Consider the following 72089-nt stretch of genomic DNA (forward strand, 5'->3'; position numbering starts at 1 on the left):
AGAAGAAGATGAATCAAATCAAGACAATCAAAATTTCTTGTTCAAACGCACAAGTTTTTTTACCAAAATTATTTGTAAGTAAACTTATAAACACCAACTTGAGGGGGAGTGTTAAGAGACACCCACACATGTAAGGATGCCATGGCTAATAAATAAGGAGAACTTTCATAAAGATGACATAAACTTGTAATTATACAAACTGGTGTATGTCATCTTATGTATTTTTTCTTTTGAAATATGTAACCCTGAAGTCATTGTCGTCATTGCAAACACATTCATACAACTATAAATGCAACCTCAAGGCATAGGGTAGAACATTTAAGCCTCTTCCTCTTGATTCAAATTTATCCCTACACCTCTCTCCCACGAACTAGAGTTCATGCGACTTATCGAGACTGAGACCATAGAGATGCGTACAACTGTATGACAACGACCATAGCAATGATGCAATTAAAAATGTAAATGAATTTCATATTCTCTCTCAATCGTATAGAGCCAAATTTTCTGTCCTGGTTTTCGGATTGCTGAGAAAGCCCCTTGGACACGATTGCTGATTTCTTAATCCCAGTTTGTTTAGAATCTGAGTGCCTCGGTAGGCAATAGGTAGAGTTATCATGCCATAAAATCCGAAAACCTCTCGACCCCTCTTACTATACTAAATATATCGATAGAAAACTCATTTTTCTATCTACTTTTCCCATTTTGGGAACACAATAAATAAAGATGAAAATTTTCTCAGCCCCTAAAACTAACATAAATGTGAAAAATTGAAGTTAATTAAATCTTTTACTGTGCAATTTTCTTATCATCTTCTATTGGAACAAATAGACCCATAACTTGCATACAATGATTTTCCTACTTAGGTCCATTTGGAATAAGAAATCCACTCCCTGAGCTGGCAGAAGGGCACAAGGATGTAAGAAAACAGTAAGGATAGTCCCATGTTAAAATATATACCGACAGCAGAAACCTATCAGACCCTGCATGGCTGCATCCATGGAATCTGCTCAATTCATATTGGCAGTTAACATTCTCATTGTAAAACAACAATTTCTATTCAAATCCAGATGGGTAGCATGAGCAAGCCAATACAACGTAACCACAACACTTTTCGGCCTTCAGAAATGAACCACTGACCCTGGCCAGCCTTGAAGAAATGAGCAAGCCAATAAGAGCTCACATCTCCAAAAACGCTTAGATTCAACCACTGACCCTGCTAGTTCACCTGCAGTGACACTGCCAAAATTTTCTTTATAACTTTACATACGAGAATGAAATCCATATCAAAAACTTTAAACAAGGGTACCGGAGATCTGAGACAGTAACGTATATGTTGCAATATAGACTATTGCGCAATGAAAAGAGGCAGTCATCTCTCAGAAAATGACCACAGCCACTCATTCATGAGGTAAGGGTATTCTTCAGCCATTACTATCCAAAATGAATACAGGAAACAGGTTCATGATGAAATTTGGCGTTTACAGTTACATGTTGTGTACAGTTTAGTTTACAATCTCACTCAATAGAAGTTGATGTCTTCCTCACGAGTATTGACAAAGAATAGTCTATGGAAAGTATACAAATAGTCATTCAATTTTCTTATCCACGGATCAAGTCCTGATGTGGAATATACGGTATGTCAGGACACTAAAGCTGCATGTGTTGTAACTATTACAAGCTTCCTTACTCGATTTGGAGATTTTCCATCATCATACCTGGTTAGAACTCTTAGAATCACCTTGGGTGCCCCTTGCTGGTCCTGCCACCACCTGTGGAAGAGTTTCCTATGAACTCAGCTTAAATGACAAGAAACAATTCTGCAGTAGATTTTTGTGCAATGACAACTAACCAGATGGGCAGATGTCTCTATACCACTTCCATGCATCTGAAGGTATTCTTCATAACTCTGGATTTACAAAACAGGAGTTTTATATGAGGCATTTTAATAGCTTTTTGACAAGTACCATTATCAAATTCTATGTTCCATAATTACACCTACAAGTTATCTAATTCTAACATGTCCACACAAGATGTTAACTCGACATGTTGATCTCTACTAGACTGAAAAATGGTTGGTACCCCACTAAACTCAGAACTTTGTCATGAACCTATAAATAGCCCAACTTAGTCCGAGTAGAACATAACCATGTACACATTCTGCCATGTTACACATGGTTCCCAGGAGCTACAAAGTTTTTCACGTTGGAGATGATGAAAAGAAACATGAAGCACAGTCATATCAAACTGAACTCAGTTTAGCTATAATCTGACACGATCTGGAACCAGGCCCTTCAATCTTCAGGCAACAGACATCAGATATGCACCTCAATTTTCCTTTGTAATCCACTCCAAAATCAAGAGCTCGGGATCAAAGTTCAGAATCAAAAGTTGAATTTAACATCTCAATAGCAGAGGGTATACTATTCACTAAAAACATTAAGTGAGAACAACATCACTCCATTTTTTTTTTTTTTTTCTGATACATGCATGTGAAACAAAATAGACCATGACTTCCAGTACATGACCATTTTTTAGTACACAATTTCTAATCAAGCTTGTACCGTATGCAGTTATCTTCACTCTCCCATGGCTGTTTGTATTATTTTCATTAAATAGTGGAAATTTCTCTTCGCTCTCCCCATGGAAGTAGGCAATACTAGCTGAACAACGTATTATGTATCTCTCATGGTGGTGATGTTATTTTGCTTTATTTTGATACTTTCTGCATCAATTTCTTTATTATTTGTCTTTGCATTTATTACTAGTATGGTTTTGAGTGATCTTGGGTGGAAGAGAAGCCCTATACTTATACCTTAGTCATTTGTTTCCATTAACTCTCTATTAAATATCTCTATTACTTCGATATGAAGTACCTTTTAAATGCAATGCTAATGAAGCAAGTACACCTCCATTTCATGTGCTACATTCAGATGTTTGGTGTCTAGTGTTGTACTACTAATTAGGACTTTGTTATGATCTTGGGGTTAAGTACTTGACTTTTCGCTACCTAACAGGCCGGTCTTTTGGGTAGTATTGGCTAGGTGCTTAACATTTGGTATCAAAGCAGGCACCCACATCGCGAGTTTGAATCCCAGAGGGGGCGACCTAGAGGCCAGATTAAAATTACTGGTAGTCTCAAAAGGTGAGTCGGGCTAGTGTCGCTAGAGTGGGCCGCCGAGGACGTTGGTTCATAACGGGAGTATTTTTATGATCCTGGGGTTAAGTACTTGGTTTTCCGCTACCTAACAGGTTGGTCTTTTGGGTAGTATTGGCTAGGTGCTTACCATTGTTATGATCCTGGTATTAAGTAGAATGAATTCCACTTCTTTTGAATCACGTCAGTTCATTCACTTAGGCAAAAAACGGGGAATCTTGATTCGGAACTTTTTTCTGAATCATTCACATGAAGCGAGGGACGCGCGTTTCTCCCTCCCCCCCCATCGGCCTTCCTCCCTCAAATTTTTTTTTCTCTTCTCCCTCTCGGCCTCCCTCTCCTCTCCCTCTTGACCTTCGTCGTAGAGCACAGGAGGCCGAGCCTCTATCGCAAGCCTCTCGGCTTCCCGACCTCTCTTCTCTCTCGGCCTCTCGGCGTACCGTCGGAGCGCCGTTGCCCGTCAACCCGCCGTAGTCTCCTACCGCTAAGGAAGACGAAGTTTAATTTTTCCTAAGTTAGGAAAAATTAAACCAACATCATAAAAAAGTAATCTATATTTTTTATTTATAAAATAATTATTTTTATTTATTCAATATATTTATTTTATAATTACTGTATTAAATTAATGATTTAATAGTCAAAATTAATTTTTTTAAATAAATATTTGATAAATTGTTTTGGTTTAATTATCCCATTGCTATAATTAATTAAACCAATGGTTTTTAATTTTGTGACAATATATTATTAATTAATAATACATAAAAATATATATTATGTTATTTATAAAATAATATATATTTATTTATTATATTAATTTTTTATTACTATATTAAATTAGTGGTTTTTAATGTTAAAATATATCTTATGTTATTAAAAAATAATTTATTTATTTATTATATTCACTTATGTTATTTTTTACTTTTATTTATTTATTTTTAATAATTTATTCTAGTCACATGTAATTATTGTATTAATTTATAATAAACTATAATCATTAAGTAATATAATATAGTTTTTCATTAATTAGGATATTAATATATTTTAATACTACACGTTAAATCACTTATAAGTGTAGTAACCATGTTTATTTTGGTTAATTATCTGTTTAGGTATATGTTCTATTTAAGTATATTATAAAAGGTTACTCATTCTCTTGTTTATATCATACTTTTCATTTGGGGGCACTAACACTGGAATCTGTTTTCCAGTGCACTTGAACGCATCTACACTAACACCCAAGGATGAGTTGAAGTTGAATCAATTCATTTAAGATGTATTGAATTCTTCACTTCATTTCAAGTTCATTGTGGACTAACCCCCCCTAATGTAATGAAGAATGAATTTGAATGAGTTTAATGGGCGAACTCACATTCTTCCTTGGACTTCAAGCCATGTTAACCAAAAATGGAATTTTCATAAATCAATATAAGTACACCAAAGGATTGCTTAAGAGATTCAATATTGAAAATTTAAAGTCAATCAGCAAACCCATGAGTTCATCTTTAAAGCTTGATTTAGACAACTCAAGTATGGCCATAGACCAAAAACTTTATAGAAGTATGACTGGCTCCCTACTTTATTTATCGGCTAATACATAACATATCATGTTTTCGGTATGCATATGTGCAAGATTTCAATCTGATCCTAGAGAATCTCACTTAGTAGCCGTGAAAAGTATTTTTCAATATCCACTTAGAACACCAACCTTGGGACTTTGGTACTCTTAACTCCTCTACAATAGACCGAGTAGGTTACTTTGATGCTGATTTTGCCAGATGCAAAGTTGACAAAAAGAGTAGGATTGGTAGCTATCAATTACTTGGAAATATATTTTTTTCTTGGTTTTCCAAGAAGCAACATTTAGTTGCATTATCTACCATCGAAGTTGAACAATAGCTGCTGGAAATTGTTGAGCACAACTTCTATGGATGAGACAACAACTATAGGATTAGGGTTTAGAGCGAAATGAAATTCCAATCCATTGTGACAGCATGAGTGCCTTAAGCTTAAGCAAGAACCCGATTCACCACTCTTGATCAAAACACATCGAAATCAAATATCATTTTATCTAAGAGCTAGTTCAAACCAAGGTAATTAGAGTAGAATTTGTTCCAAGTAAAAATCAAGTAGCTAACATTTTCACAAGTCATTAGGACTTAATCGGTTTGCTACGCTTCGAGGAGAACTAGGCATGTTCGACCCACCTTCGTCTATGTTAAGTTGGGTCTAAGGCCTATCCCAAAATGACTAGACCACTTAGGAAACCTCTTTCCCAACTAATAAACTCAAGATCTTTGTAATCACTAATTCATGTGGGACTATTCCTTAACACTCCCCCTCCCGTGTAGACCCTCTTTTGTGGCTCTACAAGTGGATAATTTAGGAGTAGGTAGTTTAGGTGTAGGCCCTCTTTTTTGTGGCTCTACAAGTAGATAGTTTAGGTGTAGGCCCTCTTTTTGTGGCTCTACAAGTAGATAGTTTTTAGGTGCATGCCCACATATGAGTACCTAAAAAGGTATCAGAGTGGGTACTCATACGTAGATAGTCTTTATTAGTAGGAAAGAGGTTTCCTAAGTTGGCTAGTCATTTTGGGATAGGGCCTTGGACCCAACTTAACAGTCTAAATAGCTAAATACATATCATGCTAAAGCATAACATCCCATATAATTCATCTATGAGAGTGAATTGAAGCCAAAAGATCACTTTTATTGCATAAGGTATGATTGGTCATTACTTGGCAATGACCGATCAATGCACTGACATAATCGATCAACTTAAAACAATTGATCGATCAATCACGGCAAGAACAAATAATATGAAGGGTTTTAAGCAACGTTTCAAACATTTCTCTCATTCCAAACTCTTCCATTATGTCACCCTAGGCTTCTCTACTCCCAATCTCCAGTTTCCTCGCCAATTTTCTTCGATTTTCTCAAATCCCATCTGTCCAAAGCCCTCAAAAACAAAATCTAGCCTTGAAGTTCAGTCTTTTCATCTTTTTGGGTCCTCCTATTTCGTTTTTGGCACTCAAATCAGAAATTTAAGATGGTGAGGACAAAAAAGAACAGCAAGGAAGGATCTTCCTCCATGGGAAGAAGAATATTGTGAGGAAATGCCAAATTGGAGAGATCATTTTAGGTTGAAGAGCCAAAGAAGTGAGTATTTGAAGTCTTTTTCCTTAAAGAGTATGGTAGAGCCCACCAGGCTCAATCTCAGATTCTATGGAAGGGAGTTAATGGGTTTTGAAGAGGCCTTTAGGCCATATATGAATTCATTCGAGTGCTAAATTTCCCAAGTTATCCCACATTGGTGAAAGTGTTCTATACTAACTTGGAAATAGAAGAAACTTCAACTGGAACCTCAAATCACTTCCTATGTGAAGAAGACACCCATTGCTATCTACTACGGTGATATCAATGAGATTTTGGGAATCTCCACCGACGGCCTCAAAAAGTACATCAAGGAAAGTGGCCACAAGACCTGCAATTAGACTACCCACCAAATATTCAAGACCCAATTTCACTAGTCCTTGGGCAGACAGTTGGGTGTACATAAGTGATCAAGATCAAGGATCTCAGTATGGAACTCAGATCTTTTATAAAAATTGTGACCCATATTCAGGAAGGGCATACTTTCTCAGCTGACTACGACGGACATGTTTTGGTTGTGGGGGATCACACCACATCTAGATGAACTTCGGGTACGTCATGGGCTATAGGATGTCAAATATAGCATGAAGCACTCAAGCAGATCGGTGGCTATTCGGGCAACAGATCACCTCCATCCTCTGTCATTTCAGGGTTGACTTCACTGATGAAGAAAGTGTGGATATTACGAAAAAGATGAGCATCATTAAAATAATATGGGTTCCCAAGGACACCATTAGGAAAACCCCGAAGACTCAGAAGACGAGCCATGCCCGGATCGGTCTCAACGAGAGCAGTATGAATTTGTCAAGACGAAGAGAACTTACACCTCCTCCTCATTCGACCGACTCAAGAGGCTAGAGGAAGTCGTAGAAGAACTCAAGGCTAGGCAACAAGAGCTAAAAGAGGGACAACTTGAGCTTCGGTCCCTTCTTCACACTGTTCTCGGCCACCTAGCGAACCCTCCACCGAAGTATTAGGTTGACCTAGAGCTGATTCTTGTAACCATTTTGCTTATTTTTACATAATCAACTCAAATTTTATATTTAATTGCCTATTCATGAAATGCATTGCCTAGAGCCACCTTTTGCTTATGACAAAAAAAGGGAAAAAGAATGAAAAAACAAACTATGTCTAAAACTAAAAAGCTCAAATCTTATATACATAGATTCAAGGGGAGTTAACAATAAAATTGAATTCAATCACTTGAATCATTTTTAACGCTCCTAACACATATGATGTATGTACCTTAACTTCTCAATTACAATGTACATGGAATTATATCCCTAGATCCGCTAATCACTTAGAGGACAAACAGGCTAAAACAGGTGTTTTTCTCCAACATCTTGTTGTGGAGGAAGGTCCTGTTTAGTTAGGTTTGTATCTCTGTCTCTCAGTAATATACTTTCACACTTTTCCTCAAAAAAAAAAAAAAATTTATAGTTTTTCTATGTAAAATTTTGTCATCATAAAAAAAGGGGATATTGTTGACCTAGAGTTGATTTGCATTTATAAGTTGATGAGAACAAAACTTAATAGTGCCAACAATTGTAAATCTAGTACTTCAGATGTTTTTCCTTCAAGAGATAAAAATCAAAGTCTTTGCAAAAGAATCGACATATGCATCTCAAGACCTCGAGCTCTATCAATGTGTCAAGTCATCTTGAAGATGCATCACCAAGTCAAAAAATAAAGAATGGAAGATTAGAATTCAAGTTATATAGAAAATCTTGAGAACTCTATGTAAAAAGGCAGCCTCAAAACTTCAAGTTTGAAGTACAAATGATAATTTTGAGCTTTAAGGCATATTTCATTCACATGTTTTACCGATGCATATCAAAGTTTTAAACATGTTAGAATCACTTAGAGTAGATTTTGTCATGCTTTGAAGCCTAAATTAGAAAACTAGCTTTGGCATGATTGATCATTACTTGCCAATGATCGATCATCTAGAATGCAACATGGCTAGAAATATAAAGCACGATTGATCAATCACTCGAGTGATTGATCGATCAGACAAAACTTTTTCCAAAATGCGTAATAAAGCATGATTAGTCATTCTCACTTGATCGATCATACCTATAGTATTGCGTGATCGTGGGTACAGTATTGATCGATCAAACAAAAGTATGCCAAAGAGGGACACAAAGAATGATATATCATACACAATTCATTGACCGATCATACTTTGTTGTCCATAGTCAGAGTATAAATGTATGATCGATCGGTCAGGGTGGATGATCGATCAAATTAAGTTTTCTAATAAGTCAAACATGCATTGATCGATCAATTAGCCTAAGGTTTGACATAAATATAATCATTATACATGATTGATCGATCATTGAGTCCTCAACTTTTTGTAAACGGCTAGTTTGGATCGAAAAAGTTATAAACACCCCTCCAACCGTGCCTTACAGATATTATTGAGTATGTATTTTGTAAACCAAGTACATTCAAAATTAATCCTACTTGAAATTCAATTCAAAACCACTTTTACAAGAAAAAGTACCAGAAACCTTGCAAAATTTCTTATCTCTGAAAGTTTCTCCTTGCATCACTTTACATCAAGCTCCAAATTCATTCCGATTCGTACTCTAAAGTAGAATGCTTGGAAATCTCAAAAGAGAAGGTTGCCTCTCCACCAAACTCAAAGGTGTAAGCTTTTTTTTTTTCTTTTTTACTTTTATCTTTTACTTCATAGGTTGATCTAGAACCTTTAATTCTAGATAAAAGAGGTTGCTAGAGCTAGAATCTAGCTTATAAATCTCAAGAGAGATTATTGTGATTCGTGTATTTGAATATACACGTTGCTTAAAAGTCTGGAATCTCTTTTGCGTAAATTCTAGCGAATTAGTGGAATTTCCCAAGCAAATGGTTCTTGGGCGGTGAATACCACTAGGGGAACATCGGTAACAAAACATCATTGTATTAATTTGTGGTGTGTATTTTTACATTTCATATTTGCTTTAATTTTAAATTGGCAGACTTAATTTTAATTTGAAATAACTCAATTTACCCCCCTCTTGAGAAGCCACCTACGCTAACAACTCGTATTTGTTAATGAGTTGTTTCTATGTAGAGCTTGAAATTTGCTTAGTACAATGCCATTATTATTTCACGATGTTCTTCCTAGACTACTACATCTTTAGACTATATGGCTGGGCCAGTTTCCACTCTTTAATGAGGCTTTTGAACTGAGTAGAGTCAAGTTTTCTCCTAGGTTAAAGATAGAAATTTTCAAGATATTTCATACAAATGCTACATGCTACCAGCAAGTATTTGCCATTCCAAACAGCACAACATTCTAAGTCACATTTGCTTCATGCAATTCAATATTGAGCTCGTGACCAATGTATCTTTCCTTAGCCATTTTTAATTCAGATTGGTAGCTAGTGGTAGATCTGTAAGGTGCCTGCACAAATCTATATGGATTAGAAACTGCTTCACCATTTTAGACTGAACAAGACAATTGGAAATACCCATGGGAACTTTTACAATATTTGTTTTCACTTTGGTCATAGAATGACCAGTTCCTTTGGAAATGGGGGGAAAAAATGTGACTTTAATTTTTATTTTTTTTAAAAGTGACTTATTGGAAACTTATGGGTCTCTGAAGTTTTATTCTAGGAATTTTTGGGAGCTTTCTAAAATTCTTTGGGGTTTCTAGGCCTATTCGAATTTCTTGCAATTTTTGAAAAATCTGGGCCTTTTTTGTAGTTTTCACAAGTCCTCTAGGGTTTCTCGGACTTTAATGTTCCAGGAAGTCTGGGAACTTATTGTTTAGTTTCTTGAGAAACCATTGTTCAGGAAACAGGTTTCCTAGGCTGGGGACTTCCAAATCTTGTCTTCAACCTCAGGCTATTCCAAACACTACGGATGTCAGTTTGGAAAAACACTCCCTGACATAACAAGATGATTAGGAGAGGGAGAAGATGTTGACTTCCTTAGGTAGGGTTTTGTTGAATCAACCCAACTGGGTTTGATTTGCAATTTTTTAGGATCATCCAAGAGCTCTGTGACAGACTTCTTTTCAGAGAAACTTCTTCAGAAGAGTGTTTAAGTAATGAAAGCAAAGATACACAGCCTATAAACCCTTTATGACACCAATACTATAGAAGGGAAACAATAACAAAGCACTTATCTGCTCTGATACCATGTTAATTCTAGAGCCCCATGAGATCAATATTTTGATAGCAAGAGGAGAAGAACAGGAGGAGAGAGAGAAAGAGAGGTTGATTTCTTGGCCACCCTTATTCATAAATTCATAAAGAGTTTACACCTAATGAATAGTCTAATAGAACTCAATACCTTACAAAACAGAATCCTAGTTTACATCAAACTTTATTTTTTTATTCCCTCCTGTACTCGAACAGCTAGTTGTTGGATTTTTCAAATTTTTCCCCACGACTTCATCCATATCATTTTCAGCTTCACTTTGCTTGACAGCACCCGCATATTTTGTTCAATGGTTGCAAATAGATCCTTGTGGGAAATTTCTGCTTCTTGATACCTATTCTAAACATCCTAACATGTGCTTCCTCCAATTCCATAAGCATCAAGTTGAGAAAGGTCTCAAAATTATCAGAAATGTGTGCATAAAAACAAGAATGGTTTAAGAAAAAATTGGAAGTTTCACTAGTTTAAATCAATATAGCTGGAATGGACTAATCTCATCTCAACAATTGCATTGCCAACACTACTAGATAAGAGCCAAATGAATGCCTCAAAAAGGACAGAATGGTAACAGAAATAAGATTTCCTTACCATATCAAGAAAATCTTCCTCAGATAGTGAATCAGGATGGCTTCTCTCACCAAAGCGCAGAACTGAATCTCTTGTTATTTGGCTGCTCATAGGACTGGCAGATAGTCTAATCTGTTCCTCCAAATTGGATGGCAAATTTTCAAGGAAAAAAACTCTTTGAGATCTCCCATCCATTAACTGAGTGTTTTGTGCATCAGTTAGAACAGGTTGTTGGAAAAATGCAGAAGGATGAAGCAAACGCCCCTGTGTCCATTGATTATGGAAAGGATATAAAGATACATTATCTTCATCATGGACTGAAGGCTGGTATTCTTGGAAAGGTCTATTAAGTAGAAAGTTGTCCCCAAACTCATTAGCCCTGCATTAAGGCAAATTCAAACTTATGCTTGAGATGATGTAGAGAGAAATAATTAAAAAAAATAATAAAAAAACAAATAGAGATGTTATTCTAGTACCTCTTCAGCTTTTCATCTTCATCAATAAGCTGACAAAGAGCATTGCCAATGTCCTGAGGTAATTCCTGGAATTCAAAATAATTAATTGTTGAAGATAATGAATATAGCAGTTCACCAATTATAGTTCTGTTACAAGTCAAAGTTTATAAGCAGAAAGTATTCCCTATGCAGTTTCTTAGTGGAGTAGAGTTAAATGTAAAACTTCTAGCAGTTTTTCTATTTTAAGTCTGTTCCAAACTCAAGACCTATTCTGAGTAATTTCTGAGACTTATTCTAGGAACATCAAAGCCAGTTAGCTCTAGGAGTCCTATTTCTCCCTGTTTTGAGTATTGTACAATTTTTACTATAAGATTACAGCACTCCTAATCACACTAAAACTTTCACCACTAAACAGTTATATCTGAGAAGTCAACTAGTCACTGAAAAATCAGCTTGAAAGGCCTTTTTTCTTTTTCTTTTTCTTTTTTTTTTCTAGTAAGGAGGAAATCTGAGATTTTAGAAAGCAAGAACTCCCTTAGGAGTGATATGGGAAGGAACAGCAACATTACAGAAAAAGAGAAAAGGGAGGCCAAGAAAGCAGAAACCAAACAAAAAGAAACCAAAGAAGAAGATCACTGAGGGGGGAGCCTCTATCAGACAATAAGTTCTTTGAAGGTCCACTTCTAGTGAAGGAATCAGCTAATCAGTCGACACTTCAAGGCATGTAAATCCAAGCGATGCAGACAGATGCACTGATGTTGTTAAAGAAACATGCAAATGGCTTATTCTTACCCAATGCTCAACTGGCAACAACTGCCGAACAACCATCAAGAATGAGTGTGTTATCGTATCCAATTTGATATGTATTTGTATCTATGAATTATGATAGGGGAAGTGGGGAGGGCATTACTGTAATTTTCTGTAGCTTATAACTTTAGAATCTATATGTGTAACGAGAAGAAATCGAGGCATCAAAAATGAAAAATCGATCTCTGGTTATTACCTTCGTTCCGAGAAATTAATAAGTAATCCTTCGACGCTTTCGGTGCTCTCAGAGGTGAGTTTATCTTCCCCCTCTTTCTCAGTTCGTCGGATCTCGGATCTAGGTTCTGGGTTTGTAGTGGATTTCGAAGGGTCTTGTGGTGTCATATGGGTCTTGCAGTGGATTTCGGAGGTTCCTCTGTGAGTTATCTTCCCCCTCTTTCTCAATTCATCAGATCTCGGATCTAGGTTCTCGGTTCACGGTTCTCGATTTGCAGTGGATTTCGGAGGGTTTTGCAGGGTCATCTGGGTTTTGCAATGGATTTCGGAGGTTCCTATCTCGGATTTTTTGGTTGTTGAGGTTCTCATTTCGGAGGCTCTATCTTGGATTTGTGGTTGTTATTGCTGAGACATAGCAGAGAGGTTGGATTTTTTTTTGGTTGTTCATTTTGCTGTTGCTCGTGATTTTGGGATCTGTGTCTGTAGATACGGTAGTTGCAGTTTCTGTCGTGATCTTGATCCTCTTGTTCGCTATACAACGTGTTGGTACCGATAAAGTTGGCTACTCTTTCACTATAGTTCCCTCAAGAATTTCCACTTTCAAGTGCTGTGGAAGATGTTTCTTATCTGTTTCTATGAATTTCTTTCATAGCATTCAGATCTTCGTTAGGGTTTTCTGTTTTGCAATTTTGTGGGTTTCTGTCCAGAGATGTGTCATCTGGATTTTATCATGTCATCTAATAGATTAGACTCGTTCCCTATTCGTTTCACGGGTAAAAATTACACTGCCTGGGAATTTCAGTTTCATTTATTTGTTAAGGGAAAAGAGTTATGGGGTCATATAGATGGGAGTGATCTTGCACCTCGAGAGGCCGAGGCTTTGTCCAAGTGGAAAGTCAAGGATGCTAGGGCCATGACCTGGATCCTTGGCTCCGTTGAGCCTCACTTTGTTCTCAATTTGAGGCCTTATAAAAATGCGGTTAACATGTGGAATTACCTCAACAAGGTTTACCATCAAGACAACACGGCTCGGCATTTTCAATTGGAGTATGAGATGGTTAATTTCACACAAGGAAGTCTCTCCATTGAGGAATATTTTTTTGGTTTTCAAAACCTTTGGGCTGACTATGCAAACATTGTTTATGTTAATGTTCACATTGCAGCTCTCTCTGTTATTCAAGCAATGCATAAAACAAGCAAGAGAGATCAATTCTTGATGAAGCTCTGTTTCAATTTTGAAATTGCACGTTCTAATATGATGAATCGTCATCCTGTACCATCTCTAGATGCTTGTTTCAATGAACTTCTTCGTGAGGAGCAGCATATAGTAACTCAGGCTGGCATGGAATATCGGGCTAATGTTAGTGCCCCTGTTACTGGGGCTTATGCAGCATAGGGGAGGAATAAGGGAAGTGACATGCGTACTATTCAGTGCTTTTGTTGTAAAGTTTTTGGCCATATTGCTCGGGATTGCCCTAAGAAGTTCTGTAACTACTGCAAGTAACAAGGTCATATCATCTCTGCCTGCCCCACTTGACCTGAAAGGAAGCAGGGTACTGTTTATCATGCCTCCATTGGTGCCTCTAGTTCTACTGCATTGCGTACTGCCTCGCCGGTTGTTCCTATTCCTGCCCCTACAACCTCAGCAAACCCGGACATACTCACTCCTGAGATGGTACAACAGATGATCATTTCTACTTTCTCTACTTTTGGACTCTCAGGTAATCATAAAGTTTATTCTAAGTCATGGTATTTTGACTCCGGAGCTTCTAACCATATGACCAATACTATTGTTTCTCTTTCCAATGTCAGAAATTATGATGGAAATCTGAAAATTTAACACCGTTGATGGCAGTTCTCTGCCTATCAGTGCTATTGGTGATCTTTCCTCTTCCTAAACTGATTTTTTTGTGTCTCTTGACCTCTCCACAAATTTTATTTTTGTTGGTCAATCAGTTGATAATAATTGTAATGTCCATTTCTCTCGATCTGGTTGTGTTGTGCAGGATCAAGTGTCAGGGACGATGATCGCGAAGGGGGCCTAAAGTGGGACGACTCTTTCCTCTTTATGTTTTTCCTTCCACTATTAGTCTTAGTTTTCTTTTCCTTTCCTTTGCATGTAATGTTGTTGGTTTTGGACCTAAGATGTGGCATAGACGTCTAGGCCACCCAAACTCTGATGTACTTCGTAAATTATTTAATTCTGGTCTATTGGGAAATAAAGCATGTTTTTTTCTTGATCTTTCTTTTAAATGTCCATCATGCAAACTTGGCAAAAGTATAGTTCTACCTTTTCCTCATCATGCATCTCATGCCATACAATGTTTCGATATTATTCATACTGATGTTTGGGAGATTACACCTGTTGTTTCTCATACGCATTACAAGTACTTTGTTACTTTTATTGATGATTGTAGTCGCTTTACTTGGGTTTACTTCTACGGGCTAAGGCCAATTTTTTTTTAGTTTTTAAGCGTTTTCTAGCGCTTCTTGATACTCAATTCTCTGCCAGCATCAAGGTCTTGCGCTCTGATTCTTGCGGCGAATACATGTCTAATGAGTTTCAAGACTTTCTTCAAAGCCAAGGGATCGTCTCTCAGCGCTATTGTCCTTCAACACCTCAATTTTCAAAAATGGTGTTGCTAAGCGAAAAAATTATCACCATCTTGATGTGGTAAGAACCCTTTTACTTGAATCATCTATTCCTTCTGGTTTTTGGTGTGAAGCGCTTTCTACTTCGGTTCATTTGATCAATTGATTACCTTATCCTACATTACATCATGTTTCTCCCTTCTTTAAGTTGATTGGCCATTCTCCTTCATATTCTGATCTTTGAACATTTGGTTGTGTTTGTTTTGTGCATCTCCCTGCTCATGAACGACATAAACTTATGTTAAGTGTGTTTTTTTTTTATGAAGATGTATTTTATTAAAAGAAAGGAAAAAAGAAAATTACAAAAGCGGAGGGAGCAAATCCCTCACAACGAGAGATTGCAGGAAAGCTCCCTCCTTGGCAAGCACATCTGCTTCCGAATTTGCAGATCTCGGAATGTGAGACCAAATACAAGAAAAAGAAGATACAATATCCAAAATCTCCTCGAATATGTCCCAGTGCCTCCATGGGGGAGAGGAATTGCGCTGGCACCAACCAATCACCACCTTTGAGTCCCTTTCAATGTGAATAGGTCCTCTACATTTGTCTTTAAACACCCACAATCCGTTAAGAAGGCCATGTAACTCAACCGGCGTTGAGTCGGAAATGCCTAAAGGACCAGCATAAGAAAAACATTGATTCCCAGAAGAGTTTGAAATGACGTCCCCAAATCCCGCGATCCCGGGATTACCAAGAGAAGATCCATCAAAGTTCAGTTTTAGGTAGCCTGTTTCTGGACGGGTCCATTCCTGCATAACTGGGATTTTGGCTCCAATGTGCATCCTCACCAAATTGCTCCAGTTGTCTCGAATGTCAGTGCCTTTAAAAGAGGAGAGGGGTTTTTTTGTCAATATCCAGGTTGATATTTTTCTTGGTTATGTTATACCTCAAAAGGGTTATGTTTGCTATGATCCACATGCTCGTCGTATACGTGTTTCTAGGAATGTGGTTTTCTTTGACAATCAATATTTTTTTCCATCTCATGTTGAGCCACCATCTGAACCTTTATCTCTTCTGCCTAGCTTTTATGATTCTCCGACAATTGTGGAAAGGTTCAAACCTGGTTTTGTGTATGGAAGACGTAGTAGACATGAGTCTGGTTCCACTTCCCTTGTACCCCCTCACGATCTTGTCCTGGCGCCTGCTCCTACTCCTGCTCCAACTTCCACCACTTTTCGCCAGTCTACTCGCCCTTCTTGACCCCCTCATTGGTATGGTTTCTCCTCCACCGTCTCTCTTGTCGCTACTTTATCCTCTATTTCCATTCCCACTAGCTACAAACAAGCCATGGAACATGAGTGTTGGCAGAATGCAATACAAACAGAACTTCGAGCACTTGAGGAGAGTCACACTTGAAATATTGTTCCTTGCCCCCCTACAATTAAGCCTCTTGGGAGTAAATGGGTTTTCTCTCTAAAACTTCGCTCTGATGGCTCTTTGGATCGGTACAAAGCTCGCCTAGTAGCTCTGGGCAACAAACAGGAATATGTGAATGTTTATGAGGATACATTTGCTCCTGTTGCCAAAATGACCGTAGTTCGAACTATCTTAGCTATTGCTGCTTCTTGGTCGTGGCAACTGCATCAGATGAATGTGAAGAACGTCTTTCTTCATGGTGATCTTCAAGAAGAGATCTACATGAAGCTTCCCTATGGTATGACTACTTCTTCTCCTCATGGTATCTGTAAGCTAAGGCGTTCTCTATATGGACTCAAGCAAGCTCCCCGGGCTTGGTTTGAGAAGTTTCGTAGTACGATTCTTACCTTCAGGTTTACACAAAGTCAGTATGACTCTTCTCTCTTCTTCCACAAGTCGGCATCGGGTATAGTCCTTCTCTTGGTTTATGTGGATGATACTATCATTACTGGCACTAACTGTGGTTTGATTACTAAGGTTTAGCAGTTGTTGCATGCCACTTTCCATATGAAAGATCTTGGCCAAGTCACATACTTCTTAGGATTAGAAGTCCATCATCAGGCCAATGGTATTTTCTTAAACCAACATCAGTATATTCAAGATATTATTACCTTGGCTGGTTTGGAGGACACTTCTTCTGTTGATATTCCTATGGAGGTAAATGTCAAATACAGGAAAGATGAAAGGGGCCTTCTAGATGACCCTACTCTCTATCGGCGCCTGGTCGGGAGTCTCATCTACTTGACCACTACTCGCCTTGATATTTCCTATGCCGTTCATCAGGTTAGTCAGTTTATGTCCTCTCCTCGTCATCTCCATATTGATGCAATTCGACGCATCATCCGCTATCTTCGAGGTTATTCTTTCCTATAGGCTCACTCTCTTCAACTTATTGCTTATAGTGATGCTGATTGGGCTGGGTGTCCGGATACACGTCGATCTACTACGGGTTGGTGTATGTTTTTAGGTGATGCCTTAATTTCTTGGAGATCTAAGAAACAAGATCGTGTTTCTAAATCCTCTACTAAGGCCGAGTACCGTGCCATGTCTACTGCTTGTTCTGAGATTGTATGGCTACGCGGTCTTCTTGAGGAGTTTGAGTTCCCTCAGACTACTTCTACCCCTCTTCATGCTGATAACACTAGTGCTATTCAGATTACCACCAACCCTGTTTTCCATGAATGCACCCAGCACATTGAGGTTGATTGTCATTCTATCCGAGATACCTTGGATAGTCGGGTGATATCTCTTCCTTACGTTTTTTCAAATCTCCAAGTGGCCGATGTCTTCACCAAAGCAATGACTCGACAGCGGCATCAATTTTTGGTTGGCAAATTGTTGTTGGTTGACTTACCAGCATCAATTTGAGGGGGGATGTTATCGTATTCAATTTGATATGTATTTGTATTTATGAATTATAACAGGGGGAAGTGGGAAGGGCATTACTGTAATTTTTTATAGCTTATAACTTAAGAATCTATATATGTATATGTGTAACGGGAAGAAATCGGGGCATCAAAAATAAAAAATTGATCTCTTGTAATTACCTTCGTTCGGAGAAATTAATTGATAGAGTGAAGATAAGTGCTCAACAAAAGCCTAAGGCCATGACACGATGCAAGTCAAATTTCTGCAGCTCATTGCAAGCCAAACTCGCAGCATCAGACACTAGGCCACAGATGCAAAAGTGCAATGCCAAAAAATGTGATCCTCAAGCTCAATAACAATATCGAAAAACGTACAATTAGCATTCCCTACAATTTGACACCTACGAATCTTAAATTTTTAAACACACTAGAGAAAAAATCATACCTTAGGAGCAAGACTCAACCAATCTAATGCAGAGCTTGATTGACAATAATACTCTGGAAAATATCAGAATAAAGAAACCAAGAAAATCCCAGACAATCCAAATTTCTACACCAACTCATCCTCACCATGATTTTACATGCACCATGTTGAAGTTAAGATTTTTTTTTTTTTTTTGACAAATAAGTTAAGAGTATTTGGTAATTATATGTATGTAAAATTGTCCCTTCTAGGTTACATATAAATGTCATGGAGTAGTATGATGTATTTAGATCCCTTAATTCCTTTATTTTCTGAGTTTAGTTGACGTCTACAAGTATGCAGGTCTAGAGGGGTATTTCAGTCTGTTGCTGCAATCTTTCACTTAAGTGTGAGATAATATAAGGATTAGAGGTCAAGTTCAGACCCTAACGAGCTACTGCTCTCTCTCTTTCCTTCATCTTCTCTGGTGCCTAAGATACACAAAAGGGAAGAGTTTTTCATCTATTCTCTATTGACTTTCAAGGTTAGGTTTTTTCTTCTTCCGTTTGTTTGGCCAGTTGGTTCATGGCTCTGTGTGCTGCATAAGCAGTCTACTCATTGTTAGTCATGTCTAGGGCAGTGTAACTGCCCTTTTGGGTTTCCTGTGCCAGAGCAGACTCCTCAGTCTGTTCCTTTATTGGGTGTGTGCGACTCCTAGTTAAGGTGTTTTTGTTCTAAAGTGTGCTCGTGGGTGTGAAGCGGCTTCCCCTTCTCTTTGTTTATGCTGCTGACCTAAATTTTGATGTTGGTTTGTCCCAATTACTGTCTTGTATTGCTGCCACCCCCAATTTACTGCTGTCGTGTGTCTGCTGTCCCCACATCTTAATTGCTTCTAGTTAACTCTAGTTGATTCTATTGACTGTGCAGAATTGAAATTGTTATGAAACCCATCTTTTGTTCTTTTAAAATGGTGCTGAATTTTATTAAGACAAAAGCTCAAACAAGCAGATTACATGGGGGGAAGCCTTCCCAAACAATGAGAGATTGCAAGGAGGTTCCAAATTGTGCCAATTTATCAGCCAAAGAATTGGCTGATCTAGGAATGAGATTCCAATTACAAAGAATAGATGACACAATGTCAGCAATACAATCAGTGATGGGCCAGTGGTGCCTAGGGGGGGATCTATCTTTAGAACACCAACTAATGACAGTCTTTGAGTCTCCCTCAATAACCAGCTTACCATGGAGACGTTCCTTGAAGATTCGGAGGCCGAATAGAAGAGCACTCACTTTAGCAGTATTTGAATCAGCAATGCCCACCGGCCCAACGTAAGATAGAATAGGGTCTCCATTACTACCTCAGAAAACACCACTTGCTCTAGTAGGCCCAAGACAACCAATAGCACTGCCATCAGAATTGAGTTTGATGCAGTCGCAAAGGGGAGGATCCCATATGGCCATAACTGAAGTCCTACAAGGGCCTATCATATGAGCGATTAAACTCCAGTTTTCCCGAAGGGAAACACCCGATAGAGAGGCAAACTCCTTCCTGGTATGAAACCAGCTCGAGATAAGGCCCACAGCATGTGAAGCCGTATTGTCTGGGGTGCTAGCTTAGGAGTTGAATCTCCAGTTTTCGCTCAAGCCATAGGCACCATGGGAGATGCGCAAGCCAAGAAAATTAACTTGCCCAACCGAGGAAGGCGGATCCCCATAACCATCTCATAGGTGCCGAAGAGGTCCTGGTTGGAGTTCAATCTTCTGAAAAATCTCCATCCAGACTTGCCAAGAGTTATGAAATCCATTTCATAGCTCTAGAGAACTCACATGGGTTGAGGAGGAAGCTAGATGAATAAAGCAGGATTGGCCATACACAACCACAATAAGATCAAGCCTTAAAGTAGAGTGTAAGTGAAAGTTTATTTTGGGGAAGTGTTTGAATTTATGTAGGAGAGGTCAATGTAAGGCTTGAGGAGAAGTCCTTTTGCCCCACAAAGCCACACATGAGTTAAGGGAGAGTGTCTAGATTCAATGTATTTAGGAGGTAGAGTAGAGCACAAGTCAGTGGGCATCCAAACAAATAATCCCACATAGAGAAGAGAGTAGTAGTTACTTAGTCAGTCAGTCTATATAATACAAGCTCTCTAAATCTTTGAAATCAATCAACTGTAAAGTTCCTATAATCTTACTTCAATTAACGCAAGGCGTCAAACCAACGACTTAGATGTCAAGAGGTGGTTAACCCTCGATTAATAGAGTATTTATTCGGTGCATCGAGTCTCACTAGTTCAAGTGATCCATTGAGGAGAGAAAGTCTGGCAATGATAAGAGTCCTTGGTTCTTTCCGGTGTTCCATTAATTATTATTGGCCTTTATTCATTCACTAGCTTAGCCACCCTTCCACCCTATATAGTCTATACCTTAACACCCCTTCCCTAATCCATGAGTCCCTTCACTTCCTCCCATCCCAACTACGTCACCCTTACCCATCATCAAGTTCCCACAAGTCCAATCTAACCATAGTTACAAATTCTAGTTCCTCTTGAACTCTTCTTATACATCTAGCTTAGGGTAGGAAGTGTAGTGTGGTAAGGTTAGCAAACTCCTTTCTAGACTCACTTTCCTATCTAAACTAGTCTTCTCTTAGACTTGCACATCCACTAGAGTCTACCCCAACTCCCACTTACCCAAACAAGAGTCCTAGTTTCCCTTCCTTTCTTTCCAAAGCAACTCACCACTTGCTAAATCTAGTCTCCCTCTAATACACAAACCCTAATCTCCTTTCTTTCCTATTCAAACCTCTTTTCTCCTTGAGAACTCCACTCATCTCTAGAAGTTTCCTACCTTGTCCTTAAGCCTCTCTAGTCCATAAATTCCCAACCTCTTACAGCCTTGAGTCTCACGAGTCTTTCTCCAATCCATTCTCTCTCTCTCTCTCTCTCTCTCTCTCTCTCTCGAGTCTCCCTCAATCCCCAGGCCAATCCCAACTCTCTCTAGATCCCCTCCACTTGCCTTAACTCCAAAAACTACCTATCCTACCTTCTTCCCTAAATCCTAAACTACTAAACCAAAACCTAAAAACCCATCTCTCACCTCTCCCTCTCATCCCCCAAGCTTAAAAAACTTGAAAAAGGCAGAGAGCAATACTCCTTTGCATTAATCTCTCTATAACTCCCTAATTACATGTTATAAAAGAGTGAAAATTCACATAACTACCATATGAAACAGAAGACTTTCCTACTCTAGAGAGGTAATCTAAGAGAGGTAAAATGATCATAATACCCTTTACAAATAATTCAATAGTCCTACTTAAGACAGCATATATATCAAAAAGCCTCAACATGTTGCAAATATTCTCAAACTCTCGCTTTCCCAACGCCTTGACATGTCACCAAATTAGTCATCAAACTTAACATAAAGAGTTACTACTACACCACTCATTATAGCATCACAAATGAAGTGGCAATCAACCTCAACAGGCTTGTTTCTTTCATGGAATAGAAGATTACTAGTAATGAAGATGGTAACCTGGCTGTCATAATGCATGACCAGTGACCCCTTAGTGGAGAACCCAAATTCTGCCAAAACCAATATCACTCATACAAGTTCATTGATAACACGAGCCATTGCTCAATAGTGTGCCTCTGTAATAGAACAAGCCACTAGATTTTGTTTCTTGTTGTTCTAGATGATTAAGTGTCCTCCAACAAACACACGATGTCTAATGCTTAACTTCCAATCCAACTTAGACCCTTCATAATCAACATAAGAATATCCCGTAATCTACAAATGATCATGAGACTCATAGAGCCTTTTCCTGATGCTTCCTCTAGATACTTCAATATTCTTTTTGCAGCCTCCAAATAAATCTGCATAGGGTTCTCCATGAATTAGCTAATCATACTCACAACAAATAAGATGTTCAACCAAGCTATAGTTGCATAGACAATTGTCCCACAAGTCATCAATACATAGTTTTATCCTTGAGTACTGCACCATAATCATCACAAGTCCGAGTCAGAGCAATCAACTTAGGCAAGTCAATCCAACTCACTCGATTGACCCAAAAATCTAGACCTAAGTCAGGTTCCAATTCCAAGTCGAAAAACCTTGAGTCAACCCGATTTGCCCAATCTGACCTAGAAAACTTTTAACTCTAAAGTAAAAAGTCCAACTTCCATCAGCAAAGAGACAAAAAACAGAATTGAGTTGATTTCTTATAGCACTGAAAGACTTGGAAATTTAGTCACTACAAACAAGTTATTAATTCACACTTCTAACCAAAATTTTACTAAACAACCACTTATAACACAAAATCTAATTGATCATACAAAAGCTTGAGCCCATTAATTGCTTTCTATAAACTTGATGCATTTTCATTTTCAATCAAAATAAACTTGAGACATTTTTTTGAATGTTGTGAAATCTTCATTGCACTTCAAATCGCACAAGAAATTGTGTACACAAAACAGATTACAAATAAAAATCAAACAATAAAAGGGAAAAAAAATACAGTTAAATGACTGGACTTAAAATCCCTACTAGTTGTTGCAATTCTTTGTCCTCCTTTGCTAACTGATCTACCATTGAACTTGTTGAGGATGGGATGTGCTCCCATGAGCATTGTTTTTCCAGTAATGTCATCAGTAATTTGAAGGAAATTTGTGTTGATCTTCCAAGGTGGCTTGGACTTTCCCATCCCCGATGCAATTTGTAATGTTGACGGCCCTTCACAGGGAAGGAACGACTTGAATAGGGGGCTTGTCAAATGAAGACCTTCGACGGTAAACAAAGCAAGCACTCCCCTATCACGCAAGGGGCTTGGCTTGATTAAAATAATTATATTATATCTTGACTCTTGCTTCCGTAGACATCTATTTAGGAGTTGCAAGGTCATATTCCTCACTGGGACGTTCCTTTATTTTTGGGTGGTGAATTTAACATCTGTTTGAAAGAAACAGATCTGATTGTATTACTACCATCATGCGCGAGTTTGATGGTATCATTAGCACTAAGTGTAATTGAGATTGCTCTTTCTTGTGCACTTTACACTTGTTCCAACTATCAAAGTCCTATTTTTGCGAAGTTGGATTACAAGAGATTACAAGAGATTACAAGAGATTGGCTAGACTTGTCTCCAAGTTCCAATGCCCAAAGTCCGCCTAAGCCAATTTCTAACCATTGTCCTATTCTACAAGATTATAGTTCCCTAGTGCAGGGCCTCTTTTTCAATTTCAGCGATTTTCTTAGAAATTGACAGTTTTTGGGGTTATTAGAGAATTGGTGGCAAGAGAGTTTATATACTCCATGTTTCAGGTTTGTCTTTAAAGTTGAAACAGTTAAAGGCTAAACTAAAAGCATGGTCTAGAGAATCTTTTGGCAGCACCAAGAAGAAAAAGGACCTTTTGTGCACAAAAGGTATTGATCATGAGGAGGAGATTAGATGCATCTCTTATTAGCATAATTGGCTTCGGATTATTATTGAATGCGAACAGACATATTAGAAACAGATCCAAATTTCAGCGGCTTTAAGAGGATGATACAAATACCAGATTTTTTCACAAAATTGCCCCATTGCATGGAAGACAGAATACAAGAGTTTTGTCCTTTGATAGCAACTGCTTTCTGACTCACTTGGGGATTTTTTTTTCTTCAGAATTATACGCTGATGATCTACGAAGCAAGCATCAAGCTATCCTTTAAGACTTTATCGACTGAGGAGGCACAAGCCCTTGAGCAACCCGTCACTCTAGATGAAATAAAGGTGATGGAAAGTGATAAAGCCCCTGGACCAGATGGTTTTATATCGGAATTTTAGGAAAAAAAAGGTTGGCACTTTCTGTATCATAATATGTGTTTTTGGAGAATAGTGAGAATTTCATCTAGAAAGAAAAGAAGGATGAGTACAAGTTACAAAAAGGCCATTAAGAATAAGGTTGTTTACAAAAAGGCCATAGAAAGAAAAGTTAAAAAAAAAAAGCCCAGTCTAATAAGAACACAAAAAGAAAAATCATCCCAAATAAAAAAAATAAGTAGAACTCTGCACAACACCAGAAAAGGAAACACCATCCTAGCAAAAGCATCCACCAAACCATTAGCACCCCACACAATATGTGACCACTGCAACTAAAGTTCCTCACATAAATCAGTCACTTCATGCATACTCCAAAATCGCCAAGGCAGCCTTAGGACAGATGAGAACCACCGAATCACCCTCAACCACCAGAGGCAAGGTTAATGCTGATGATAATCCTTAGGCTGCACAAAAATGCCCAAAGTTCTGCCTCAATAGAATCTTACTCACTAAAGGAACAAAATATACCCTAATGGTTTATCCCAAATGATTCAAGAAGAGACCTCCACCTCTTGTAGGGGCCAGATTCCTCAAGAACTTCCATCAAAGTTAAGTTTGAACCACCCTCATGAAGGGTTCCTAAGGGTATACTTGAACATCTCTAGAGTCAACAAAGCCAATGACCTCGTGTCAATGAGATCAAAGAACAAAACTTTAAAATTGGTGGAAGGTAGGCAATCAACTAACCCAAAACTAGGTATAGTGAATCATACACTCTATTACACCACCAATAGAACGAGAGTGATCACTGAAGGTCCTATAATTACTTATTCCCATAGAGCCCAAACAGTTGCATAAAAGCAATCAAACCATAAGTCTTTCCCTAGTTTAGATATAGATCAAGCAGATAATTGCACCAAGAACTCTAGAAAAGGATTAGGGATAAAAGAAGAAAGTTAAACTCTCGTAGCATGGCATACAAAATCACAGCGGTGAATGTCAACTAACTCATCCACTAGTCTGATCAGAGTTGCTTTGACATCCCTCTAATGGCTTCCTTAGACTCAGAGAAGGAGTCTAGAAGCCTCTCATCTGTTGAAGCAGCTCAAAGATATGCCCTCCAAAGGCAACTGCAAACCTTCGCCCACAAGGATCCCGTGCACTAGAAGCAGCGTGCTTGTTTCTAGTGGCTCTCAAAGGGGGATGCCAATACCAAATTCTTCCATGTTGTCGTCTTAGCACGGAGAAAAGCCAACCACATTACTTCACTCAGTGTTAATAGTGAGACCACCTCAGAAAAATCTAGTATCTCTGACTCATTGGTGAGCTTTTTTGCAGGTCTATACTCTGAATGCCAGGCAGTTCGACCTTCTTTTCAGAGGGTCAATATTTTGGCTATTCCTTCGGCTCCAACCTGATTGAACTCCCCTTTTCTAGTCGAAAAATTGAGAAAGCAGCTTTGGGCCTTCCTTTGGACCGTGCTTTGGGCCCGGATGGTTTTAATGGAGAATTCTACCAACACTGTTGGCCCCTCATTGGTGAAGACATTGCCCACATGGTCCACTCATTCTACCATCGTGGCATTACCTACAGGAGTATTGGAGCTTCCTTCATTACCCTTATTCCAAAGAAAGATGGGGCAGAGCTCCCTTCAGATTTCCGGCCTATCAGTCTCACCACCAGTACCTATAAGGTGATAGCTTGTCTCCTCACTAACAGCCTCCGAGCGGTTCTTTTGGTGGCCATTCATCAAGGGCCGAGTACCTTCAAAGGAAGGAATATATTGGATTCAGCTATGGCTTGTCATGAGCACATCCACCATTTCAAAGCATTGAAGCTCCCTAGATTTGTTTTCAAGCTAGACTTCGAGAAGGCTTTTGACAAAGTTAATTGGAAGCTACAAGATATTCTCCTGGGGAAGATGGGATTTGGTGAAAAGTGGCGGTTTTGGATTCAAAGATGCATCTCCTCAGCCAGTTACTTAGTTCTTCTTAATGGGACTGCAATCCCGTGGCAACCGACAGGGAGACCACCTATCCCCTTTGCTCTTCAATGTGGTGGCAAAGTACCTTTCCTCCCTGATTTACTCAGCCAAGGATTTAGTGTGGCTCCTCCCCATGACTGATTTCGCGGTTTTTTATATTCCAATCCTCCAGTTTGCAGATGACACCATTTGCTTTGGTGTGGGCACCATGGATCAGATTAAAAAGTTGAGAGCAGTCCTTGGCTTATTCGAGTTGGCTTTTGGGCAGGGTATTGATTGAAAGAAAACCACCCTTCTCGAATATCACATAGCATCACGATTTAACTCATCTCGCAAATTTGCACGCTGCCTGTAATTACAAGGTCCATATACACCCCAAAACTTCAAATTGACCCAATCTCTTTATCTTTAAGCTTAATAACCAAAGAGAAATCTCTAACCCAACAATCCACAAGCTCCACAATGGTACAATCCCATGCAATCAGAACGCCACCAGCTGAACCCATAGCATCACGATTCAGCCAACCAGGTTACTTTTGATGGAAGTTCTATAGGAAACCCTGGCCTCACTGAGATTTTTTTTTTTTTTTTTTTTGGGGGGGGGGGGGGGGGGGGGGGGGGGGTTGTTATTGAGGATCAAAATGGAGTGATACAGTTAGCTTATTCAGGTCCCATGAGTCAAGACAATGCAGTTGCAGCTGAAATTTGTGCTCTTTTGGCAGCTGTTATGAATGCTAAAAAATTTATCTCCCCTTTAATCATTGACAAAGATTCGTCTACAGTTATTTCTTGGCTTTCAGGATCCTCCAAACCCATATGGCAGAATCATTATTATTATGATGAAATCCTTCATTTGTTAAGTGGTCTTCGAGTCACTTGGAAGCATATTTTTAGATTGTCTAATCAACTGATGGTCCAGCTATGTTTCAAGGTTCTAGGCCTACTTTTGCAGTTAGGAAGTCTATTCCCCTTGGGGTATGACCCTTTTGTAGTTCTAACTATTACTAAAACTCCGCTATTTTCAAAAAAAAAAAAAAAAAGAACTAAGAAATAACTATTCAGAAAAAAGGGGGAAATCCCATTAAAAAGTATTTAAATAGCAGCCACCTGGCAGTCTCGGCTGATTTTCACAGGCTTGTAATCATTTAATGGGTTCTTGAGATGAAGCGTCTTTTGGAAGGGCAAGTTGTGTAATTGAATCCATTTAATTTTGAACGAGCGTCCCCATGGATTGCTTCCACCACTTGATCCAGTCCAAACATTCTCCCGCCTCCGACCAACAGAAGATATCATTTGTGCATAACCTTGGAAGAAACCACTCATGTTGACACTAAATATAAGAATTACCTTACTCGAATTCTGCAAATATGATCATCAGCTGCTCAAAGAACCATAAATTATTAATATTTAATATCTACTGAAATGGTTAAAGAATATTCTTACATGAAAAGCCTCCTCCAAAATTGGTTCATTCATAACTTGAGTAGCCCAAATGCCTTTGTCAACTGAAAGTTGAATATTATCATAACTCAAGCTTTTAATGATAAAATACCTCGTCACCTCTGAGTTTTTATTTCTCACAGCATTCATATTTCTGTCCCATTTAAAAGCCTGGCCTCGTTCACTGGCTGCACTAGGATAAAAGTCTTCATTGTCTTGGTAGTTCGAACTTCCTGCCAATATAAAGCTAACTACATGACACACCAAAGAGGGAGACAAACTAAATGAGATGACCATATTATCTTAAAATTTTCACGGAAAACTAAGTAGGGTAGTAGCAGAACAGAGACCACAAAATTGAAACAAAACCTCATTCCAGAATTCATAATAAAGTTGGCTTATCACCATTAAACCAATATGGTATCAAGCAGGCAGATTGCATGACCTAAATGAATTCCAAAACCACCATTTGAGCCTTGATGGCATAGGGATATATAAAAATCATCCAGTACCCACATTACTTGTAGATGCATGTAGGTGCATGTTCTCAAAAATCAGCACAGGATACAAGATGCAATAATCAGAAAAATATAACAGAAAGCAAACTCAGGTATGCAAACGTTTCCATAACATAGTACATGAGATACATACCAAGGGAGGAAAAAAAGTAAAAATAAAATAAGATATATTAGGAGATAAAAGAAAACTATAACACATCAATCTTTACTACCTACTCCACTGTAGCTCTCTAAATCTTGTCTAGATTCTGTCAAAGATGAACCCACAACAGATGCATTATCTTTCACTGTTTCAGGGAATGAATCCTTCATTGTGCTCCAGCCTAAATAGATGGCAACAAAAACAAAGGAAGGCATTAGTAACAAGCAACTAAGCTAACACAGACAACATTTCTATAACATTCTCATTTCGACGCATACTTCTGATAAAAGAATATAGTTATTGTGACACTAAGGGTGTGTTTGTGCCAGTAGGAACTATAGGAAAAAAGTGCAAAAGGAAAATTGTTTACCCCGACTCCTCTTGTCCCATAAAAACTTACATGGGGATACGAAAAAGAGTTTCCTATTTCTAAAATAGGAAATTATAAGAAAAATAAATCAAAAAGAATAAATGCAAGAAACGGGTTAAAGGGAATTTATTTCCAACGGGAAAACATTTCCAATGGAAAATTGATCAAAAAGAAAATGAGTTTCTCACTTTTCATCATTTTGTCGTCCCATAAATGCACAAATGATGCCTAACATAAACTCCATTGAAAAAACAGCTGATGCAATTGGCTCCAATGGAAATGCATGTTTTTGATAAGGGAAGAAATTTGACCTAGTTGCTTAAGATTTAGGAAACAGAGAGGGCGAGCAATCATAAAATCTTTGTATGTTTCCTGCATATATGCTAGTTTTCACTTTGCCTTTTTTTTTTCTTCTTTGTGATTTAATTGATGTTCATCCCCTCATCCTAGTGAGATTTTATCCCAAGACCTAACATTAAAGACCCAATCCAAACCATGCAGTACATATGGTTAATACTATGACTAGAATAGAGCCTTATCAACAAAATCAAATCAATGGATTATTGTTCAAATTGAACTGTTTAAACAATCCACTGACATCAAAGGCTTCTAACAATATGTTGGGGCAGCTTCATAAATAAATTGTATCTGACCATCATCAGAGCCTTGTACCACTATGTTTAGTCAACCTCATACAAACACTAATTTTTCTAAAATAAATAAAACATATACTTAGAAGAAATTAGATACTGTTCCGATGAAAACCATGTATTAATGATAATGCAGAATACCATCACTTTTTCTTCTGTTGAATGATGGACCTCATACCTTAGAAAGATTTGATCCTAACACCTCACTCACACTAGAAAACCTCCCATGCGGCCAATGAGCCAAAGACCCAATTCACGCTTTTAATTTTCACTAGAAGTAAATACCCAACGAACTCCTGCGAAATTCTGAAGTATACCTTACTGCTATTTCACGTTATTTTGTAAAACACAGAACCTCCAATGCAGGGAACTGGACGCGTTCTCCCCTGTACCTCTGTAGGTCACCTCACAGGATCACTGGTATTCCTTCCAACCAAAAAATCCCAAAATTAGTAGAATATCATCTTCTACTATGACCATTTTCTGCTTGGCTGCAAAAGTATTTATTCCATAGATATACTAGCATTTCAGAAGTTACACGTGCCTTAATACACAATTTCCAATGTACTTGTCTTCGCTGTTCCCTCCCTATTCCGCATGCATTCACTGAAAAGGTAGAGAATTCTACATAAAACGGATGCAATAAGGGGAAAAAAGAGAGCAGAGATCGAGTGAAACAAAGTTATACAAGTAACTTGTATCACCAGAAAAAAGCTTGAATGAGAAATATTTTCCTTTGAGCTTAAATATGAAATATTTTCCTTTTTGAATGAAGTCCATTGGTAAATATCTTCGTCTTCTTTACTGACGCAAAGAAATATCCCAGAAAAATAAATTCAAGTGGTATCAATGTACCGTCTTCAAATTTCCTTGCCGCTAAGTAGCAGAGACAAAACTCAACGAGGTGAGCAAGTAAAGCACCGGCGAAGATAAATTGAAGAAACCAAAAGAAAGCGCTGCAGGTTACCAGGTAGATGCTGTAGGATGTCGCGCAGAACATTCACAGGCAGTGAAAACCTCCCAACTACTCGACTTGGAATGCGGCAACTTAACTCGAGTGTGGTACCGTAGCTGTAGGGTAAAGGTATTACCCCCAGCCCAGAAGAACCGCGCCCAAATGGGTTCTTCGACGGCAGAGCCTGAATATCACATGAATGATCCCATTGGTGGTTGCAGTTGGCAGGGGAGTGGGTTTAGGAGTGATGGGGTCGATTTTGGGTGGGCTATCTAAAAAACCTATCCTTAAGCCGCAAGCTTAACTTTGAAAGAAATTCCATTGAGGGTTATACATGGATGTTTATGGAGACGGGCTTTAGTTCAAATTTACAGGATACGGATAGAATAGTAAGTATGAATTTACATAAAATCCACAAAAAATAGTTATACCATGTATATTAATTAAATTCATCTTAAATAAGAAAATTAACAAAAAAAATCATTTTTATCAATTAAAACATATCATATAAGTAGACTTTATGAGTTGGATTGAAGGTAGGGATAAGAAAAAGTATTTGCATTGGATTTTTTTTCTCCCCATTTTGATCTCTTAAGGGTGAGGGGGGAACCCCCCATCTCCTAAAAAATTGGGTTAGGGTTAGGAGTGTAGAACGCAAATGTTTGTACAGTAAAAGAGTCTAGACATGTGGGAATCCATTAGTAATAGACCCATCTTCTATCTCCAAAGCAAGTGAAGGACAGATTGATCCCTAAACATGTGTGTGATCGGGATAATATGGATATTGCTACAAAAAACAACAATGCTTTAAGAAATTATGTAGTTGGTTTTGTTTCATCTCTCAAATCCGCAAAGTATGTATGGGAAAAATTATTTGCTAACTAGTATAGGAACTCTGAGTATAGATCTTACTATTGCATGATTAGTGCTATCAAGATGAAGATGATATATGTGAGAGTGAGAGTGATGAGGAACTGGACTTGGGGAAATTGTTGTAGTAAAAGAGTCGAGAATTGTTCTCGAGAGAAAGGCAAAAAGAATGGAAGAAACTTAGCGTGAAGCCTACTAAATTTCAAAAGGAAATTGTGTCCTTGAAAGATGAAAGTTTATCATAATTGGAACAACTAAGAAGATAAAGTGATAATCTCATATCTCAATGTTAAAGGCTTGAAGTCTTCTCATGAACCTTTTGGGAGTTAATCATTATGATAATGTAAGAACAAAATGATCTATCGAATTTTCATAAATGGCTAGTTGAGGGGAAAACCTTAGATTTGTTTCATACCATAGAGAGAGTTTCTCTGTGAAAATGTTTCTCCAACGAAAACTTTTGGTGCATTTTTTAAAATAAAAATTAGAAAAAAGTGTTAAGCAAGTGGCTGAAGAGGGCAAGTGTCATGTACAATTGAGAGAAAATATATTATGGTGCCAATTTGAGTCTCACCAGTCTACCAAGGCTGAAACAGAAACAAAAGTATTGCTAAAAAATGTTTGCTTTTATTAATATCAAACTTAGGTGGTAAAATATTCTAAAAACCCTTTAGATATTTTCCTCCTTTATTCCTACACTAATCTGTTTGAATATGAAATTTCTACTTGTCTAACTCGGCCTCTTTACGAATAGATAAGTAACAAGATACACCATGCATAAAGTTAAATACTTATTGACCATATATAACCTTATCAAATTAGATTTTGAAGAAGAGGAATCAAGAAAAGGAGTTAAGGGGGTACATACAATTCATGAAGAAAAAGTCACCATGTTCCTCTTCCTTAGTGATACATACACTATTATCGACGTCATGGTGACTACAACTTTCAGTGCTCTATAAAGAGATTTAATCTAAGTTAAGCAAGTGTAGATACCCAAGGGTAGTTTAAACTTGATCCCTAGTATGAGAGTTATCGCACCCAAAAGGACCTAAGATCACTTGATATCCATGTTTGGAAAGTATTTCTGCAACCACGAGCTATGAAAGAATATTTCATGATCTTGGATAGCTTAAAGAATGTAACTTGTGAGAATTAACACGATTGATGAGTCATTTTAAAGACATTGAATAGTCCCATGTGGTTAAAGTCATTTCCACATAAAACTAGAGGTGACCATTGGAAGAGTATTACTAGATATTTTCAAATCAAGCTTAGTGACTCTAGTTGTTCCCAAAACAAAGTTAAATTAACTAGATATTTTCAAGTAATTCACCTTGTTGGTTTACCTATGAGCATAACATAAGTGAAATATTAGATTAGGCAAACATGAGTATACATAGTCATTTTGTACATGCCTTGGTGATTTAGTTTGTTGACAAATTACAAAATTTAAAACTTTATCATAAAAAATTGAATTGTAAAAATTAATTATTGGATTTTATCCAAAATTTAACTGACCCAAAATGACATTCTTTAAAGTTTTCAACTGGTTGTTTGGTCATTTGGGTGCTTAAATTCAAGTTGATTTTTTAACTTGAAATAAGAATTGTGAAAGAGACATTCTCCCATTAGTACACTTCAAGGGGAGTTCTCAATTAGGGGAAGGAAGCTGCCTTCTAAACAAATGTAATCTGCATAATACAATTTGGTGGTAAAGTTTGACTACACAGAATGCTTTTACGCTTGTGTGTATGTGATGCACATGATGCAACTCAATGTAGAGACTACATCAACCTATTAGAAACCAACAGGACTAGCAAAACTATTTGAACAATCAGCTCCAATAAAAATTTGAAAATTCTTTTGAAGAAATAATTCATGACAACATCTGAATGGCCAAAAGACCACCAATTAAAACATGTGATGCAAGGGCGATCCATCTCAATAGCATGAAGCCAACCATTCAAATGACCAAAAGAAAACTCTTTATTAGGATCCACTCACCCAGATGTATGAATGGTCAGCCCAAAGAAGGTTATAAGAAAAACAAAGGAAACAATGCATTGTCAAGAAAACTATTTAACAAAATAGAAATCATCCAAATAAAAAAGCAAGCTAGTAAAAGGCTTTATATGAAGTCGTCTAGTCTATTGTATGGATAAACTGAGCAAATAACCCACATGCCTTCAAACAACCTGGTCTAGAAAAGTTGTGGGTGAAGAATCAAAGTTTCAATTCAACCATTATAGGTCTCCAAATTCTATAGGTAGTCTTCTCCTTTGATTAGCAGCTCGAAATGAAAATTTTAAGTATTTTTATGAAATTGCTTATAAAAAATCTTGTATGTGAGATTAGCCTATGTATTTTTATAAGTGATTTTATTGGGAGATTAGTTTATTTGAGAGGCATTGCATCTAGACCATATTGTAAACAAGGACCCTTGCATTATTTTAGCAAGGTAAAGCCTTCCCTCAAATAAAACTTTCAAGAAAGCTATTGAAATGAAGTTGCCAATTGTGGGTCTAGACTTTCAAGAGCAGTTGGCTATTGAAAAAGCCCTTTCCAGCTCTAGGCTAGAGTGACTAGTTTGTTATAAGGACAATCATAAAAGAGGGTCTAGGCTAGAGAGCCTAGTGTACTATAATTTGTATGAGGGTGTGATATGAGAATTAGTGGGATAAAATTGAGTGGCATATAAATACCTACATAGGCAATGTAGTAACTTGGCCCTTGAGATTTTTATATGAAGATGTTGTCTTGCCAATATACATAATGACCTAACTCATAAGGCATAAACACCTTGACAGTGGTTTAGCAATCCAAGATAGGGTTGTGAACTACCATAAAAATTGGTGTGTTCTTTGAGTATTTTGCATTAAACTTTAATTTTACATAAATTGTAAATACAACACTCCATTAAAGTAGGATTATACAAAGTTTGGAGGAAAAAGTTTAAACTTGGAATTAGTGTTTATAAACCTATTGCCCCCACTCCATCTATGTTTATACCTCATAAGACATAATAGACGTTTTTATTCTTGATTACATCGATTTACTTATTTTAGCCGATACTACCTTATAGACTCTTGAGGTACAAGGTTAACAATAATAATACATTGATGAAATGGATGATACCATGTTGTTTTAAAATAAAGTATCTACATAACTTTTTTTGATTGATAAGGTCATTAACCATTCACACATGATGCAGAACCAACATCTCGTGGTCTAGCCAAACTTGTTACAAGGAATTACATGACGAGAAATGCAAATATATAATTTGAAGATTTATGTGGATAAAACACTTATCACAAAAGGTTACAACTATACAATTTGTACTCCCTTTATTACCACACCTTTTTTTTTCTTTTTTTGATGAAATGATAAGTCCTCATAATCAATTCTTTGTAATATAAGGAAGAATCTCAAAAAAAAAAGTGGCAACAAGATAAATATAGTACTCATCTAGGAAGTTTTAGTTCATCCCTGCAAGAAATGGGCAATTTTGCACGTTTGATTAGCATACCAGAGACAAAAAAAATTCCTTGGTCTACCATATGAAGTAATTTAAATTCTTTGACGATTATTCATGTAATTACAAAGGTTTTTCTATCATGGAGTTCTCCCTTCCAACTGAGAGGAAAACAATTTCCAATGAAAGTAGTTAAAAACAAAGACGAAAAATAAAGAATAACTTTCATAAATGTTATGAATTTCTTTGTTTGGTCATGAATTTAATCCCTATTTCTTCATTTCATATTTTTTTTCATATTTTAGAATTTTTATTGTGGTATTATAACTACTTGCAAAGACTAGAAAATCTATATAGGGTTAAAGTTTTACTCGATTTAAGGGCATTCAATGACAAAACCTATCCTCTTTTTTAAGTATTGTGACCAATTCAAAATCTGCTCACCAATGTTTGCGTTACTCAAGCCGACATTCTCACTTATGCTTCCTCCACACCTCCTTGTGCAAGGTTAAAAGTTTGCCATCTTAAGTTTGATAATCATCTAAGATTTGCTTAATTACCAACTCTGAATCTTCAATTCAAATTGGATAATCTAGCCACATCATACTCTGCAATGTTGTTGGTAGCAGGGAACCTAATAACAGCTTCTGGAACCCCTACTAGTACAGGGAGATGGGACCCACTCGAAAAAAAATCCTTGACTTGTTGAAGCCTCCGTAGCGGTCCTTGGCTAGTAGCAAAGGTGCATTGACTGTGGGTAATTGATGAGAGGATGTTCCTCAATATGTTTAATTGTAGGCCAACTTCCTTATGCAACACTTGGGTGGGAATTGATGAGAGGATGTTCCTCAATATGGGGGGGTTAGTTCACAATGAACTTGAATTGAACTTAAATGAATTGATTCAATTTCAACTCATCCTTGGGTGTTAGTGTAGACGAGTTCAAGTGCACTGGAAAACAGATTCCAGTGTTAGTGCCCTCGAATGAAAAGTATGATATAAACAAGAGAATCAGTAACCTTTTATAATATACTTAAATAGAACATATACCTAAACAGATAATTAACCAAAATAAACATGGTTACTACACTTATAAGTGATTTAACATGTAGTATTAAATATATGTTAATATCCTAATTAACTAAAAACTATATTATATTACTTAATGATTATAGTTTATTATAAATTAATACAATAATTTCGTGTGACTAGAATAAAATTAAAAATGAATAAAAATGTAAAAATAATAGAAGCACATATAATAAATAAATAAATAATTTTTTAATAACATAATATATATTTTTATGTATTAATAATTAATAATATATTATCACAAAATTTAAAACCATTGGTTTAATTAATTATAGCACAAAATTAAACCATCGGCGCACGTCGTTTTCCTCAGCGGCGGGCCAGCGGGCAACGGCGACCTGACGGTACGCCGAGAGTGAGAAGAGGGAGGCCGAGAGAGAAGAAAAGCTGGGAGGCCGAGAGAGAAGAGAAGCTGGGAGGCCGAGGCTCGGCCTCCCATGCTCTGTGATGGAGGTCGAGAGGGAGAGGAGAGGGAGGCCGACGGGGGGATGAAGAGAGGGAGGAAGGCCGACGGGGGGGAGGGAGGGGATGAAGAGAGGGAGGCCGAGAGGCTCGGCCGCCTGTACTCTGCGCGATTCAATTGGTTGATTCACAAAATAGGTGGGAAACCAAATTCCCCGATTTTTGCCTGAGAGAATGAGAATGAAGTGATGTAATTTAACTTCAATTCAATTCATTTTACACTAACAACGTTATTTAATGAACTAAGTAATGCGGGGGAAATTCATTCCACGTCATAGAGGACTAACCCCCTCTCCCCCCCTATGTTTAATTGTAGGCCAACTTCCTTATGCAACACTTGGGTCAAGAACCTGATAGATGACTAAGGTGTCCTTCTTCCCCTAGCAAATTTAAAAATATATGTAAAATATAAATTTGGTAAGTAATATAAATAGATCAAGTCTCCTTTATCACCAACATATATCTTTTCAGTTCGAGAGCTTCTCACATTGATGGACCTTATGAGAAAAAGGTTTTCATATATTCTTTCTAGTCCTTCTGATCATTCATCCCCTTATTTAAGTTAAGCTTTGTGTAGGCACAACCTTTCCTAGACTAAATATTTTTCCTTAGTGTGGATCAAGACTTTCAAGTGTAGCTTGCTGCTAAAAAAATCCCTTTGTAGGTCTAAACTAGATGATGTACATTGAAAACTCCCTTGCCGGGTCTAGGTTAGAGTACTTAGTTTTTGCTAAAAAAAATCCATTTTTGAGACTATAATAAATTGCCAAGTTTCTAACAATAAAAATCCCAAGTGGAGGTCTAGCCTATAGAGCTTAATATGTTGTAAATTGTGTGAGGGTGCACTTCGAGAATTAATCATTATAGTCAAATTGAGTGGCATAAAAATCTCTACATAAGTAGCATTATAATTTGGCAATTGAGATTTTTTTATGTAGATGTTGGGTGACCAATATACACAATGAATTAACTTTAAAGTGCAAACACCTTGGGAATGTCTTAGTCATCCAAGATAGGATTGTGAACTACTATAAAAATTGGTGTATTCGTGTGTATTTTGGATTCTACTTGAGTTTTACATTAAATTGCAAATGCATTATTTCATTACAGTAGAATTTCACAGTTTGGAAGAAAGAGTTTCATCTTGGAATTAGTGATTATAAACCTATTCCCCTACCCCATCTAGGTTTATACCTCTTAAGACCTAATAGACATCATATTCTCGATTACACGAGTTTACGTCGATACTACCATACAGACTCTTGAGGTACATGGTTAACAACATTACTATATTATTGAAATGGATGATACCATGTTGCTTCAAATATAAGATTTACATAAAGTTGGTTGTGGTCTAGCAAGACGTGCTACAAGTAATTAAATGGCGTGAAATACAAATATACAATTTGCAAATTTAGGTGGACAGTCAGTTGCTTATAATACAAGGATGAAGCTCAAAAATGGTGGCTGCATTACAAATATAGAACTCAAATGAGAAGTCTTAACCTGTCCCTGCCTGAAATGGACTCTTTTTCATATTCTATTTAAATTTTCGTCATGGCTTAGCAGTCATTCAAGTTCTCTGACGATCGTGCATGTTACTAAGAAGGTTCCGCTGCCGCGGTCGTCCTTCCGTCCTGCTCATACGAAAACCGTCTCCAGTCAAACTAGTAAAGAACGAAGATTAAATAAATAAAGAAGAACTTCCACAAATGTTATCAAATCCTTCGTCTGGTCGTTGATTCGATCCTGTTCCGTATATTATAATTTGTATTGTGGCATTGTAACTGCTTCCAAAGACTTGAAAAGCTTTTACAGGGTTAAATTTTGACTCCATTTAAGGGTAATTCAATAGACTGAAACTATTTTCTTTTCAAGTACTGCGACCTATTTAAATCAGTCAATAGTCAAAAAACGGTGGCAAATTAAAAAAAAATGTTTAGGGTAAACTGGGCTAGTACTATAAATAGATCAGATTTCCCTGATCACCAACATATACCCTTTCAGCTCAAGAGCTTCTCGCATTAATGGAGTTTCTGAGAAAATGCTTCTTCATATTCGTTCTACTCCTTCTGAGCATGCATCACCACGAAGCAACTCGGATTCTGGACGAAGAGGATAAAGAGTGGAGGAAGAGCTGGGTTGTAATGGCGTCTCTGCAAAGAGGCCCTGTGCCACCTTCTGGTCCTTCTGGGTGCTCCTTCGTGAATGGGAACCCAGGGCCAAGCTGCCCCGTGAAGGAAAATAAGTCCACTTTTTTGCGGCGTGTAAGTAATTAATGCACGTCTGATAGTTCATTCTGGAGTGGTTGGCAATGGGCAATGGCGTGATTCCCCTCCTGTAAAGAATTGATTTAATCTCTTCATTCTTTTGGTGAAGTCCAAAGCGTGATAGCCTCCTGAGGACCTGCTTTATCTGTTTGTATACTAGCTCAGTTCAGAAAGCTTTTTATTTCTTCAAACAAAAAAAATCTATTTGGAATTTTAGATTCACTATTTTTTATTGAATGTTGGATATCTACAAGTACAATGACTGTCTTCATTAATTGTCATTTATCTTAGAAGTCTTTTGTGACCTTGTCTTCTCTCCTATTTGATAAAAATAACGAAGAAGCTTATTCTCTGGTTCTGGGGCTTCTCTCGACCAGAGTCACAGAACTACAGATACGCCCAGATGCTGTTGAACGTTAGAGATTCCAAATTGTTTTGTTTGATTATCGTTCGAGATAGCATGCTTGTTCTCTTGCTTATCGGCCACTTACCAGCTACAATTTAGCACAGCACTAATAGCCATGGAATCATGACTTGAACTTGGGACCTGAGTGGGCTTGGTAAAATCTGGGAAACCAGGAAAAGATAGGAGGGGTAAGACTGACCCAACTTGCCCTGCCTCCTCCCAAATTTGGGTTGGTTGACCTGATTGATTCGCAGGTCAACTCGGTGAATCATAGATACTTGAATATTGTAGATCTACCTGGTGAGTCATAAAACCATGTGTTATGTTTCCACTCAATAATGTCAATAATTTTATTTTATGGCAATTTTAAATTAAAATACGTTTGAAACAAAAGTTAAGTCAAGCTTGAGAAGCTAAGTTGCAATTGTAATAATTTGTTTATGTAGTGAAAAGGCAAGTTAGAAGGCAGGAGCTCCTTGCTAGGAAATTTCTCCAAACTAGTGGTCTAGTCTGTGCTCGAATGGTTAGGCTATGCGGGAAGAAACAATGCTACAAATGAAGAATATGATGCAAGCTTTCATAAAGGATAGGGTTGCGAGATCTCCCTCTCCCCAACACAATTTGGAGCAAGAAGCCTCCACTCAAGGCTGTCTTTTCTTCTCTGGAATTCTTGCCACACTCCACCATCCATCATCGTCGAATTCCTCCATCCAATTTTCAGTCAACCCTCATGCTCCCCATGTACTCCCTTTACCCTTTATTCAACAAATTCCAACACCCGAATTGCGTTTTTCCTTACCTATACTGTTGGTCCAAGTGGCGTCTCAAGAGGGGAAGTAAATTGAGATATAAATTAAAACTTAACTAAGTTAAGCATTTGGCGTGTAAATCTCAATGTGCATATAAAGCGATATGGATAAAAACATTTAACAAATGCACACAACTAAGAGACACAAGAGAACCTATAAAAGAAGGAATGAAAACCCAAATGTAGACAAGAAACTTACAATTTTCTTCTTAATATAGGAGATAACCTTCTCCAAATGAGAACCAAACTTTCAGGCGTTTAAGCACGATTGATTGAAGTAAAGAAGCTTGAAGGAACTAAGTATACTTTGGAAATTTGAGAGATGTAGGAAGATTTGAGAAAATAAAGGTTTTTATCTCAAATAGGGTAAAATTGAAACTTTGATACAATTTATTTTTGTAGAGTTTGGGTATGCAAGTATCAACTTATCATCTTCAAGATGTTTGGAAGGGTATTTATAAGTTTTCCCTTCAAACAAGCTATTTTTTGCCCATTTACAAAAGCTGACATATCATTGATCAATCGGTGTAAAGTGAATGATCGATCAATCGAGTTTAATGGTTATATTTTTATCAGAAATGGTTAATTGATTGATTGGAATGATCAATCAATATTTGACTATTGGCTGACAAAAATAAGTTGATCGATCAGTGCAATAGTGACTAATCGATCATGCTTTGCAATTCTTGGTTGTAAAGTACAAGTATGATCAATCAATGTAAGGATGTTGATCGATCATATTTTGTGTCCCCAAATGACATTGTTCTGCCTAATCGATCATTGCTATAGTGTATGGCCAATCATATTATGCAAATTTGGTATGCTTGGACAAGTATGAACAATCAATCCAATATTGGATGGTCGATCATGTTTTATGGCACAATTTGGTGCAGTTCTAGTTGATCGATCAATGAACAGGTATTAATCGATCATGCTTTGTAATTCTTACCAGTGCACATTCTAGTTGATCAATCAATGTACATGTATTGATCGATCATGTTTTGTAATTCGTACCAGTGCACATTTTGGTTGATTGATCATTGGCAAATGCTAATCAATCAATCCAATGCTAGATTGCTAAGTATGATTTCAAAGCATGATTAAATATGATCCTAAGGTGGTTTAGCGAGTTGTCGCACATTTCAATGTACCAACTAAACACAATTTTGAAATATGCATGTCCTAAAGTTTTTTCATGAGTTCAAATAATATTTTAGTTTTTGGAAAATCTAAAACTTGTGTTATGATTTCAAACCTTTGTATATAGTGATTTTGAACATGATTTTGAAAACATGAGACGTCCTAAAGCTCCAATGTAGATATGTGCTTAAATATCAGAATTTTAGATGACAAACCACTTAAATGACTAAAGTTTTTGAGATTTCTAATTTGGACTCGACTCTAACTCTTCTATTTTTCACTTATCTTCTTTTCGTAAGTTTTTCTTCTCAGCAACAATTTTCAAAGTCGTTTGGCTTTGGGTCTTGACCTAGCAACCCGATGGATCAACCTTTTTGTGTGGATCTTGCCATGGAATGCATAATCTAGGCTCTAGAAGGATTTGTGTCTAACCACATTGGTAACATTGTTAGTAGCACAATTTCAAATTATCCATTTTGTTATCATCAAAATATTGGAGACCAGGATGATTTTACCATATGTCTAACAAATACAATATCTTCAGCCCCCTTGGCGCGACCTATGGCCTCCAATTTTCACTCTACGTTCTCAATTTACCCAATATGGCACATTGGGTAGGTGCTTGAGAGAATGCAATGCAGCACCCGTTAGGTGTTCTAGAAAATGTTGTGCATGGCTTGGTTGAATTTTCCCTAACTACAAGGCTGCCCTAGCTGAATGGGTATACATGGTAGAGTAATTTGTTCTCCACTAATGTATCGAAGAAGACTAGGAAGTGTTGTTGGACTCATTTCATCTTGAAGGGGATGCACTCCGATGGTTCTAGTGGCATAATAGGACCAGCCCATCTCTCTCTTGGCTGAGCTTGAAAAAAGCCCTTTGCAAGCAATTTGGTCCCACCCAATTTACGACATTGGACTATGAATCCAGTAACCCGAGCTTTTTAGAAAAAAATCTCTTCTAATCAGAGAGTTTTGGTCAGACTTAACCACTCCACGATGTGCTCATTCAAGGTATGCAATATTTTGCTTCAATGTTGTTTTCAAGTTTTATATTTTTGTTACTTGGTTATGTATATTTTGCATTGTCGTCTCCTTTTAGTTAAAATTATTTTCCTCTAGTATTTCTTAGTTTATCATCTTGTATTATTGTCACTTAAGAGCAATGACTAGAAGCACTACCTAAAAAGTATAGGAGTGTGTCCAACATCCAACTTGAAGTGAGTAGTCTCTCTGTTAAGCCCTAAAGTTAGGTAGTTTTTTCGCCTTTAAAATTGAGTGGAGTGTCTTTTAGACTATAACCATTTTAACTGGTGTATGGAGCTTTGTCGTAAGGCTAGAAGTCATTTTCTTCTCCCACATTATGTTTTGTCCAAGCTAGGCCTATATGTCCTTTTTATCCCAAGCTTGAAGGGGAGAAGTAGATGAAAAAGTACAAGAAAGAAGTATTTTGTTCCACATGTTGTGGTAATTTTTGTGTAACCAAAGTATTCAAGAAAGGGGGAGAATAAAAGAAGAGTTTTTTTCCATCTATGAAGAAATTTTTTCTGCATAAGAAGATTGAAGACCAAGAATCTTTTTCCTTGCAAGTGGATGTTATAAGCTCTAGCTCGAGGGGGGTGTTGAAGAGTAGGTATGAAAAGTCTTACATGACTCTTACAGTAAGAAGTCTTAGAGAGTCATAAGTAATATAGTGAAGTCCTAAAAGAGTCTCACATGAGGAGGTCTCACAAAAGAGTCCTAGTTAAAGGTGTTTTTGTTATGTTAGTCTACTATGTATGTTCAATTGTTCAATTGTTCGAGGACTAACCTTTTAGTGTTTAACTTTAGGTGTAGCTGGGACAAGGGTAGTTTAATTGTAATTGGATTTTACTTGTTTCCTCTATTATAAATAGAGGCTCAAAGTACTCAAATTAGATCAAGTTAGTGAATTTTTTCTTTTTCTTTCTAAAAATTCAACACGTGTCACTATCGGCCAAGTTAAAACAAAGGAACTCCGAAAAATATTATCAAGTCAAGTTTAAGAGAATTGCTAATCGTGTTCAATGGGCAGAGCACATTCAAGACAATAGTTTTATAGGAGGGCTCAACCCCGAATTGGTTGTTGAGGTGATAGTATTCCATCCCAAGTCCCTTGTGGAAGAAATATAATGTGCCTAAGTTTAAGAAAAAAATTGTCCTTAAGCCCCAATTGAATTTTTTTTGAGTGAAGTTTTTTTCAACACATTGCCAGTTTTTAAACTGACAATGGTTGTGGGTTCCTCAACTCGATGACCGTCCAAAACAGAGATTGATAGAAATAAAAAATAGGACGGGTTGCTCTTTTATTGTGGCCAAAAGTTTACTCTAGGACACCACTGTAAATGATTTCATATTTATCTATCAGTAGACAATGAGGAGGAAAAAGAGTCTAAGTTACTGATAAAATTAATAGAAGAAGAAGACTCAAGCTCCGATTATTTTTGTTTGCCTTATTCTCAATCATGGTGGGCGAAGTGACATGATTTCAGTGTTTGTGCAAATGGTTGATGTTTCTATAGTGCTTCAAGGTTGTCAAAGCAATTGTGTTACCACTATGGTGTTGTGTATGAAGTGGTTACACACCATAGGGGAGGTGTTGAATTTGGGATCCCATGACAAGGAAGAGAAGAAAGGAGAAGTGACAAAGAAGAGAGAACTTGGCTTGAAAGATGGAGAGATAGAGCTTGGGAGAGGAGACAATTCTAAGGACTAGTTTGAGAGAGGAGAGGGGAGACTTAATGATGTACCCTATGCCTTGAGCTTCTGTTTATAGTTTTGGAAGGAAGTTTACAATGACTACAATACCCTTAGGTCAACAAGCTTTGAAAAGGAAAAGACAGATGTAGACATACATCTTCTTAGATAATTACACCCTTGTGTCATCCTTATGAGAAAACCTTTGCTGGAAGATATGATGTAATTAGAGTGTCGTTGATGTAATTAGTTTATGTTTTTTGTCTCTTCTTAACTCTTACTAGGGCGAATGGTATAATTATAATATTGGTAATTTTATCATTTATAAATAGTGCTTAAGGGGGATGGTTTGGACTAAGTCCATGACCCCATTCTTCCTCATTTTTCTCCAAATTCATCAATCTTCCTCTACTCCTCCTAAAACCTTCCCTCCACAACTCTTCTTCTTCTTCTCACCCCTTAATCATTTTCTATTGTGATTATACTTCATGGAATCCAAAGTTTCAATAAGGTATCAGAGAGGGGAAAGATCTGAGATAGAAAAAGGAAAAGAATATGGAGAAAAAAGGAAGGAAGAAGATGAATAAGAAAAAGAAAAAGAAACAAGAAGAGTTTCCCGTTTTTCCTTTACTCTTCTATCCTAATTCATATTTTTCATTGGATTTTTAACTTTCTTATAGTATGTTTCATGTAGAAAAATAAATACTTTTAGAACGATATTTGAGTCTAGTTTCCAACTCAAAAAGAATCGTTGAAATCAGATTTTTCTAGAAAGAGAAATTGACATCTGAAGCAGCAAAGGTCAAGCAACAGAAAAGTTTCGAGCAACAATAGAAATCTTCAACTTTTGAGTTATTTTATGACATAAATAATGAGACTTTATATGGATAATTATATATAAATAGAAATAGAAATATTTGTAACTCTATTTTCTTACCTATTCAACCAATTTTCAATCTGAGTTTTTTAGACGGAGATATTGATCTTGGAAGAGTTAATGGTCATGTTGGCCAAAGAAAAAAGAGTACCCAGTTCCGCGAAATTATTGAGTCCTAAATCTATCACATTATTTGTCTCCCAATAAGTATATTTTATGAAGATAACTTTTTTCATAAGGACAAAATTTCATGTCAATCCGATCTACATTCAAATAGATATTCGCATAGGAAGAGTCAAAAGTCATGCTGGTATCCTGTTGCATGCGAAGATCTGAATTTAAGCCAAAATTTTTGTTTCACTTCTTGAGTTGTTGTTATTGATCGACAATATCAAGAAAGTATCTCATGATCTACCCTTGGAAAGTTTCTTTTGTTAACTAACATTATCTAGAAATAATCTTTAGAAGATCATTTTATTTTTCAGAAGTTTTCCTTGACTTATTTGTTAAAGAGAAGAAGTGTTCCTATTTTGAATTATGTCAAGTTCCCAAAAAAATTAGTTATTTGATTTAATGCTGCAAATTACAGAAGTATCTATGAAAGGAGATTCTGATCTAGGATCAGATTCAAAATGTGTGTTTCTTCTTTGATTATGAGAAATTCTTGCAACATATTAACAACATGTTGGAGCAGCAATCGGTATACATATCCCCATATGAAGTGAGCAGCCTTTGTCAGCCTATCACTCGGTGAAATCCTTTCAAGCTATAAATGGTCTAGCCTCAAGCTTTGCCTTCAATTTTTTATCTTGCCTTTCAGAATTGGTTTCATTCTATAATTACATTACTAAGCGTGGACTATATTCAAAAACATGACTCTTATGTCATGGAGTGCAAATTAGTTGATTTAATATGGTTAGCTCTCAGTTTGGTGTTTGAAATAATTACTAATGTAGTAAGCGTGTAAACAACATCCATTACTGTTTTATTCACTCTTCTCTTTTTTTTTAGAAGACCTTGTAGCTGCTCTCGGAACCAACAGTACTCAGTTTAATAATTCTTTTTGAGAAGATTAACAGCATGTGGTTCAACTTATTGGTAGTTTATTACTCGGTTCCAAATTATTATTTGGTGCATATCTTCTTTATTCAAGGATGGATTTGCTGTAAATTATTTCATGTGTCCTTAGTACTCTTAAGGATTTTTACTATTTACCAGTTACCCGCTGCTATATAACAACACATTTGGTATGTGTTATTTGGACATTGGCTCATTATAGCAGTTGTTATCGTGTCTCTTTGATCGAAACATTATTATTGAAGAAGAACTCGGTTGCTTACCTTGGGTTCATTATTTGCTGATCGTTGTCGGCATTTGTTCATTGGTTCATATGATGGAGATTTGCATTACTTAGGAAAATAAAGCACATGTGACCCCGATTTATTCACCTTATCTTGTTATTGATTCTTCATTACCCTTTTATTATTTTGGTAGCCTTTCTCCTACCTTCCTTTATGTGATTCTCACTTACCCCTTTGGCCAACCCTTTTGGAGCGTTGCTTTGGTTGATCCCATTTATATATAGAGGTGTTTTTAAGTCCTTTAAGACTTTTTATTGGTACCTTTGGGTTTTTTATCGTCGTCTTGTGAATGGCAGGCATTACCCACTTTAGTGGTTATTATGACTATATTTGTTCGAAATTATTTTAGGTTGGTTTCAGCTTATCACCCATTTCTACCCTTCAAGAGTTCGTTTTTGGAGTCGTACTTATCCTCGGGACACTGTGATGGAGGAGCTTATTACTAAATTTATGTTATTTGTTTCAAGCTGGGCTCACTACCATTACCTTCCAACTTGAGGGGGAGTGTTGGAAGATATGATGTAATTAGTTTATGTCATTTGTCTCTTCTTAAATCTTACTAGGGTGAAGGGCATCATTGTAATATCGTACTTTTAGTAGTTATAAATAGAGCTTAAGGGGGAGGCTTTGGAATAAGTCCACTACCCTATTCTTCCTCCTCTTTTCTCCAAATTCGTCACTCTTCCTCTTCTCTTCATAAAACCTTCTCTCCACAACTCTTTTTTCTCACCCTTAATCCTTTTCTATTCTGATTATTCATCATGGACTCCTAAGTTTCAACATAACTAACCTACTTATCATGGGATTAACCACCAACAGATTTTGGCCTAGAGAAAAAAAGTGTTTTGTACTGAATGCATAAAGAGTCATAGAGCTTACATATTTATAGCACTTCTATAGGTTGTCACCTCCATGCTTGGGTGCCAAACATCCTCTAGAGGTTTCTAGAGGATTGGGTGAGGTGGCATACTACCGGAGGCTTCTACTAGACATTTTGGACCCTCCTCTTGAGCTATCACTTTCTTATGGAATTCTCTTAGATTGATTTGCCCCTTGTTGAATTGTCACTTCTCCTTCTTGACTTCTTTCTTTTTTGTTTTTGTTCCTTTGCAAAGTCAACTCCCTTATGCCCTTGTGCCCCTCCCTGTGCATGTTTTCTCTCCTTTAAGGGCATGTAGAGGAACAATTCTCCTCAAGAAAAAAATTTTAGTCAAGGTTCAAATTTTAGAACTTTTGCTTCTATTTATTATGCATTTCCCTAGGTAGCATCTTCTTTTGATAGCCCCATCTGTTGGACCAAATAGTCTGTAGGTAGTTGATTCTTTCACCTCATCCTCCACTGACCCAAATTTGCTTCTAGTTTTGGGTCTAGTAATGCATAAGTATCAAACCTAAGTCAAACGATACGGTTTTTTGCCTTGCCCAATCGTGATCAATTTAGCATGAATTACATGCTTTCATTGCAACCCAAACAAATGCTTCTTAACGAGAAGATTTCACAATTCATGGACAACAAATAGGCATATCAATCCTAAGTACCAATTCAATGTAAATAGTGGCTCAAAGGCCCTTAATTTGCTATATTTAAAAATTTAAGCTTGGTAAAATGAATTAATTTTACAAATGAGGGAAATACTTAAAGCCACTCAACTCAAATATGACTTCACAATTCAACACAATAGTCATGGATTTGATTTTTCATATTCAGTTTTGGCAGACCAATTTAAATGAAAAGATTTTAAACTATGAGTATAATAAAAAATGGATTTTGAAAATTGACCCCTTATCAATCAATTATGTGTATTAGCCACTTTTCAAATGCCCCAATCAACTTCAAATTTACTTTCTAGAAACAAATCAAATGAGTTAAATGTAACAACACAATAAATCTTGTAAGAATCAAGATACACGAATTAGATTGTAAGAAAAAAACACAAGAAGTTCTTATCTCTTTGTCTGATGACTTTTCAAGTATGATTACAAGTATGAGAGAACTTTTGTAGAAGAGAGAAAAATTTTGTAGGGAAATTGACTTATACATTAGACTTCTCAATGTTATAAAATTGAGCTTTGAGCAAGACATTTTGGTTTTATTAAAATCTTGAGTAAAATTTCATGAAAAAATACTTAAAATGTTTGTACTGAGCTACTAATTACAAGGGTAGGTCTCTTAACAATTGAGAAGACTAATATGGGCCAAATAGAAGCCTACAAGCTTTAGATGCAACTTTTCTACATTGCCTCATTTGGTTACACTTACTCATTTGGTCGATACTTTTTGGACTCTCTTTCTTGTTCAACATTGTCTAAAATGGTCATTCGATTGTGTACACATATGATTTCAAACATTTTCATCTCAACTCATTTGGTTGGTTTTCTCTAGTACACCTTCTTATCATCTTCAGGCACGTCACTCTTCTGGTTTTTCTCGCATATGACTTATAATAGAGACTTTTCTCTCTCTGAATACTTAGATGAGTCGCAATTAACTAGTCATCCTTTTGTATTATTGAAGAGCATGTATAAAAAAATCTTACATGACTCTCACAGAGCCAAAATTATTGGGGTGGAGACTTATAGAAGTCTCACAGGATGAGGAATCACAAAAGAGTCTTAGTTAAAGATGTTTTAGTTATGTTAGTCTTCGATTTTATATTTAGTTGTTCAATTGTTCTAGGACTTATCTTTTAGTGTTTAATTTTCGGTGTAACTAGGACAAGGGTAACTTAATTATAATTGGATTTTACTTGTTTCTTCTATTATAAATAGAGGCGACTCAAATTACAACAAGTCAGTGGAGTGTTCTCTTTTTTAGAAATTCAACATGGTATCAGTGTGAGTTCTACGAGTTGACTCAGAATTCTATTCTAATCTATCATCTCAAGTAGTTTAGGTTTATATTCTATCTTTTTTCTTTCTTTCTTGTCTCAATACCCATTGTTTGCTTGGTGTTCACACCTCCATACTGAATTTTTCATATTAAAAATTATATATTTGCAGAAAGCTCTTCGAGTCTACTTTCCAATTCAAAAGGAATTTTTGCAATTAGAATTTTTTACAAATAAAAATCGATATTTGAAAAAATAAAGGACAAACTGCAAAAGAGGATTGAGTAGCAACAGAAAACTTCAACTTTTGAGGCGTTTTATACCATCAAGAACGAGACTTTATATGGAGGAATTGTTGAAGAGTAAATATGGAAAGTCTTACATGACTCTCACAATAAGAAGTCTTACTGAGTCAAAATTATTATGGAAGGACTAACAAAAGAATTTCATTTAAAATTAGTTATCTTAGTCTTCTATTTATGTTCAGTTGTTTAATTATGGTAGGACTTATCTTTAAGTATTAAACTTTGGGCATAATTGGGACAAAGATAGTTTAATTATAATTGGATTGTACTACTTTCTTCTATTATAAATAGGGGCTCATACACTCAGATTACAACAAGTGAGTGAAGTTTTTATCTTTTTAAAAAATTCAACTTGGTATCAGAGTAGGTTCTGTGAGTTGACTTTGCCAACCAACTGAGATAATGTGATCATTTTCTGATCTATCATCTCTAGTAGTTTAGGTTCATATTCTATCTTTTTTCTCTCTTTCAAATACTTGTACCCATTATTTTCTTGGTGTTCGGACCTCCATACTGAGCTTTTAATATTAAAAAATATATATTAAAGGAAAGAGCTTCGAGTCTAATTTGCAACACAAACAATTTTTGCAATTAAAGTTTTCTACAAAGAAAAATTGATATTTGAAGCGCTAAAGGTCAAACTGCAAGAGAGGCTCGTGCTGTAGCAGAAAGCTTAAAATTTGAACTATTTTATGTCATCAAGAATGTAAACTTTTATAATGAATTATATATCAAAATAAATATTTGTAACTATATTTTCTTACCTATTCAACCAATTCTCAATCTAAGTTTTTTAGAGGGAGATATCATTATTGGAAGAGTCAATGGTCATGCTGACTAAGAAGAAAGAGTCTTAGTTTGGTCAGATTATAGAGTCTAAAATTTATTGAAGTTTAGTTTCAGAAGGATAAAATTTTATGTCAATCTGATGTATATTTAATGAGATATTTGTATTGGAGTCGTCAAGGATCAAACTACCAAAGAAAGAGTATCAAGAGGTAATAATTTTGTGTCAAATTAGGTATCAAATTAAAGCTCTTTGAGCCTAGTTTCTTTTTCAATAAACATTTTGTCATTCTGAGTTATATTTTGGGAGATATTGATATTAGAAGTACCAAAAGTCAGTTCTGTCAAAAATATATTTTTTTCTTTCCTTTTTCTCCTCAAATAATAATTTTCTAGCCAAATTTGTCTTCTAGTCAGAGCATTTTGGTCTGACTTCAACACTATCTTCCTCTTCAAAGCCTCTTTGATCCCAGAAATCTCTTATCTTTGGAAAGTCTAATTTAGGAAGATATGATTTTTTTGAATATTTGATTAGAAATTTTCTCATATGGACTAATCAATTTGGAAATAGAAACTTGTAAGTTAAGTTATGCAATTATCAGAGTTCCCATAGTCAATGTTGTTTTCAAGTTTTGTGTTTTTGTTACTTGGTTCTATATCTTCTGCATCATCAACTCCAAAAAAATTTGCTCACCCCCACAAAATTATTTTGAGGTCATACTTGGTCAAATTTGTTAAATTATTTTTCTATCATTACAGTCTCTTTCTTATTATCGAGGTGGTTATATTCCCCACACGCCCCTTTTTATCAGTTACATTTCCCTACCATCCTTTTTTTACTCTTGCATACCCCTTTGGGCCAACCTCTTTTGTATTGCTTCGGATGGTTTCTTTGTTTATATACATATGAGTGTTTTCAGTCTATTGGGACTTTTGATGAGTACCCATAAGTGGGTTTTTATCATCGTCCTTTGAGTGACACGCGGTATCCTTTTTAGTGATTATTATCACTCCATTTGTTTGAAATCCTATGAGGTTGACTTTGAACTTTTTTATACATACATCACCCATCTTATTGTTTGAGAGTCTGTGTCTGTTTGAGTTTTTATCCTTGGGACACCTTGATGGAGGAGATAATAAATACAATTATGTTATTGTTTCAAGTTAAGATTGCACCGATACCTTCCAGTTTGAAGGGAAGGGAAAAAGTACAAGAAAGAAGTATTTTATTCCACATGTTGTAGTAATTTTTATGTAACCAAAATATTTAAGAAAGGGGGAGCACAACAGATGAAGTTTTTGCATCTATGAATAATTGCATCTCTAAAGAATTTTTTTCAACAAAATAAAATTGTATACCAAAAATCTTTTTCATTGCAAGTTGAAGTTATAAACTCCAATTTGAGGGGTAGTGTTGAAGAGCAGATCTAGAAGAGTTTTATATGACCCTCACAGTAAGAAGTCTTATAGGTGGTCTCATAGAAGAGTTTCAAATAAAAGTTGTTTAAGTTATGTTAGTCTTCTACTTATGTTCAATTGTTTAATTATTCTAGGACTTATCTTTAACTGTTAGACTTTTGGTGTAATTGAGAGAAAGAAATTTTAATTGTAATTGGACTCTACTCCTTTCCTCTATTAAAAATAGGGGTTCATGTATTCAGATTACATCAAGTAAGTGAAATATTTCTCTTTTATAGCAATTCAACAAGAGTTATATATATATATATATATATATATATATATATATATATATATATATATATATAAGTCTATTTTATTACCTTTTAAGCAAATTCTCAGTCTGAATTTTCTAGAGGGTGATATCGATTTCGGAAGAGTTAATGGTCATGCTGGCCAAGAAGAAAGAGTACTCGGTTCGGCCCAATTATAGAGTCTGATATCTATTAGATTATTTATCTTAAAATAAGTATAGTTTATGATGATCAATTATACTCGGATGAAAATTATTGAAGCCAAGTATCAAAAGGATAAAATTTCATGTCAATCTAATCTATATTTAAGGAGATATTTGCATTGGAGTCGACAAGGGTCAAGTTACACAACAAATAAACCAAAGAGGTCATAAAAGATTCAATAATGAATATTTTTATGTCAAATTAGGTACCGATTTAAATCACTTTGAGTCTAGTTTATTTAGCACAAACCTTTCGTGATTTTGAGCTAAATTTTTGGACATATTGATATCAGAAGTACCAAAAGTCAGTTTAGTCAAAAATCTTTTTTTTTTCTTTTTTTCTCTCTTGTTACCTCTCCATGCATTGATGTGAATTGAGTTTTCGTTTCTCCTAAAATCCAATTTTTTTAGCTAAATTAATTTTCTAATCATAGAGTTTTGATTAGACTTAATCACTCTATGATGTGCTCATTCAAGGTGGGCGGTTAGAGAAGAGGAGGATGGAGCGCGTAGAGGAGGAGGAGGAGAGAGATTAGGAGTTATCGAATGACCTAATCCTCCCCCTTAAAATTTATTTATAGTTGTAAAAATAAATAAATTATCGGTATCACCTTCACCCTAATAGGTGTAAAAAGAGTAAAAAATTAAAGGATGATTATAATAATGTCATTTAAGCTTGATCATATCTTCCGATATGCATCCTTTTTGTTAAAGTTGTTTTCCTCTAGTATTTCTTCAATTTATCATCTTGTGTTTTTATCACTTTAGAGCAATGCCCTGACCCACTACCTAAAAAGTGTAGGAGTGTGCCCAACATCCAGCTTGAGTCAAGTCTTTTGTTCTTCACCCAAGAGGTGATTTGTGTTTGAGTTATCCTTATAAAGTGAGTAGTCTCTTTGTTAAGCCCTAAAGTTAGGCAGTTTTTCAAATTTTAAAATTCAGCGGAGTGTGTTTTAGACTATGACCGATTTGACTGGTGAATGGAATTTTTTCATATGGCTAGAAGGGATTTTTTTCTCCACATTGTGTTTTGTTCAAACTGGGTCTATAAGTCATTTTTATCCCCAACTTGAGGGGGGAAGTAAAAAAGGAAGTACAAGAACGAGGTGTTTTGTTCCACATGTTGTGGTAATTTTTTTGTGACCAAAATATTCAAGAACGACAAAGAACAGAATATGAATTAACTTTACATCTATAAAAAAAAATTTCAACAAAAAAAGATTGAAGACCAAAAATCTTTTTCCTTGCAAGCTGATGAAAAAGTCTTACATGACTCTTACAACAAAAAGTCTTGCAAAGCCATAATTATTATGGAGTCTTACTGGAGTCTAATAAGAGGAGGTCCCACAGAAGAGTCTCAGTTAAAAGTGTTTTAGTTATGTTAGTTTTCTATTTTTATTCAATTGATCAATTTTTCTAGGACTTATCTTTTAGTGTTTAACTTTGGGTGTAACTGGAACAAGGGTTGTTTAATTGTAATTGAATTCTACTTGTTCCGTCTACTATAAATAGAAACTCATGTACTCAAATTACAATAAGTCAGTAAAATTTTAAATTTTCCATAAATTCAACATGTATGTTCTCTTCAATTTTTTTTTTTGCAACATTTGGTCAATTTGACTTGGACAGTCAAATTCTTCCAATATTTTTCTTTTCTAGCCTGGTTTATATGGTGCTCCAGTCAACGTTGACCCATTAAAAGTAATTGTTTCTTTTTACTTTTTCCATTTTCTTTTCTTTGTCTTTCATTTAGGGCTTGCTTTCTTACTATGATAATAACTTTGCTCAGGAAAATGGTTCTGCTTGGCTACTTAATAGTGTGCTCTCTTTCAAGAGCTACTTCCCTTTCCACCTGAGTTGTCAGCTTAGTCATGTTTGGTCAAACGAATGTATTGCCAAAAAAATTCTTTGGGGACTTCATGAGCTTCAAATCATCTTAATGAACTTCAATACTAACTAACTTGAGTAATTCCATAAAAAAAAATCTTCATGGAGTCCAATAATAAGTTATAAGATCATTTGTTTGGGAGAGATTGATCATAGTGAAATTGGGGATTGAATTGATTGGGGTTTAAAGAGAACTGGAATCTCCTTTCAATGTTTCAATAGAGCAAGCTTAGTTAATTTTCCTGAGGCAGAGTTCTTTATCAGTGACTACAATATGCTTTTCTTTTCATCTTAAAATTTTTGTTACTCAAGATTTTGTTTTAAATTTTAATTCTCAGTTCATACCCCCCTCCCCCTCCTTGAGAGAATGCCACGGCATCCCCATCTAGCCAAACTCACTTCCACTCCATACATCCAAAATTTCACCACATCAACCTAAACAGAACCATCAGCCCCAACCCGATGCCAACCAAGCTCATTCTTCCTATCCCTTCCTCCCTATTCAAATTCCAATTCCAACCAACACCCCCTTGTCAATGTCTTTCCACATGAGAACCCCAATTCCCCAATCAGCCCATACTTGATTCATCCTACCAATCCTAACCCTAGCCACCCACCAAGTCAAGCTTATGGCCCCACATGTAAACTCTCATAATACCCTTGCTCTCCAGCCACACCTTCCCCTCCCAAATCAAACCACTCTACACATGATATGCTACCACATTAAGCACACTGTCACTTTTTCCACCAACCACACCTAATCCCCATGCATCACTTATACATGAACTGCTTCTTAATTCCTCCCATCTTCTAAACCCTTTCAATCAAGGATTGTTAACCTTGCTTTCCCTATGCCTAGAACTAACCCAACCAATTGGGCCTACATGGAGACACAAATTCTATGCACCAACTTAGCTTAGCCCCACAAAAAAATACAAATTCCTCTTGTCAAACTCAGGTTAGCACAACAACAGATACAAACTCCTCTTGTCAAGAAGGATACAAAAGTGGAACCTCATGGGTGGTAGGAAGATGCAACTTGGGACAAGTTCTAGACACATCTTTACAACGACTTCCCACTATTTCAACCTTGAGGGCAAGGTTGAATTTTCAGGAGGGGTGGACTGATAGAGTCCATTAAAATTTGTAAGTAGGGAATAATTTTTTATTTGTGTGGTTGTTATCTCCAAATTCGTGCTCTGCTCTTCTCCTCTCTTTTTTCCTCTCTTCTTATTTCTTTTCCCTTTCTCTCTTGACTTTGCTTCTCTCTCTTCTCTTCTTCCTTATTCCAACCCTCTTAACTTCTTTTTTTCAACTCTTCCTTAAACTACTAAAAAAACACAGACTTTTTCTCTTCCATCGGCATCTTCAGGATCCTCGCTCGGAGTTTTCACACTTCCGGTGGGTACCGCCACCATTTGACTAGAAAGGGTGTATGGTTGATGATGGGAAAACAACTAAAGTGCATTGCAAATAAATAAAAAAGTAGTAGATGGAAAATAAAACCGCACCAACCACAAGAAGGGGAGATGGGGAATCTAACCAGGTTACTAGAAAAATAAAATAGAGCACAAGGTGGAGAAGAAGAGTAACAAAGGGAAGGAGACAAGTGGTGCCAAGAAGGAAGAGACAAGCTATTTATTCAAGGCCAAGATAAGTGGCACCATCTATGGAGGGAGCAAAGAAGTGATTGAAGATTCAAGAGAAGGAACAATTACTTATCCATGTTCTTTGTCAATCTTAGTTCGTGTAATTTTATTATATTCATGGACAGCAAATTTTGTCTTCATCGTCCACCTTATTCCCACCTTTATTTTTAGGGAACATATTCCTCAGATTTCCCGAAGCAACCAGATTGAGCAAATACAAAACGACAAAAGGATAAGGATGTTGGCTTTTTTATCGGCCTCAATGGTAGAGGAGTGCTCACCTTTCACATCTACTGAATGGACTTTGAAGAAACGAAAATGGAATCTGTCCTTGGAACAACAACCCGAGAACGATGCGTTTGTTCTGTCAACATGTGAGATTATAGACGCGCAGCCCAGCAATAGCATTGATAAAAGACGTGAAAGATGGAATTGGAAATTACATTTGACATGGATGGAAAGAATGTCTATTGGATTGTAAAATAATTAAAATAGACCAAATCAAACATGATTCAGAGAATTTGCAGATACAGGAATCACGTTGCTTTTCGAAGATGCAATGTATGGGTAGTAAAGTGTGGTAAAAGAATACCTTGAACATTGTCTTTCGGCTTCTCAAATTGGATTTTGGGGTTTCTTTTAGAATTAACGAGATTTTTTTTTTCAAAATTGGGTGACTAAGGGTTCACCAAAAATATTGATAAAACTAAGGGGGGGTTAGTCCACAAGGAAGTGAAATGAATTCCCCCTATATTATTTAGTTTATTAAATAATATCGTTAGTGTAAAATGAATTGAATTGAAGTTACATTACATCACTTCATTCTCTCAGGCAAACATCGGGGAATTTGGTTTCCCACCTATTTTGTGAATCAACCAATTGAATCGTGTGTCGCTCATTGCTCTTCCCCGCCCCTGTACGATCCTTCAGGCAATTTTTTTTTCTCTTCTCCCTCCATCCATCCCTCCCGTCGGCCTTCCTCCCTCTCCTCTCCCTCTCGTCCACCATCGCAGAGTACAGGAGGTCGAGCCTCTATTGCAAAACCTCTCGGCCTCCCTCTCGGCCTCCCTCTCTAACCCCCCCCCCCGGTCAGCCTTCCTCCCTCTTGGCCTCCCTCTTGACCTCGTTGCAGAGGATGGGAGGTCGAGCCTCACGGCCTCCCGACTTCTTTTCTCACTCTCGGCGTACCGTTGGAGCGCCGCCTCCGTCGCCGTGGCCCACTGACCCGCCAATGTTGCCAATGGACGTTGGCTTGCCGCTGAGGAAGACGACGCGCACCGTGAAGAAGATGAAGATTTAATTTTTCCTAAGTTAAGGTAGAATTAAACCATCATAATAAGAATAATAATTTATATTATTTATTTATTAAATAATTATTTTTATTTATTTAAGATATTTATTTTATAATTACTATATTAAATTAGTGATTTAATAGTCATAATTAAAATATTTTTAAAATAAATATTTGATTAATTTTTTTGGTTTAATTATCCCATTGATATAATTAATTAAACCAATGTTTTTAAATTTTGTGACAATATATTATTAATTATTAATACATAAAAATATATATTATGTTATTGATAAATATATAATTTATTATTATTATATTAAATTATTGAGTTTTAATGTTAAAATATTTCTTATGTTATTAAAAAATAATTTATTTATTAATTAAATGCTCTTCTGTTATTTTTTACTTTTTTATTAATTTTTAATAATTTATTCTAGTCACACTTAATTATTGCATTAATTTATAATAAACTATAATCATTAAGTAATATAATATAATTTTTCGTTAATTTGGATATTAACATATTTTAATACTACTCGTTAAATCACTTATAAGTGTAGTAACCATGTTTATTTTGGTTAATTATCTATTAGGTAAATGTTCTATTTAACTATATTATAAAAAGTTACTCATTCTCTTGTTCATATCATACTTTTCATTTGGGGGCACTAACACTGGAATCTGTTTTCCAGTGCACTTGAACTCGTCTACACTAACACCCAAGGATGAGTTGAAGTTGAATCAATTCATTTAAGTTCAATTCAATTCTTCACTTCAATTCAAGTTCATAGAAGACCAACGACCACTCCCTCCCCCCCCCCCCCCCCCAACTAGTCAAGGCACCACATCATCTATCAACAACAACAGCGGTATTGCGATTCAATGTCAAACTCGGCACCTGACATATAGATTTTCATATTTAGTTTAAATATCAACACCTATGACATCGAGTTTAAAGTTGGTATCGCCAATGCCAACTACAAGATCTTATATTTCCTATTCAGTCAGTGTTATCAACCATATATGCATCAACCTTAGCAATCACATTGGGAAGTATTGGAAACAATTCTTCTGTATCTCAAGAAAAGTCTAGGTCAACGGTTGTTTTATAAATGTCATGGTCATATTGAAATTGAATGCATTGCTGATGCTGATTGGGCTGGGTCCCTTTGCGACATAAAACCCACCTTTGGTTTCTGCACAACTATTGGGGAAAATACAGTCACTCGGAAAAGTAAAAAATAAAATGTAGTGGCTAGATCGAGTGCAGAAGTAGAATATCAAGTTATGACACTTATAGTAAGTAAATTGTTATGCTTAAAATTATCCATGGCTGAGCTTGGGTTCTGGTAACCAAGCCTATATGGCTTCATTTTGACAATCAAACATGTATCCATATTGCGACAAATCCATTCTTTCATGAGAGAACCAAGTACATTGAGATAGACTGTCATTTCATATAACAAAAACTTCAAGCTAGAATAATATCTATGGAATATATCCATTAAGTAGTAATGGTGGTGAATTGAGAACCTGTACTTGGGAAATTCCACTATTTCAGCTCTTTTACTATCAATCACCCCAAGAGATTGGCTAGATTCTAGCTTTGGTTAGGCTATTTCTATCTAGATTACAATAAGTTCTACATAAACCTTTCACAAAAGAAAAAAACAAAGAAAGGATAAAACAATTACACCCTTTACAATTGGAGGGTACCTTCTCCTTGAGAGATCTAAGCTTCCAAACTTTGCAACACAATGAAAGGATAAGAGCTTGTCTAATGCTGATGCAAAGGAGAGGAATGGAAAAAAGAGTATGGGAAATTTTAAAGGATATGCTCACTCTTTCTCTCGAAGATACTTTGAGAAGCTTTTCAAGTATTTGAGAATGAAGGCTTATGAACATGCCAATAAATTCTCATTAACTTTTAAATGAGAGGTTTGGTGGGGGTATTTGTAAGTTCCCCAAGCCAAAGTAGTCAGTTTTTGCATGTTTGCAAAAGTTAGTGGTTACACCCATTGATCATTATAGAGTTATTGGTCGATCAATTGAGTGTAACGAAAATTTTTCTATCATAATTTGTCTTATTGATCAATGGTATGATCGATTTGACATTTTAAGTTGTTCAATCATTACCAAAGTATGATTGATCAATCAGAATTCCCTTTGGTAGTGCATTGCAAGTATGATTTTTGTGTTGATCTTGCCTTGGATCCCAGCCGACATGGCAATAAGTTCCTCCAACATGGTTTCCCAACCATGTAATAATAAGTAGATGTAATAATAAGTTCCTCCAACATGGTTTCCCAACCTTGATATTTTTTTACAGGGTATCCTCTGTCATGGTTTCCCAACCGTGGTATTTTTTTCCGGGGTAAAATAAATGATGATATGAGGCCACCTCTTCTTCAATAATAATGTCCCCAAAGAGACATAATAGCAATAACTGTATATAACACGACCTTCTTCCAACACATATAACACGAATCAAATAATAAACATTGTAAAAGAACCCATGAAATAATACGATATAAAAATTTCTTCTTAGATGCACAAGCTTCATCTTTTGTGTCCCCCCCTTTCTTGAATATTTTGGTCACATAAACTTATTCACAACTTATGAAAGAAAATACCTTTCTTGTACTTATTGTACTTCTCCCCCTCAAGCTGGGAGGTAATGGCAGTGATCCCAGCTTGAACCAAATATCATAGATGTAGCAATAGGCCCAAATAATAGAGATGTATAAATAAGCCCTCAAACCAGGGAGAAGTGAGATATTTTCCTAATACATCAACTCAAAAAGTGACACAAAATAATTAGCTTAAATTCGGATTTTCAATGTAAGAAAATAAGAGCATGACCTTTGATTCTTCCAAATGCGAATATTTCTTTAAATATAGATCAGATTAACATGAAATTTTCTCATTATCTGTCATCTGGACGAATTAAGTATTGTTTCTCCTTTTTTTCCAGAATGACCATCGACTCTTCCAAGAAATATATCTCCTAAAAAAACAATCATACTGAGAATTGGTTAAAAAGTTAAAAAAAAAAATAGACTTACATATCATTCTTTTGATATATAATTCTCCATATAAAGTCTCTTTCTAGATAACAAAAAATACCTCGGAAGTTGAGGCTTTTTGCTGCCATTCAAACCTCTTTTTCAATTTGACCTTTGCTGCTTCAAATATCGATTTCTCTTTGTAGATAAATCAGATAAAAAATTAGTTGAATAGGTAAAAGAATAGACTTACAGATATTTCTTTTGATATATATATTTCCATATAAATTCTAGTTCTTGATAGCGAGAAAATACCTCAGAATCTGAAGACTTCTGCTCCTGCTCGAACCTTTTTGCAATATGACCTTCGCTCATTCAAATATCGATATCTCTCTATAGATAACTCCAATTGGAACAAATAATTTTTCTTTGGAAAGTAGACTCCAATATATTTCCGTAAATATATAATTTATAATATTAAAAACTCCGTATGGAGGTAAAAAATGCAAAGTAAACTATAGGTGAAGGGACTAAAAAAATAACTTCGAACCTAGACCTAGGGTTTAGGGTTTAGAGAAAATGATCACATTACCTCCGTGAGTTGACCAAGTCAACTCACAGAACCTGCTCTGATACCATATTGAATTTATGGAAAAGAGAAATACTTCATTGACATCAATAACTTGTTGTAATCAGAGTACATGAACCTCTATTTATAATGGAGGAAGATAGTAGAGTCCAATTACAATAAAATTACTATTATCCCACTTACACCCAAACTCTAACACTTAAAGATAAGTCTTAACAGAATTAAATAACTCAAACTAAAACTCTTCTTTGACGTGACCGTAAGATAAGATACTTTTGTGAGTCTTTCTTGATCTTCCAACTGATGTGATAAGGATGTCAGCTCATGGTAATCATTGTGGGTCCTACTTTTTATGGGCTTGGGCCCATCTTGTGGGTCTTCCTTGGTCGTGTGACCATCTTATAATAATCTTAGATATGTGGGTCTTCCTTGGTCGTGTGGGCTTGAGCTTATCTTCCAATAGATCCAGTCCTAGTTCAACTAATTTGACTTTGAAAGCATGGGAATAAATGATCCTAAGTGCTTCTAACATGTTTGAAAAATGTATATAATAGTTTTTAAAACATGTTTGAATGTAATATATGTCCTTAACTCCAATTTTGCATTGTACCTCAAATCAAAGGAGTTGGACTGCTCTCTTTTACATTGACTAAGTTTTGACATATCTCAATAAATCCAAAGCTCTAGTCTTCTCTTTGTCTTCATCTTCCAAGTGTACTTCTTCAAAATTGACTTTCCATGATACTTGAGGTCTTTGAAAAACTTGATTCATTTCACTATTTTAGACCTTGAAGTGCATGTATCTTGAAAGTAAAGTATTTGAAATACTTACTTTTCAATTGTCAACTCTATTAAATTTTATTATCTTCAAAATTTAGAATGGAGTCAACATACAGCGAACAACATATGAACCTTACATGTTGCATGTGTGACATGTGCATAGCTAGGTTACTACATTCTTTTACATAACAGTCAAGATAATCCAATCATTGGGGTGAGATACGGATCCTATTGGTTGAAAAGATTTTAGATCTAAACCATTAAACATATGGCAATTAATATAAATTGCCCAATTATGATACCAATGGTTAAATCAATCCATAAGATCAAGGGGGCAGTTTTACAATGGTAGGTAATGTACAATAAATTGTAATAATTAAATAATATAATCTCTAATTTAATTAATTAGTATATTAATATATTTTAATTATATATTAAATTAATTATTAGTTTAATAATCGTGTTTATTTTACCTAATTTGGGGTTTAGGTATTATGTTTTATTTAAATGTAATATTACAATTTACTCAGTCTCTTATTTTTTATATTTTTTATTTTAAAGTATTAAGACTAAAAACTATTTTCTTTATGCACATAATCTGTCCACACTAACACGGAATTTGAAGTTTAAGTTCAGGTAGCCGATTCAACACCCCCTGCGCCAAGTCATCGTGCACTGTCATCGTGCACTGCATTATATTAAAATACATCACAAAACAAGTGATGAAAGGGATGCGACATCTCACATCCAAAATAAATGACGAGCCACTGAGAGAATATGATCACATGGCATAGGTGTTTTTCCTCACATGGGCGTCTCTCCAGCTTTCTAATCAAAGAATCAGTGGCCGCGTGAGAAATGAGCACGGAAGGGCACCTTCTGTGGAAAAAACTTGAGAGACGTGGAAGACGAGGGTAAGGGTTGAAATGGCGTCTGGGAAAGATTACGAGACGGGTAAGCATCTGGGAGTGAAGCGCACAGAAAGAAATGATTGCGTGACCACAGTAGCAGTTTTCTCTTTATGGCGTTTAGCTACGAGAGCGTGAGGAAGACAGTGATCTAGCTCGCCGTTTATTGGCCGGAAGGTGGTCGCAGACTGCAGAGGTGACTGGGGATGGGAAGTTTTAACCACCCACTAGATTCTGTAATTGCCTATGTAAGGACGCCAGCGTTTCGACAGTTCCATTATTATTTGGAGACGCTGCGGAATGCTTATTCATTAACTGGGTTTGGTTATTCGTCCTCCAATGATGTTATATTGATATATTTTTACAGAAATAAAGAAGATTAAAATTTTCTCCCCTTACACCTTCTGAGAGGCGGTTCCCTCTCCCCTTCTTCTCTAACAATAAGAAAGGGTCTTTTATCCTACCCGCAAACATGGGAAAGCTACATTGTAGCTGGGGAGGTGATGGACACTTCTCCACGGAAAGGAGAGCACCCCCCTCCCCCAAAACCAAATTTTAGCTAGCAAGGAAGGAGAAGGGGTCCCCACCCTCCCCTATTTGTCATGTGCATGTGAGGCTTCACATATACACGTTTAGTCTAAATCATTCCAGTCTTCTCTAGCAAGGTTGGCTGATTTTTTCTCTCCTTCCCAGTTGATCAGAAATAGACCTGACAGTCCATTAAACCTAATCCAATGAGTCACTTTAGTTTGGGTTTGATTACACTAGTACTTGTTAGGTATGATAAAAAAAAAAAAAAAAAAACCTAGATGTGCAAAAAAGTTCTTCATGGAGGGGAGTGGCTTTTGTTCCCTCACTTTTTTGCAATGTGAGGAACCTAATGTGCAAAAAAGTAATAGGAATGCCACTTTCCTTCAAATTCTTGATTGGTAAGAGAGAGGGGTCTTCTCTACATATTTAATCCTTCCATTCATGTGAGAAAGTTTTTATTAAATAAATAAATTTCAAAGGACAATTAATTAGCAAATTTTGCTTTTGTACAAGGATTTAGCAACTATATTATCTAATTTTCCTATTATATTCAAAAAAAAAGTTGCACTTAAAAATATAAGGCATTAGGAAATATAACAAGTGAGAGGGGTCCATTGAAAATTACCCTAATTAAAATACCGATAACGATGACCAAGTTGTAATGACAAAGTATATTTTTATTAAAATTAAAAACGCAATTTGTTCTTAACTCAAAGGCAAGAGTGGTCAGATTACTGAAGAGACTATGGACGATAATAACTCTTTCTATGACTCTTATGAAAAATCATTTGTCAAATGAAAGTGTGGGCAGAGTTTCATGTGACTAATTCAATTAATATAAATTTTGGTCTTAGTTCCGAGCTCTGATCCTTTTAACAGAAACAACATTTATTACGAAATGGCAGACCTTCCAGAAACACGTCTGTCATGAGTCATCACGACTTTTATAATTCCCAATAGATTTTGAGATTGAAACATTTAGCTCGCCTTACATGCTGAACCTTTAAAACGAGCACGTTTATCAATATGGCCAGCCTCACCTACCACTTCCAGTCGTCTGGTCATCTCACAAGGCTAAATGAAAGCTGTTAACACCTCCATTAAAATGAAATGAAAGTATGAAACCCAACCATGGAAATACTTCATTTATTTTAAATTAATACTTCATTGATTTAAATTAATGTTTTAATTCTGTTTTATGGATTTTTTTCTGCTCAATTATTTCTTATACAACTTTTTAAAATCTTAAGGCATGAAATATAAAATCACACAAGCATACAATTAAAGTATAAAAAATTCACACACTATAATAGTTGACACCAAGACTCTTCTATATCTGCTCTTACTGTGAGAGTCATGAAAGAATCTTCTATATTTGCTTTTCAACAAGTGTATACAAATAACTCCGACTTCTTACCGTGAGAGTCATGTAAGACTCTTCTATATCTGTTCTTCAACAAGTGCATACAAATAACTATAGTCTTGAGTTTGTCATGAATAAAATGAAGTCAATCTCAATGTGTCTTGCCCATTCATGAAACACTAAAATTGTAGCAACTTGTATAGCTGCTTGATTGTCATAATGAAGTTACATGGCGGTATCCACTAGAAAATCAAGTTCTATGAGTAAGGATTGAGGTCATAATATCTCACTAATTGTTTGTGCCTCTATCATGTATTCAGCCTCTGTACCTGAGCGAGCCATATCACTTTGTTTCTTATTGTGCAAACTCATTAGATTGCCACCAACTATTGTACAGAAACCAGAGGTAGATTTCCTTTCATCAGGAGAACCTGCTTAGTCTACACTTGTAACTACTTCAACTCTAAAATTCCTATGGTTCTTATACAATAATCCATGCTTCGAACTTTTTCGTCCACTCTTGTTAGAGTTTGTGGTCTGAGTTAGGTACTTGACTTTCCGCACCTTAAATGGCTAGTATTTTCGGCTTGTATTGGCTAGGTATCTGACTTAGAACTCTGAAGTTAAGCGAGTTTGGGCAAGAGTAATTCTAGGATGGGTGACCTCCTGGGAAGTACTCTTGCCTAGGACTTCAACATGGGTGTCAGAGTGGTTCCGTCCACTCTTGTTAGAGTTTGTGGTCTGAGTTAAGTTCTTGGTTTTCCGCACCTTAAACGGTTAGTCTTTTCGGGTTGTATTGGCTAGGTATCTGACTCAGAACTCCGAAGTTAAGCGAGTTCAGGCAATCCTAATTCTAGGATGGGTAACCTCCTGGGAAGTACTCTTGCCTAGGACTTTAACAGCCATAAAGTAATTTGTTAAGTCTACACACCTTTTCCCCCTTAACCATAAAACCAGGTGGTTAAAACATGTAAACTTTTTCAAGGAAAACACTTTTTACGTCTAGTTGATGAAAATGCCAATTAGAATTAGTAGCAAGGGAAATCCAAAGTGGTGGAAACTGCTAGTGCTTGAATAAAGTTTGAAACATGTATCTCATATGATTTTAGTGGTTTCAAGATGAACCACATTGTTCGTGAGGGATTCCTCCATGTTATTGTTCAGCCAATTGATCACTAAGGTGTCTACTTTTGGTCACTTTTTGTAGCTAATATCTTCATCATAGAAGGGGGTGATATGGTTTAAGTGATCATCCAATTTATGTGTGATGAGAAATCTTTCGACAAAGGCAAATAATTAGAGACCCTTTGAAGGAAGAGTAGTAATTTTTAAATAGTTATGTTTTCCAATATCATTGAAGTAATGAGAATTTTCATCCATGATCTTAACTTAGACTTGAGGAATTCAAAGAAAAAAAAACTCAACAAAAAACAAAGAAACAAGTTTATGTAGGCACACTTGGAAGGAGGATAACCAGCTCCTTCAACAGCTTAGGAACTAGAAGGAGAAAAATTAAAAAACATATTTTTAATAAAAGGATAAGTTAATCTTAGAAATACAATGACCTAAAATATAATTGAAATAAACCAAGTAATTAAGAGGTTTGAAGCCACATGAAACACAATTCAATGTCCAAAATTATCAAACCTTAAATTAGGGTTTCAAACAACAACAAAAATTGAAATATCACAAACTAGAAGGAGACTTGAAACGCCCTCCAAGAGGAGCTTTTGAAATTGAAATGGCTATCCAAAGAAATCGACAATACTAGTTTTGACATAGTTAGAGCAAAAAAAGAAAATTGAGTTTTTTTTTTTTTTCAAAAAGTTGAAACATCATGAGCATGAAAGAAGAATACCGCCATGTCTTGTTCAAGTCAATGAATAGGTTAGAACAAGGATTATTACAACTTATCTTAGCTGGGAAAAAGATGTGTCAATCACTTGTGTGTTGGTTGGTATGAGAATTTTTGTATTGAAGGCTTATATGATTAAAATTATCGTCTTAATGAAACTTTTGAGTAGTTTTAAAGATTAAACCCTAGAATTCTTACTCTGATGTCATATTAGATTCTAGGGTTTAATCCATTGTAAATGCTAGTGATAAGGGAGAAGAGAGAAGAAAAAAAAGAAGAAGAAGAAGATGAAGATGAAGATGAAGAAGAAGAGAGTGTGTGTGTGTGTGTGTGTGTGTGTGTGTGTGTGTGTGTGAGAGAGAGAGAGAGAGAGAGAGAGAGAGAGAGAGAACATAATACAAAACTACCCTTACCAACTCAAAAGGGGAAAAATAATATAACATAAACTTGATAAGATGATATTTTTTCAAAACATAAACTTGATAAGATGATATTTTTTCAAAAAAATTATCAACAATAATTGCTTTTAATCCTTTTTGTTCTTGGTCATTCAAGCTCTCAGACTGATCATTTTCAATCCCATCTTCAATTTTCTTATTTATTTATTTATTTAAGGGGGACAAGTATTAAATCCAATATCAAAATGATTGCACGGACAAACGCAAGAGCCGACTTCCTCCACATATATTATATCTGTCATTTGCAGGAAGAGAGCGTCACTTTCAGTGAGCTTTACCTAAACGTGGTAATGGTGCTTGTTTGTCAGGCTTTGCACTGTCGATCGGTTGTTGAAATGATCCTGTTTTTTCTTTTTTCTTTACAAACACGCCTGATTTGGCCACTGCTTCTCTGCCCTCCTCACTTTCCTCGTTTTATTCTTCTCCTTGCAGATAAGTAATGGAGGATATCATCTCTCCCTGCTCTTCCCCGTTCCTTCCTGCTTTCTCGGTTTCCCAGGAGAGCCCGGGAAATCATAAGGAGACGCTTCAACTTCTACTCCAGAGCCGACCTGAATGGTGGGTGTATGCAATCTTCTGGCAGAGCTCCCGCGATGCTAACGGCCGAGTAGTTTTGGGATGGGGAGACGGGCATTTCAGAGGGAACGCCTCCACTTCCCCCCAGAACCAGCAGAAAGTGGACCTCGACATGGAAAAGAAGAGGCTAATGAAGAAGGGTTTTCAGATTTTTATCGGTGACGTGCCGGAGAAGGAGGGTACTGGTAATGGCGAAGGTGACATAACGGACGCCGAATGGTATTACATCGTCTCCCTGACGAGATCGTTCTCCGCCGGGGATGGAGCTCCCGGCAGGGCTTTTACTTCCGGTGTTCAGATCTGGTTGTCTGGGGGTTTGCAGATGCAGCTGTATGACTGCGAGAGGACGAAAGAAGCCAGTTCCCACGGGATACAGACGATGGTCTGCATTCCTATGATTAATGGTGTCCTCGAGCTGGGCTCCTCCGATGTAATATACGAGAACCTGGGCCTCATCCAACATGCGAAGTCCCTCTTCACATCCACTCCCTTGTCCCTCGCCAAACCACCCAATTCCGGTAGGCTTCTGGAACGCAATATTTCACTCTCGTTCGCAGATATTGGAATAATCGCCGACGTCGAGGAAATAGCTGGGATGGAGACGAAGGAGGAGAAGCAACAACAAGTAAAGATGCAGAGAGAAGGCACGACGTATCAGCTCTCGTCCGTCGACTCGGAGCACTCGGACTCCGACAGCGTGGAGAAGAAGAAAACGAAGAAGCGAGGACGAAAGCCCGGCAGTGGTCGAGAAGTCCCGATCAACCACGTGGAGGCGGAGAGGCAACGTCGCGAGAAGCTGAACCATCGCTTCTACGCTCTCCGGTCGGTCGTGCCCAACGTGTCGAGGATGGACAAAGCATCCCTGCTAGCGGACGCCGTCTCCTACATCAAGGAGCTCAAAGGGAAGGTGGAAGACCTGGAAGCCAAGTTGCAGAAAGGGCGGAAGACCAGCGTCAAGAACGAGAGGGTGGAAATCGCTGAGCCGGTGGGAGATGGGGCCCCAGGAAGAGAACTGGATCGATCCGGGATCGAACTGGAGGTGAAGGTCATCGGGACAGATGCCATGATAAGGGTCCAATCTAAGAACGTGGGTCATCCACCGGCGAAAGTGATGAGCACTCTGCGAGATCTGGAGCTCGAAGTCCACCATGCGAGTGTCTCCACTGTTAACGAACTCATGTTACAAGACATAGTCGTCAGAATCCCTTTCGATGAGATGCTGTGCGAAGAAAGCTTGAAAACTGCTCTCTTCCGAAAAATGAACACCTACTGATCAATCTGCTAATGGTTAATTGCAGTATCTTCTCTTTCCTTCGTCTTGTCAAAACATTTCGACGCCAGACCTCGATTCTCTGCTCTCCTGAAAAAATCCTCTGGCCCACAAAAAATCGGTTTGTCTGATCTATCGGAAGCAAGAAATCCTAGGATTCGTAAATGGGAAATTGTCCAGAAGTTTCCCAAAATAAAAAGACATTAACACTGTGCTCGGCTGAAAAATGATAACTATGCGATGCTGTTTGTGTTTCCATCAAGATCCAACATGTCGGATTTTAACCCGACTGCTTTATCTATTTCTGCTTTTCTTACTATATATAGCTTCTGTTGATATTTAACGAGAGAAAAAGGACGGCCTACTCTGATCAGTACTCGAGAAATGGAGAGAATCCGTCGATTAATAATCAGAAAAAGACTCATTGTCGGTAGAGGTTGATTTCTTGGGAGTTGGGCTCAATCTGTAAATATTTTTTAGTAGTTCACAAGCCAATATGAATTTTTAATCCACTCTCCAAAGGTCCAATTACAACAAAATGTCCGACACTAGAGGGGAAGGAGGGATAGGTTTATGACAATTTTCTCACAACTTATAAACTTTAACACAAATACATCCACTAACACCAACATTTTCATAGTGGTTAATAATCTCTATTTTAGATTGTTACTCTACCATATAGAATATAGGAATGAAGAATAATATTGTCGTAATTATTATTGATCAGGTGTAATCGATTTATAGAATTACACAGAGAGATTGTAGGTGATTAAGACTCTACAATTTGAGTCTATATCTAATTCAAACACTAGTTATCTTTATCTCTATCATTATATTTATCTCTATATCTATCAACTCTTACCATAGAATTAAAAATTCTATTCCACTCCAAATGAAACTTATAACAAAAAACCAATACGGTTCAAATTTACAACACCTACCCAAGATATACAGTGACTTACGTTCAATAGCACTAGGTGCAACCACCTAGTACGAAAAAAGAGATTCTTATAAATTTGTCAATTTGAGATAAGACTGAACTCAATGCAAGGGATACTTGTTTATCAATTAAGTAGAATTGTCTCTCAATTAGACAGATATAACAATCAACACAAAAGAAAATTTTACAGCTTATTCCAAGGTGAAAAAAATATATTAGTAGCTCTAAAATATGACATAAAGTGAAAAACAAATAAAGCTGACAGAAAAGAAGTTTTGAATTTAAAAAAATAGCTCAAGAAATAAATATGATTAAAACTTCTCTCTTGAAAAGTATGTAACAGATATGAAAGTAACTTTAGTAATACTTAGCTATTGAGACTAAAACCCAAAAAACATCACCTTCTTGGATTTAAAAATCAAAGAAATTTTGGAGACACTTGAAAGAGCTTGAGAATCTTGGAGTTTCGTGTAGGTAGCTTAGTTGATTTGGTTAAATAAGACTTGGGTATCTATAAAAGAAAATTCAAGTTTGAAAAACTAACCCCGATGAAATTTTAGGCATATTCTAATCCTTGACAAAATTTAGTGAAAAATATTCATAAAAATCTATTTGAGCTACTGAACAAGTTAGTATGTCACTCACATAATTTGGAGAAATTCAGCCAAAGTTATGGACTCAATTTTTTTTAAAATTTCCCTATTTACAGCCTGAGATCGAATCCTTCATTTTGGGGTCAAATTCTTTATACTCCAACGAATCCTTTTAGGGTCAAACACTCTCTCTAACTCAAATCCCATGCCTTTTTGTCTCCTATAGGGGTTGACTCATTCTCATAGGGGTCAAATTTTCTGTCTACCATCTTCAATTTGGGTCAAATCCTCTTAAATGTAGTTGACTCATAGACACTAATTTTTCTTATAGGGGTCAACTGCTTAATTAATTCAAACTTAATGTATCTCAGGTTTGTCTCCTTGAACTTTGCCTCCTACTTTATGGGGTCGACTCTTGTTAACACCAGCCTTCTTCTAGCTCAACTTCATGTTTCTATGTTGGCCCCATATAAATGTGCTCTAGTGCGTATACATGTTCTTGACTCCTTATGTAAGTGTTCAAGTCATTTCCTTTCCGGTTTTTATTTGTAACAACATTTCAAATTCTTTTTCTTGCCTTTTAAAGTTGTGCCCAATGTTGACGAGAGGTTAACTCCCTTATTTCTTTTGATGATAACAATACTTAATAGAGTTGATAATTTGCAAACTAAGTATTTCAAATACTTTACCTTCAAGAGACATACATCTCAAGGTCTATAGCTTCAAAATGAGCAAGCCTACTCAAGACCTCAACCATCATTGCAAGACAACTCTTGAAGAAGCACCCTTGAAGAAGAAGAAAATGTGAAGACTAGAGTTTAGGAGTCATTGATATATATAAGAGTCTCAGACACTATGTAAGAGAGCATTTCAAACTACTTCTCTTGAGGTAGAATACTAAACATGAAGTGTTATGGCATACATTACGTGCACACATGTTTTGAATCATCATAAATATCTTTTCAAACATGTTAGAACACTTAGATTTAGTCATTCCCATGCTTTGCCAATCAACTTAGGAAAATAGGCACTATAATGATCCATTATCCAAAAGTGCATAGGTTAAGCTTATAAACCTTGATTAATCAACCTAAGTCGATTGATCGATCATCCAGAATATGGAAATTTCATGCTATAAAGGATGATAGATTATTCCATTTGGATTGATCAATCAATACTATCCAAGCAAACAAAAATTGCATGGAATAATCGATCACTCCACACAATTGATTGATCAGACAGAATCTTGCCAGTCAGGGGCATAAAGCATGATTAATCATACATGCATTGCACTGCCAAAGGAACTCTGACTGATCAATCATCCCCTAGTAATGATCAATCAACTTAAATGTTTAGGACCAATGGTAACTCATCGATCGATCAGTCCATGATCAATACGCAAAATCTTGACAGAAAAACAAAAAGCCTTTATGATTTGTTGGAAGATATGATGTAATTAGGGTGGCATTGATGTAATTAATTTATATTTCTAGGTGAAGGGCAAAATTATAATATTGTATTTTTATTTATTTATATGAGCTTCAGGGGGAGGGTTTGAACACAAGTCCGTTACCCCATTCTTCCTTTTGTTTTCTCCCTAGTGCGCCTTTTCTTCTTTCTCCATGGTGTAATCCATAGAGTCTTGAAAATCAATATGGTATCAGAGCAATGATTTTCAAGGCTTATAGCTATGGGTTTTTAGAATTTCAAACTTGTTTTTTGCTCAATGGATAATCAATTTGTTGGTGGTATCTTGTTGGTTTATGACATTAGCTTATTTTTTGTTTTTTATGGTTGCTACATTGCTACTGATCGTACCTTGTCGTTAATCATTCTTTGTTGTCATTGATTCCTTCCTACTAATGGTATCTACATGGGATATTCCAGTTTTTTTGCCTACTTTGTTGTTCTTCTACTGCTTCTAGTTCTATCCAGACAACATCAATCACGGAGAGATTTCTTGAAGTGTGGGAGGAGATTCATATTATAGACCGATTGATCGAGATCGAGCACAATATATTAAGGTTGAAAGGAAAAAATGAAGGACACCATTCTCTGTTAAGTATTTGATTATCATTTTTAAGGGTAGAAGGTGAGAAGGTAATTAGGAGATTTGCATGTAAAATTTCTTATCTTATCATCATACACGCAGTTGTAAGCCGAAGGGCAAGCTAACTTGAACACAATCGAGTACTTGTTGGACTTTCATGTCGTTGGACCATCGAACGCTCCTTTGTAGCAATACTTGTCGGTGATAAACGCTTGAACAATACTTTATATGGATATTTATATTGCAAAAAAGATATTTTAAAGTTTATTTTCTACTTTATCAAACAAACTCCCAATTTGAGTTTTCTAGAGGAAGATATCAATTTTGCAAGGGTCAATGGTCATGCTGGCCAAAGAAACAAGAGTACACAGTTCAGCCAGATTAAAGAATTTGAAATCTATCAAATTCTTTCTCACAAACGATGTATATTTTATGAAAAAAGTTATACTTGGATGAAATATATTGAAGTCTAATTTTAGAACAAGAAAATTTCATGTCAATATGAACTACATTTAAGGAGATATTCACACTGTAGTCGGTAAGGGTCAAGTTACAAAACAAAGAAAATCAAGTGGTCATAAATGATTCAAGAACAAATCTTTTTATGTCAAATTAGGTATCGATCTAAACGTCTTTGATTCTAAGCTATACTTTTTGGAGATATCGATATGAAAAGTACCAAAGGTCAGTTTAGATGAAAATCTCTCATTTTTCTATTTTCTCTCCCATTATCTCTCCATGCATTGAAGTGAATTGAGTTTCCTTTTCTCCTAAAATCCGAGTTTTTGGGCCAAATTTCTTTTCTGATTAGAACTTTTTGGTTAGACTTAATCACTCCATGATGTGCTCATTCAAGGTATGT

The 72089-nt window shown here is 36.4% G+C and overlaps 2 protein-coding genes across 6 annotated transcripts; one reads left to right on the top strand and one right to left on the bottom strand.

Moving 5' to 3' along the window:
• Positions 1-1441: 1441 nt before the first annotated feature.
• Positions 1442-30381, bottom strand: LOC137934672 (uncharacterized). Of its 5 annotated transcripts, XM_068779137.1 has the most exons (10): positions 30183-30380; positions 29760-29821; positions 29533-29641; positions 28266-28376; positions 27539-27768; positions 27203-27454; positions 11520-11584; positions 11065-11422; positions 1850-1906; positions 1442-1769 (listed from the first exon to the last, which is right to left on the bottom strand). In XM_068779137.1, the coding sequence occupies exons 4-10, from the start codon at positions 28363-28365 to the stop codon at positions 1710-1712; spliced, it is 1122 nt and encodes a 373-aa protein (XP_068635238.1). In that variant the 5' UTR covers positions 28366-28376; positions 29533-29641; positions 29760-29821; positions 30183-30380; the 3' UTR covers positions 1442-1709. The 5 variants fall into 5 exon arrangements, with proteins under 5 accessions (XP_068635238.1, XP_068635242.1, XP_068635239.1 ...); XM_068779141.1 differs by lacking the exon at positions 1850-1906 and having other exon boundaries at positions 30183-30381; XM_068779138.1 differs by having other exon boundaries at positions 29533-29821.
• A 35801-nt stretch (positions 30382-66182) lies between these two features.
• LOC137934375 (transcription factor MYC2-like) lies at positions 66183-67968 on the top strand. Its single transcript, XM_068778663.1, has one exon. The coding sequence runs from the start codon at positions 66238-66240 to the stop codon at positions 67645-67647; it is 1410 nt and encodes a 469-aa protein (XP_068634764.1). The 5' UTR covers positions 66183-66237; the 3' UTR covers positions 67648-67968.
• The last annotated feature ends 4121 nt before the right edge of the window (positions 67969-72089 follow it).

Source organism: Aristolochia californica, unplaced genomic scaffold (assembly GCF_029961685.1).
Source record: "Aristolochia californica isolate CCGP_79_NKW_82.1479 unplaced genomic scaffold, dmAriCali1.0.hap1 SCAF_6, whole genome shotgun sequence".
NCBI lineage: Eukaryota > Viridiplantae > Streptophyta > Magnoliopsida > Piperales > Aristolochiaceae > Aristolochia > Aristolochia californica.

Bases quoted from the DNA above. Each gene is read 5' to 3' on its own strand.
- LOC137934672 (XM_068779137.1), bottom strand. From the start codon at position 28,365: ATGAAGGATTCATTCCCTGAAACAGTGAAAGATAATGCATCTGTTGTG. The intron at 27,455-27,538 runs GTAAGAATATTC...TCATATTTGCAG, and splicing joins TTTTGGAGGAGGCTTTTCAT to AATTCGAGTAAGGTAATTCT. The intron at 11,423-11,519 runs GTACTAGAATAA...GCCTTAATGCAG, and splicing joins GAAGATGAAAAGCTGAAGAG to GGCTAATGAGTTTGGGGACA.
- LOC137934375 (XM_068778663.1), top strand. From the start codon at position 66,238: ATGGAGGATATCATCTCTCCCTGCTCTTCCCCGTTCCTTCCTGCTTTC.